Source organism: Pithys albifrons, chromosome 26 (assembly GCF_047495875.1).
Source record: "Pithys albifrons albifrons isolate INPA30051 chromosome 26, PitAlb_v1, whole genome shotgun sequence".
Taxonomy (NCBI): Eukaryota; Metazoa; Chordata; class Aves; order Passeriformes; family Thamnophilidae; genus Pithys; species Pithys albifrons.
In genome coordinates this window covers 6,592,034-6,663,846 of record NC_092483.1, presented here as the reverse complement: position 1 = coordinate 6,663,846, position 71,813 = coordinate 6,592,034, and the positions used below count along the sequence as shown (strand labels likewise).

The 71,813-nt window shown below is 44.4% G+C and overlaps 1 protein-coding gene and 1 long non-coding RNA gene across 6 annotated transcripts; one reads left to right on the top strand and one right to left on the bottom strand.

The window, feature by feature from the left end:
* The first annotated feature begins 25,964 nt into the window (after positions 1-25,964).
* On the top strand, positions 25,965-52,577 carry LOC139683006 (AN1-type zinc finger protein 5-like). Of its 5 annotated transcripts, none has more exons than XM_071577706.1 (6): positions 25,965-26,212; positions 37,528-37,691; positions 38,094-38,205; positions 39,018-39,115; positions 50,455-50,580; positions 50,856-52,576. In XM_071577706.1, the coding sequence occupies exons 2-6, from the start codon at positions 37,535-37,537 to the stop codon at positions 51,002-51,004; spliced, it is 642 nt and encodes a 213-aa protein (XP_071433807.1). In that variant the 5' UTR covers positions 25,965-26,212; positions 37,528-37,534; the 3' UTR covers positions 51,005-52,576. The 5 variants fall into 5 exon arrangements, with proteins under 5 accessions (XP_071433807.1, XP_071433806.1, XP_071433809.1 ...); XM_071577705.1 differs by lacking the exon at positions 25,965-26,212 and adding an exon at positions 33,370-34,459 and having other exon boundaries at positions 50,856-52,577; XM_071577708.1 differs by lacking the exon at positions 25,965-26,212 and adding an exon at positions 33,370-34,459 and having other exon boundaries at positions 37,528-37,667.
* A 10,323-nt stretch (positions 52,578-62,900) lies between these two features.
* On the bottom strand, positions 62,901-67,152 carry LOC139683014 (uncharacterized). The gene is made up of 2 exons (XR_011699718.1): positions 66,716-67,152; positions 62,901-66,354 (listed from the first exon to the last, which is right to left on the bottom strand). It is a non-coding gene; the product is annotated as an uncharacterized lncRNA (long non-coding RNA).
* Between the last annotated feature and the right edge of the window lie 4,661 nt (positions 67,153-71,813).

Below are 71,813 nucleotides of genomic sequence, written 5' to 3'. Positions count from 1 at the left end.
CTTTTTGGAAGAGGTGGGCAAACCAATAATGACCCTGACAAGGTCAGATGCACACCACATATGTGGTGGAACCTCTCACGCTCGCGGCCAGCTGAATACACAGATTTCTTGGCATCCATGTATAGGGAAGAGAACCAAGAAACAGTGGGCGCTGTAGCAAATAAGCTGCGGATATATGAAGGCATGACCCACAGCCCACTGCAGGCCCGTATTTCTGCTGTAGAGACATTGGTTGCAGAGGTAAAGAATGAGCAAAGGAAACTTAGAGAGGAGATTAGAGCGGAGATTAGAGACAGTCTCCAAGTGGCACCAGTGCAAATGAGAACCTCTGAAATCAGAGCCAGACGCCCCCCAACCAGAGGAAGTGGACAGACCTCACGAACTGAGATGTGGTACTTCTTGGCCAAACATGGAGAAGACATGGGACGGTGGGATGGGAAACCCACCCGTGCCCTTGCAGCCCGAGTACAAGAACTGAAGGAGAATGGAAGAAGGTCAGTGAGAGTAAGTGCAGTCCCAATTTCCCACGGGCAAGAATCTGACCCACAGGAGGGCACCTCCCAGGTGTACTCATCGAGAAAAGGTTCTGACCGCTATGACCAGGATCAGTGTTAGAGGGGCCCTGCCTCTAGCCAGGTAGAGGCACGGGACAACCGTGTCTATTGGACTGGGTGGATTCGATGGCCTGGCACATCAGACCCACAAAGGTATAAGGCTTTGGTTGATACCGGCGCTCAGTGCACATTAATGCCATCAGGACATGTGGGCTCAGAAACTATTTCTATTTCTGGGGTGACAGGGGGATCTCAAGAGTTGACTGTGCTAGAAGCTGAAGTGAGCTTGACAGGGAGAGATTGGCAGAAACACCCCATTGTGACTGGTCCAGCCGCCCCATGTATCCTGGGCATTGACTACCTCAGGAATGGATATTTTAAGGACCCAAAGGGGCATAGATGGGCTTTTGGAATAGCCACTGTACAGACAGAAGGGATTGAACAATTGAACTCATTGCCAGGTCTCTCAGAAAGTCCTTCTGCTGTCGGACTGTTGAAAGCTGAGGAACAGCAGGTGCCAACCGCCACCACGACAGTGCACCGTAGGCAATGTCGAACGAACCGCGATGCTGTGATTCCCATTCATAAGATGATCCGTGAACTGGAGAGCCAAGGGGTGGTCAGCAAAACCCATTCACCCTTCAACAGCCCCATCTGGCCTGTGCATAAGTCTGATGGAGAATGGAGATTGACTGTGGACTATCGTGGCTTGAATGAAGTTACCCCACCACTGAGTGCCGCTGTGCCGGACATGCTGGAGCTCCAGTACGAGCTAGAGTCCAAGGCAGCAAAGTAGTATGCCACTATTGACATTGCTAATGCGTTCTTCTCCATTCCTCTGGCACCAGAGTGAAGGCCACAGTTTGCTTTTACCTGGAGGGGCGTGCAGTACACCTGGAACCGACTACCCCAGGGGTGGAAACACAGTCCCACCATCTGTCATGGACTGGTCCAGACTGCACTGGAGAAGGGTGAGGCTCCAGAACACCTGCAATACATTGCTGACATAATTGTGTGGGGGGACACAGCAGAAGAGGTTTTTCAGAAAGGAAAGAAAATCATCCAGATTCTTCTGGGAGCTGGCTTTGCCATCAAATGGAGTAAGGTTAAGGGACCAACCCGAGAGATCCAGTTCCTGGGAGTGAAGTGGCAGGATGGACGCCGTCAGATTCCAACAGAAGTCATCAATAAGATCACAGCAATGTCTCCACCTACCAGCAAAAAGGAAACACAAGCCTTCCTGGGTGCCATAGGGTTCTGGAGGATGCATATCCCAGCATACAGTCAGATCGTAAGCCCTCTCTACTTGGTAACCCGTAAGAAGAATGATTTCCACTGGGGCCCTGAGCAGCAACAAGCCTTTGACCAGATCAAGCATGAGATTGCTCAGGCTGTAGCCCTTGGACCAGTCGGGACAGGACCAGACATACAGAACATGCTCTACTCCGCCGCCGGGAATAATGGCCTATCTTGGAGCCTTTGGCAGAAGGTGCCTGGTGAGACTCGAGGCCGACCACTTGGATTCTGGAGCCGAGGCTACAGAGGATCTGAAGCCAACTATACCCCAACAGAGAAAGAGATCCTAGCCGCCTATGAAGGAGTTCAAGCCGCCTCAGAGGTGATTGGCACAGAAGCACAGCTTTCTGGCACCTCGACTACCAGTGCTGAAGTGGATGTTGTTAGGACAGGCTGCCTCTACACATCACGCCACTGATGCTACCTGGAGCAAGTGGATTGCCCTGATTACGCAGCGCGCCCGTATGGGAAAATCAAATCGCCCTGGGATCCTGGAAATCATCACGAACTGGCCTGAAGGTGAAAATTTTGGTCTAGCAGATGAAGAGGAAGAGCAGGTGACACGTGCGGAAGAAGCTCCACCATACAATCAATTGCCAAAAGAGGAAATACGCTACGCCCTCTTCACCGATGGCTCCTGTCGCATTGTAGGGACTAATTGCAAATGGAAAGCAGCTGTATGGAGTCCCACCCGACAAGTTGCAGAAGCTACTGAAGGAGAAGGTGGGTCGAGTCAGTTTGCAGAGCTTAAAGCCGTGCAGTTGGCCCTGGACATTGCTGAACAAGAGAAATGGCCAAAGCTTTACCTCTACACTGACTCATGGATGGTGGCCAATGCTCTCTGGGGATGGTTAGACCGATGGAAGAAAACCAATTGGAAACGCAGAGGGAAACCCATCTGGGCTGCCGATATATGGCAAGACATCGCCACCCGAGTAGAGAAGCTGATTGTGAGAGTCCGCCACGTAGACGCACACGTGCCCAAAAATCGAGCCAATGAGAAACATCTCAACAACCAACAGGCAGACCGAGCTGCGCAAGTGAAAGTATCACAGACAGATCTGGACTGGCAGCACAAGGGAGAGCTGTTCCAGGCTCGATGGGCCCATGATGCCTCGGGCCATCAGGGCAGAGATGCCACTTATAAATGGGCACGAGACCGAGGGGTGGATTTAACCATGGACATTATCTCTCAGGTTATCCATGTCTGTGAGACATGTGCTGCCATTAAGCAGGCTAAGAGAGTGAAGCCCCGGTGGTATGGTGGACGCTGGGATAAGTATAAGTACGGGGAGGCCTGGCAGGTTGACTACATCACACTGCCGCAGACCCGCCAAGGCAAGCGCTATGTGCTCACCATGGTGGAAGCAACCACAGGGTGGCTGGAGACACACCCAGTGCCTCACGCCACTGCCCGGAACACCATCCTAGGCCTGGAAAAACCAGTCCTGTGGCGACATGGCACCCCAGAACAAATTGAGTCAGATAATGGAACTCATTTCAAAAACAGTTTAGTTGCTACCTGGGCGAGAGAGCACGGCATTGAGTGGGTGTATCATATCCCCTACCATGCACCAGCTGCCGGGAAAGTTGAACGGTGTAATGGACTGTTGAAAACCACTTTGAAGGCGTTGGGTGGAGGGACTTTCAAACACTGGGATCAACACTTAGCAAAGGCTACATGGCTAGTCAACACTAGAGGTTCTGTCAATCGAGCCGGTCCTGCCCAATCAGAACCCCTTCACACTGTAGATGGAGACAAATTCCACATAATGCACCTGAGAGGTATGCTAGGGAAAACAGTCTGGATCAACCCTACCTCAGGCAAAGGCAAACCCATTCATGGGGTTTTCTTTGCTCAAGGATCTGGTTCCACCTGGTGGGTGATGCAGGAAGATGGAGAGACACGATGTATACCTCAAGGGGAACTTATCTCTGGGTAAACGACTCATATTACTGTATTTGTAAACATTTAAATATTTGAAAGAAAATTTAAGTTTAATGCAGAGTATTGGCATAGAAGAGAATTTAGGGGTGGATAATGTTGTAGTTTGGGATTATTATGTAAATTCTCTCCCCTGCCACTAACTGCCCATGCCAGCAGTTAACAAAAGAAGTAGTTAACTACTGATCACTTGGATGGGGGCAGGTTTGTCTCTTTTGGTTTTTTGGGGACATCTTTCTTTTCTTAGCTCGGTGGAAGGCAGGAGCGGTGGCTGCCGAGGAGAAAAGTGGCTCTGCTGGCACTGCTGGGGCTTCTGGCTGAACTGCTGCTTTTCTCCTCGCCGTGGCTGTTTCTCCCGGTTCCTGCATCTGGGATCCCGGCCTCTGTTCCAGCCTGACCACCGCCTGCACTGACCACCGCCTGCACCATCACAGCCTGCCCGCCCCGGCTGGGGCAGTGACCCAGGAGAGAGAGAGGTTTGCAGCTGCTTTTGCAGGACACGTGGTGGTTCCCCACTTTCAGCTTTCTTTTTCCTTCATCTGGGACAAGAGACACAGAGTTCATCTGAGAGCTAACCACTCGTCTGTCTCGCTGGAGAGGGACTGGGAATTACTGGGAACTCACTCCGCAGCCAGTCGGACTGTGACATTTGACACTGCTTAAGTATAACTTTCCTCCTGGAGGAAAACCTGCTGGGTTTTGTTGTTGTTTGTTTTTTTTTTCTTTCTCTTGTGGTGCTGGGGAAGCGGTTTGCACTAGTCTGTTTATATATAGCAGTTAAGAACAGTTATCCTTCTTCTATTAAAATTCCTTTTTTTCTTAAATTTGATAAAGAGTGGCGTGATTATTGTGGAGAAGGCCCCCTCCCCTGCTTGTGGGTAAACATTTTGGTTTTTTTCCCCTCAAACCAAGACACATGCTAAAGAGGCACAACTGTATAATAAAAAAAAGTGAGAAGCAAAATGCCTTGTTTACTGATGGGTCCTGCCATATTGTAGGAAAGCATTGGACATGGAAGGCAGCTATATGGAGTCCACTACAACAAGTTGTGGAAACTGCTGAAAAAGAATCAGAGAATCATAAAATTGTTTAGTGTCAGGTTCTGAAAATTTAGCTTCCAACAGCAAGAAAACTGACAAGCTTAAAATGTAAAGTTTGGTCAACAAAGGCTGAGAGAAATTCCATCACCAAGAACAGAGAAGGCTGGTGATGCTCAACTTGAAGATAAAGCTGTCTCCTGCCTTGAGATAAGAAGAACTCTGGAAAGAATATTATCAGACAATGTTGTAACTTCTTGCTCTCTTCCCCTCGTAAATCCCTGAGATAACAGAACAGTGACTGTATCTGTAACTTAGCAAGAATTGTGTAATTCCCTAATTACAATAAGCCCTCCCTAGATTACCATAACCCTTCCTCCCCATTAGCTTGTGCTGCCCCAAAGCCCTTAAATTGAGTGTTTAGGATGGAAAAAACCTTGTCTCAGTTTGAGACAATTTGGAGGGGTGGAGACCTCGGACAGAAGTCTCCTTCCTCAGAATCAATGCTCCTGGTTTTCTCTCATATGGAGAAAGACTAAAGACACCCAGATGTAAGTGAAAAAATACCTCTTTACCAAGAAGAATGTTAATAACAATCCTGATAAAATCGGGTTAAGCTAACCAGTGAGGAGAAACTTCCCAAGCTCCCACCACTGGACCAAAATGAGATGGTGGCCGGCCTCCTCCCACCCAGAAAAAGCTGGCAGGAATGGTTGGAGTGAGGCTGCAGTACTGCTACAGGCAGTCAGAGCAGGGCTGTGGACCTCCCAGGTGACTGGAAGGACCCACAAGGCACCCATTGGATCCAGCAATAAGACTTGGTCATTGCAATTTCAATGTTCATTGGTCAAAATGGGGATCACAGTCCAGGTCCATTGAGGTTGTGGTAGAGGCCTCAGGTAGTAAATGTCCTGTAGAGTGAGGAAAGAAGACCCTCAATGTTGAATAAAGTCTGAGTGTGTTCTTTTATTTGGCTTAGGCTAGGTGGGAATGCCTCCAGTACCTCCCCTAGGATGGGGAGTTTTTCACTGGGTGATGTAATACTGGATCATGGGACATTTCAGGAGTCTTTGACACCTTCTAAGATGTTACAGCTGCCTGTTATGTCAGTACAGGTGGATCCATTAGGTGAATTCATTATAGCCCATCAACAGAGATTAATATCTTCAGGCCATGTGTGTGAATTGTCCTGGTGCTTCCCCTGAGGGGAGAGTTATCACAGATGAGTCATTTGTGTGAGGGCAAAGACACAACACCAAACTCGTAGCCTAGGTGGCAGGTGTGCACACCCTTAACACCTGGATTGTCTGAGTCATCAGCATTTCAATCTTTCACACTTGTAAGTACATTCTTCTCCTAGGATAATAGTACCACCCTTATCTTAAATTCCCACTGCAGTCTAAATTAGTAGGCTTATTTTGGGAAAAGAGAAAAGGTGGATACCTGTGCTGGTTTAAAGGTAAACTGGCGGGAGAAATGAACCCAACACAAAAGAGATTATAAGTCAGAGTTATAATTTAATAAAAAGTATTACAATAAATGCAATGAGAAATTGGTTCTAACCCACAAAACCCAGAAGTATAACCCAGCACCCTGGGTCACAAACACAGTGGTGTTCATTAGCCCCTGTGCTGAGCCCCACGTGGTTCCCCCTGAGTCCAAAGTAAAAAGAAGGGAAAGAAAAACCTGATGGTGCAGATGACGGTCGCAGTCTGGTCAAGAGTGTTGATCGCAGTCCTTTCGAGGTTCTGGTCCTACTCTGGATCTGACGAATGGTCCCAGAAGTCCCCAAAGCCCAAGATTATATACCCTCTGGTTCAGGTGGGACAGCCCAGTACCTCCCCCAGGGCTGGGAGTTCCAGAATGGGTGATCTGACTCTGTGAGTCATGAGGTATTTTGGAATAATTGATGGTCCATTAGCAGACACACCCCCTCAGGCTGGGTGTGAAGACACTAACAACTTCCTTGAGGGGAGTTATCACAGCTCTTATCTCACAGGCTTCTTTAACACCCAGCTTACATCCTGAGGGATCGGGTGTGCCCTGGGCAGCTGCTGCAAATGGTCCAGTGTTAACAGTTCATGAGTGTTATGGTTTAGCTGGGCAAAATGCCAACTGCCCAATACAGAGTCAAAGGGTCCCCCTCCCAGGGAAAGGGAGTGAGGGGGAAAACCCCTAGAAATAGAAGTTTGAAATGGCAAGGTTTTATATTTACACAGAAGAAAAGAAAAAATTTTAAAAAACAGAATATGATATAATACATATATATATAAATGTGAAAAGAAATAATAACACCTTCACCAAGTCACCCAAGTTATTAATACAGATCGCAACCACCCAAACCCCAGAAACCCTCCCAAAAACTCTTTCCAAGAAACCTCCCAGCAAGAGAATAGAGAAATTAACAAGACGATGTTCACCTCCCTAGATAAACAACAGCGCGGATGGCGGCAAAGCCTAATCTCAGCAGAAGCAGAGCAGCACGTCCTCATGGGGCTGAGGTGTCAGGCAAAAGAGACAGAAGCTCCTCCTCTCTCTCTTTTTATATCCCTTGACACTTCTTGATGATGTCAGATGATATGAAATACCACTTTGGTTGCTTAAGTCAGGTGATGCCTGTCCCTTCTAATCTATGTCACATCCTTTGAGGCCTGCTAAAACTGAGGCCTAAACTGAAAACTAAAGCCAAAACTACCACAATGAGAAATTACATAGAGGGTGTAGAATACACAGCTTTGGTCAACGCCGACACAGTGATAAACTAGTCCTGGCTTGCTGAACTAGGACAATACCAGAATCTTTGTCTAACCCAGGACAGACCTCTAATATCATTGAGTCCAATCATTAACCTAGCACCTGCTGTGTTCACCACTAAACCACATCCCTCACTTCCACATCCATGCATTTTTTGAACGCTTCCAGGGACAGTGATTCCATCACTTCCCTGGGCAGCTTGTTTCAATGCCTGACCACCCTTTCAGTGAAGAAATTTTTCTTTATATACAATGTAAACCTCCCCTGGCACAACTTGAGGCCGTTTCCTCTTGTCCTGTCACTTCTTGCCTTGGCAGAGGAGACAGACACCCATCTTACTACAACCTCCTTTCAGGCAGTTGTAGAGAGCAATAAGGTCCCCCTTAGCCTCTTTTTCTCCAGGGAAAACAACACCAGTCCCCTCAGCTGCTCCTCATAAGACTTGTGCTCCAGACCCTAAACCAGCTTTGTTGCCCTTCTCTGGACATGCTCCAGGACCTCAATGTCTTTCTTGTAGTGAAGGGTCCAAAAAACAACACAGAATTCAAGGTGCAGCCTCACTAGTGCTGAGTACATGCTATCATGGCACATGTTTAGAAAAAGATTTCCTAATATTTTGGTGCTGATTGATCTACAAATAAAAATACCAGTACAATCTCATTTTCCTAATTTTCGGGGTTGACCCCTCAAAACATTCTCACTTGTTTAACCAAGTAGGCATAATATTCAGAGGGATTTTCAGTATTACAGTGCTGCCATTCTGAGACCTTAGGCCAATTTACAGTCTTTATTCCTAAATATTTCTAAATATTCTAACTGTCCTTTTTTCACCCTTTGCAGCATATCTCTATCAGATGGTACATTGGGGTCCCATCCTGGGTCATTAGGTGGCATAAATACCTGTCCTAGTTCAGCAAGCCAGGACCAGTTTATCATGGTGTGGGTGTGACCAAAGCTGTATATTCTAAAACCCTCTATGTCGATTCTCATGAACTGTTAACAATGGACCACTTGCAGCAGCTGCCCAGGGCACACCTGACCCATCAGGATGTAAGCTAGGTGTTAAAGAAGCCTCTGAGATATCATAATGGCTAGGCTTCACTATTGAAGATTTGGGAAGGACTCTACCCCCACTTGCTGCAAGCGTGCTGGTGGCTAAAAAGGCCGATACGGGATAGGCAGGTCCGGTCACAAAAGGCACAGTGCAACGTCCCCTTTGGCAATATTGGTGAGGAACGGTTCTTTCTTCATTGTCTTTTCTCCTCGAGACTGACTCTGTGTGCGTTCTCAAAGGAAGCAGCAGCATCGTGAATGGTGTGTCTCCATGAATCCCAATTGGAGGCCAGAGTGGACCATTGATGGCAGTCAATATGGCCGAGGCTGAGGTGTTGTTTCAGGGAGTCCTTGTATCTCCTCTTCAGGGCTCCTCTCTTGCGGCAGCTGGTGGCGAGTTCACGCAGAGCACAATCTTCGGGAAGCGGTGATTCTCCATCCTGGAGACGTGGCCTGCCCAGCGCAGCCGCGTTCTCATTAGCATGGCGTAGATACTGGTGACCCCTGCCTGTCCAAGAAGAGATGCATTAGTCACATAATCAGTCTAGCGAATGTTTAGGATAGTACAGAGCCAGCACTGATGGAAGCGTTTGAGGAGCCGCAGGTAGTGGAAGTAGATGACCCATGATTCAGACCCATATAAGAGAGTAGACAGTACAATGGCTCTGTAGACACTAATCTTTGTACTTTTCTTCAAGTGTTTATTGGACCAGACTGGTTTATGCAGTTTTCTGAAGGCCCTGTATGCCTTTGCTAGACTGCTGTCTATCTCTTTGTCAATCTTATCCTCTGAGGAGATGATACTTCCCAGACAGGTGAACTGCTGGACTGACTTAAGCTCTGATTCGCCTACGGTGATGTGGGGACGAAAGAAGACTTCCTGAGGTGCAGGTTGGTAGAGAACTTCCGTCTTCTTCTGGCTGACTTCCAGCCCAAAAAGCTCAGCATCCTCTGCAAAGCAGGATGTTAAGCGCTGCAGAGCTGCTTCTGTGTGAGCAACGAGGGCGGCATCATCAGCAAAACCAGCTCACGGACAAGGTGATTTAGGGTCTTGGTGTGGGCCTTTAGTCACCTTAGGTTGAATAGGCTTCCATCGGTACGATATCGGATGTAGATGCCATTTTCTTCATCGAGGTCTGCCGTGGCTCTTTGGAGCATCATGCTGAAGAAGATTGTGAATAGAGTTGGTGCAAGAACACAACCTTGTTTCACACCACTGGTTATTGGAAAGGGCTCAGAGAGTGCATCGCCATATCTGACTTGTCCATGCTGATCCTCATGTAACAGGATGATGATTTTGAGGAACTTGGGGGGACATCCTAAACGTTCCAAGATCTGCCACAGGCCTTTGCTGCTCACAGTGTCAAAAGCTTTGGTGAGGTCAGCGAAGGTTACATAGAGTCCTTTGTTCTGTTCCCTACACTTCTCTTGCAGTTGTCTGAGAACAAATACCATGTCTGCGGTGCTCCTATTGGCTCTGAAACCACATTGGCTTTCAGGTAGAAGTTCTTCTGCAATAGAGGGTACTAATCTGTTCAGAAGTATTCTTTCATGGATTTTACCAGCAATGGAGAGCAAAGTAATACCTCGGTAATTTGAGCAGTCTGATTTTTCTCCTTTCTTCTTGTAAAGGGTAATGATGATGACTGCGTCACGGAGATCTGGTGGTAGTTCGCCTTGTTCCCAGCAATGCACAACAAGCTTGTAAAATTTAGCATGTGGTGCTTGACCTCCATGCTGCCAGATTTCAGGTGGAATTCCATCAACCCCAGCTGCCTTGCCAGTTTTCACCCGCTGTATGGCCTTAAGTGTGTCTCCCATAGTACAGGTTATATCCAATTTGTTTTTCACTGGTTGTTGTGTAATGTGCTGAATTGCTGAGCCTTGGACTACACGGTTAGCACTGAAGAGAGTCTGAAAATGTTCAGACCATCGGTTCAGGATGTAGGTTTTATCTGTGAAAAGCATTTGACCATCTGCGCTGAGTAGGGGACTTTGAACCTGGTGTGTGGGTCCGTAAACTGCTTTCAGGGCCTCATAGAATCATCTTTGGTCACCCAAATCTGCGCATAGTTGAGTCTTTTCTGCTAGGTTGAGCCACCATTTGTTCTGGATGTCTCGAAGTTTCTGTTGGAGCTTACTGCATGCAAGACGAAAGGAGGATTTTCTTACATGGCAAGATGGCTGAGCAAGGTGTGCTTGGTGAGCAGTTCTCTTCTTCTTCAACAATTCCTGGATCTCTTGATGGTTTTCATCAAACCAGTCTTTGTTTTTCTTGGAGAAGAACCCTAAGGACTCTTCAGAGGACTGCAGGATGCTATTTTTAATATGTTGCCAAAGTGCTTCAGGAGAGGGATCTATGGGATTATCTTTAAGTCTAGTTTGAAGGATTACCTGAAAGCTGTCTCTCACTGTAGCTGTTTGAAGATTGTTAACTTGGAGCCTCCTCCTTGGAATGCCGCCCTTCTTAGGTTCGGGCTTAAAGTGGAAGTTAAGTTTGCAACCCACAAGGCAGTGGTCTGTTTGACATTCTGCACTAGGCATCATTTGGGTATGATGGACATCACCAACATTTCTCTGTTGCACTAAGACATAGTCAATGAGGTGCCAGTGCTTGGATCGAGGATGCATCCAGGTTGTCTTCAGGCTGTCTTTGTTTGAAAGATAGAGTTGGTGATGGTGAGCTGCTGTTCTGCACAAAACTCTAGCAGGAGGCGTCTGTTGTCGTTGCAGTTTCCAACACCATGCTTGCCCAGTACTCCTTTCCAGGCTTCAGAATTCTTACCTACTCTGGCATTGAGGTCACCAAGGATTATGATCTTATCATCTGCAGGAACATTTTGGGTGAGGTGACGCAGGTCGGTGTAGAATTTGTATTTTTCCACTGGGTCAGCTTGGAGAGTTGGGCTATATACGCTAAAAAGAACAACATGTTGCTTGCTGTGTAGTGGGAGGCCTAAGGACATAATGCGATCGGAATGACCTGTAGGCAAATTTTCAAGTTTGGAGGCAATGGAGTTTTTAATCATGAAGCCAACTCCTTAAAGGTCACTTTCAGTTTTGGGTTTGCCTGACCAGTAGAATGTGTAGCTGGCTAAAGTAAACAATTTTACGCAGAGGAAACGGACTTCACACAACAAGCCGGCATGGTTTATGGTGAAAGACCTTTATTACACACAGCACACAGTTTATATAGGGTTAAGGCTATGTTCTATTGGCTAAATTGAACCTCACAACATCAAACTACAAATTCTAATTGGTTATAATCCATATCTCACAAGTCCAGTGTTTTGATGAAATCAGCCTGACTGTTTTCAGTTACATCTCCAGAGTCCTGTGAGAAAGTTGAAGAGTTCTCATGAGAAACTTCTGGGGAGTTGCTGAGAACTCCCGAGGAGTGATTTCTCTTTTACTGGTCAACAGCAGCTGTGGTCTTTCTAATTCTTAGTTGGTAGCTGCTGCATTCTCACAGGGTTGATGCAGCCTGGATCATTCAAATGTCCATTTTCTGAAAGAAACCCCTCAACAGCCGGCACCATGTTCTTTAAGGCTGCCTTCCTCATGAAGACGAACTTCACTGAGAGCAGCAATGTCGATGTTGAGTTGTGACAGTTCACGGGCAATTAGAGCAGAACGACGCTCAGGACGTCCACTATCCACAGTATCAAGCATGGTTCTGATGTTCCAACATGCGAGTGTTAATTTGAACACACCTTTGGAGGCAGGTGTATGCCTTTGTCTCTTTGTCTTTGTTTTTGTTTTTGTTTGACCGCATCAGAAGATGTCTGTTGGCCGCAGTTATCAAACCGGGTGAGGAGATGACCTTTGGTTAGGCCACCTTTTCTAGGCCCCTCTCTGTGTGGAGCACGCAGTGCTTTCCTTAAAAAACGCTGCTTGGTCATTCAGGATGCTGCCTCACGAGACTGTCATCTCCGGATCAGTCTCAAACGACCAATATACTGAACTGCCTGCATGCAGGGTTGGGTCTGCGGCTTCCAGTGCTTCCTATCACCTGCCATTTTCGACCCTCACCTGTCGCTGCAGGGCTTTGCAATGTGGGTGAACCCTTCGAGCCTGCACAATGGATTTTTTTAGGTGAGGCACAGCGTGCTCAGAACTGGCCCCACCCTTTACTCCTAAGGTTCATCTGCCAGGGCCTAGTGAGCTTGGACGGTGACAGCAAATACCTCAGGACGTAGATTTGGTTAGAGTATCCTTCTCTTAGATCGATGGCCTTACAGGGCTGAGCGAGCTCCATCTGCCCAAGTTTGGAGTTAGAGTTTTCCTTCTCCTAGGATGGTTGCCAGACGGCTAGCGAGCCCATCCTGCCTGTGGACACACTGACCCTTCAGCTGACCTGTCTGGCATGGGAGACCCTACCGGAGGCACATACCACTGCCAGCATAGCACACAACCTCATGAGGGCATGCAAGCTTCTCCCCTGCAACAAGGGGGTGTCCCCAGAGAAGAAGCCTGTGAGATAAGAGCTGTGATAACTCCTCTCCAGGAAGTCATTAGCACCTTCATACCCAGCCTGAGGAGGTGTGTCTGCTAATGGGCCATCAACAATTTCAAAAATACCCCATGACTCATAGAGTCAGATCACCCATTGTGGAACTCCCCACCCTGGAGGAGGTACTGGGTGGTCCCACCTGAAGCAGAGGGTATATAATCTCAGGGGTTTTTGGACTGGGGAACAACTCGGTGGATCCAGAGTAGGACCAGAACCTCGACAGGAGGAGACCGCCACTCTCGAGCAGACTGCAACCAACACTCTTGACCAGACGACAGCTGTCATCTGCACCAACAGGCTTTTCACCTCCTTTTACTTTGGACAAGGGGTAACCATGTGGGGCTCAGCACAGGGGCTAACAAACCCCATTGTGTTTGTGCCCCAGGGTGCTGAGTTATACCTCTGGGTTTTGTGGGTTACACCCAATTTTTTTTTTTTGTGCCATTGCATTTACTGTAATATTTTTATTACATTGTAACTCTGACTTATAATCTCTTTCGTGTTGGGTTCGTTTCTCCTGCCAGTTTACCTTTAAACCAGCACATCTTTTGGCACCCAATGTGGGGTGGGATAGAAAAGTCAGAATTACAATTACATTTTAAACATTTGTGTATTTGGATACCGAAACTCCCTGATCACCGTGTTGCTTGATGTATTCACGTGGATGTTGTATTTGAGCCTGTTCATATTTCCACATATGGGGAACTATTTGCCTATTTTTTGCTCTTTTTAAGATCAGGGATAGGGATCAAAATTGCCTTATTAATATATTTTGTTTATGTCATCATAACATCAGAAGCAGTGAGTTTTATTGTGAATGCATATTCAGTCTTGTTTGCCTGTCCTGGTTTGGGTTGCTACCTCTGGGGCTGCATTAAAAATTGCACCCAGCCCGTGAGGGGAACAGGAGGGAATGTTTATTTCAACCCTTTCACCTTCTCCTCCCCCTTCAGACCTGCTATAACAGTCTTTGAGAATACTGAATTTCCTTTTGATGTTAAGGATAGCATAATCTTGTTGTTAGTCTTGCTTTGTCTTGTCTGTACCATCTACAACATGCTTAGGGGCAGAAGAGGGTTTTCTATGGAGGTTTTCTGGAGGCCTGCCCTGGGAGGGGATAATGCTGAGTGGCACGGAAGGACATGGGCCAGTATTTGGAGAGTTTCTTTCCTCAAGTGATCTGGAAATTCACCCCTGAACAGCTGCAGGACCCTGTCAAAATAATAAGCTGTGCGAAAGGGAAATGCTCTGGCAGCCCCAGAGGTGTGCATGTTACAGCAACCTGCTGGGCCCTGACCACTGCCTACCGCACACTGCTTGGTGTGGTACAGCATCATCAGGAGGAGGAGAAAAGGAGCAAATCCACAGGCACCATGTCCACTCAAACCACATCTGAGCCAGAGAGGAAAAGAGATACATCAGCCAGCACCATGTCCACCCAAACCACAGCTGAGCCAGAGGGAAAAGGAAACAAATCAACCAGCACCATGTCCACGCAAACTGTAGAGGAGCCAGAAGGACAACAGAAACCGGTATCAGTTGCCCCTGTCCAGAAAAGAAAATCAAAGATCAAATCAATTCGTATAGTGAATGACGAGGAAGAGGCAGAACCTTTACATCCAGTGGAAGAAATGGAGCCAGAAATAATCACCCGGTCCCTATCCCTGGGAGAGCTGCGTGAGCTCCGGAGAGAGTTCACACGACAGGCAAATGAGTCCATCTTGACTTGGCTGCCACGAATCTGGGACGCTGCAACCAATGATACAATTCTAGATGGGAGTGAAGCAAGGAAGCTGGGATCCCTGTCTTGAGATCTGGTTATCGATCAGGGGATTGGAAAGAGGCAGGAAACTCTCAGCCTCTGGCGGTGACTGTTGTCAAGCGTGAGGGAGAGATATCTTTGTAAGGAGGACCTCCACGTACAGCAAGGACAGTGGAACACGATGGAACAAGGTATCCGATGCTTAAGGGAATTGGCCGCACTAGAGATAATCTTTTCAGAGGACAAAAAATTCCCTAAAAGTCCAGATGGTGCCCAGTGCACATCCCAGATGTACTTAAAATTTGCATGGCTTGGGCAAGAAATGTGTTCCCGCTACTTAGCAACGTTGCAGTGGAGAGAGGGAGAGGACAAGGTGGGTGCACTGGTCAGCAAACTCAGGATTTATGAAAACACTGTCACCGCCCCATTACGAGCCCATGTCTCAGACGTGGAAACAAAACTGGCTGAACTGGAAGAGAAGATTAAGGAAGGACTCTTCCATATCTCTCCAGAACAAATGAGAGTCTCTGCCATCAGAAGCAGGCGTCCTCCGGCTAAGGAGAAAGGGTACACTCCCCGCGGCAATCTGTGGTTTTACCTCCATGAGCATGGAGAAGATATGAGGAAGTGGGATGGAAAACCCACCTCTTCCTTAGTTGTATGGATACGTGAATTGAAAAGAGGAACAAGTACCACAAGAAACTCTTCAAGGTTAAATGTCGCTCTGGTCTCTCGTGGGCAAGAATCGAGATGGTATAGGAGTGATGATGTCATGTCCAATACTCTTGAAGTGACCTCCAGGTCATATTCACAAGGAGAGTGCGGTGAGTACCGTGACCAGAACTAGGGGGGCCCTGCCTCTAGCCAGGTAGAGGAGAGGGACAATCGGGTTTAATGGACTGTGTGGATTCTGTGGCTTGGCACATCAGACCCACAGAGATACAAGGCTTTAGTTGACACTGCGGTGCACAATGTACTTTGATGTCATTGAGATATGTAGGGGCAGAATCCATCTCTATTTCTGGGGTGACGGGAGATCCCAACAGCTGACTGTACTGGAAGCTGAAGTCAGCTTGACTGGGAAGGAATGGCATAGACACCCTATCGTGACTGGTCCAGAGGCCCCATGTATCCTTGGCATCGATCATCTGAGGAGTGGGTATTTCAAAGACCTAAAAGGACTTGGTTGGGATTTTGGCATAGCTACTGTGGAGACAGAGGAAATCAGACAATTGAACACCTTGCCTGGCCTCAAAGAGGACCCTTTCTGCTGTGGGACTGCTAGGGTTTGAAGAACAATTGGTACTGATGGCCACAGCAACAGTGCACCATCGGCAATATCTCACCGACTGAGACTCTGTGACTCCCATATACAAGATGATTCATGAGTTGGAGCGTCAAGGGATGGTCAACAAGACTCGCGCACCATTTAATAGCCCCATATGGCTAATGCATAAGTCCAGTGGAGAGTGGAGGCTGACGGTGGATTACCATGGCCTCAATGAAGTCACATTCCCCCGAGTGCTGTTGTGCCAGACATGCTGGAGCTTCAGTATGAGCTGGAGTCCAAGGCAGCCAAGTGGTATGCCACCATCGACATTGCCAATGCCTTGTTCTCCTTTCTGTTGGCAGCAGAGTTCAGGCCACAGTTTGCTTTCACCTGGAAGGGGGTGCAGTACACCTGGAATCGAATGTCCCAGGGGTGGAGACACAGCCTCACCATGTGTCATGGACGGATCCAGACTGCACTGCAAAAAGGCGAGGCTCCAGAACATCTACAGTACATCGATGACATCATTGTATAGGGAAACACAGAAGAGGAAGATTTTGAGAAAGGAGAGAAGATAATCCAGATTCTCCTAAGACCTGGTTTTGCCATTAAATGAAGTAAGGTCAAGGGACCTCCTCAGGAAATTCAGTTCCTAGGAGTGAAGTGCCAAGACAGATGTCGCCAGTTTCCAATGGAGGTGATTAACAACATGGCAGCTATGTCCCCACCGTCCAGCAAGAAGGAAACACAGACTTTCCTAGGCGCCATGGGTTTTTGGAGGATGCATATCCCTGAGTACAGTCAGATTGTAAGCCCTTTTCTACCTTGTGACATGGAAAAAAAATGATTTCCAGTGGGGCCCTGAACAAGACTTTGAGCAGATTAAACAGGAGGTTGCCCATGCAGTAGCCCTTGGGCCAGTCAAGACAGGACAGGATGTGAAGAATGTGCTCTACACTGCAGCCACGGAGAATGGCCTGTCCTGGAGCCTCTTGCAGGAAGTACCTGGGGAGACCCGAGGACAACCGCTGGGATTCTGGAGTTGGGGATACAAAGGATCTGAATCTAGCTATACCCCAACTGAGAAAGAGATCCTGGCAGCTTATGAAGGAGTTCAAGCTGCTTCAGAAGTGATTGGCACTGAGGCACAGCTCGTCCTGGACCCCGACTACCAGTGCTGGGCTGGATGTTCAAAGGAAAAGCTCCTTCTACCCATCACGCCATGGATGCCACATGGAGAAAGTGGATCACTCTGATTACACAGCAAACATGGATAGTGAATCCTAATTGCCCTGGGATTTTGGAAATCATCACCAACTGGCCAGAAGGTGAGAGTTTCGGACTATCCTCCAAAGAAGAAGAGGAGCAGGTGACACGAGCTGAGGAGACCCCACCATATAACCAGCTACCAGAAGAGGAAAAGCGATATGCTCTCTTCATGGATGGCTCCTGTTGCATTGTAGGGACAAACCGGAAATGGAAAGCAGCCATATGGAGTCCTACACGTCGAGTTGCAGAAGCGACTGAAGGACAAGGGGGATCAATTCAGGTTGCAGAGCTGAAAGCCGTTCAGCTGGTATTGGATATCGCTGAACGAGAGAAGTGGCCAAGACTCTCCGTTTACACTGACTTGTAGATGGTGGCCAATGCTCTGTGGGGATGGCTGGAGCGTTGGAGAAAGGCCAACTGGCAGCGCAAAGGGAAACCCATCTGGGCAGCTGAGATGTGGCAGGACATTGCTGCCCGGGTAGAGAAGCTGAGTGTGAAGGTCCATCACGTAGATGCTCATGTACCCAAGAGTCAGGCTAATGAGGAGCATCGTAACAACGAGCAGGTGGATCGAGCTGCCAGGATTAAAGTCTCTCAGGTAGATCTGGATTGGCAGCAAAAGGGAGAATTTTTTCTAGCTCAATGGGGCCATAATGCCTTCAGTCATCAGGGCAGAGATGCAACATACAGATGGGCTCGGGACCGAGGGGTGGATCTAACCATGGACAGTGTCTCACAGATTATCCATGACTGTGACACATTTGCTTCCATCAAGCAGGCCAAGCGGGTGAAGCCTCTATGGTATGGTGATGGTGGTCAAAATACATGTATGGGGAAGCCTGGCAAGTTGACTACATCACACTTCCCCAAACACGCCTGTTACGACCCGCCCCTGGAAAAGGGGACGGGGGTAACCTAGGTTGTTATCAATAATTCCCTTGGGGTGGATTAAAGTGAAGCGACACTAGATAATTGCTGTTTATTTTAACAATTCCATATAATGTGACATAGAAATAACCTTAGTGGGGGGGGAAAGATGCATAGGGGGGAGAAAGACAGGAGAAGAGTTCAGGACAGCAAGGAAAAAGAAAAGAGGACAATGAAAAGGTTCACATAGTCACTGCCCAGAGATCCAGATTTGCATCTCAGCAGTCCTGAAGGCCATGGTCTCGATCTGCAGGCAGTGGGGGCAAGGAACAAAACCCCCAAAGTCACCAGTTCATATATATACCCTCAGCATGCCTTTTGCACCTCCCCCGAGGCAGGGGGTTGTTTTCCATGAAGTAGTGTCACCAGCCGGGCTATGAAGCCCCAATATTCCTCCCACCTTTCATGATGGGCGAAGGGTTCATGTGGAGGGCAGGGTAATGGCTCTTCTTGCCTCTTCAGGGTTTGACACTTTCAGCACTGGAGGGAGGGATGGGCCCCAACTGCCCATCAGGGGTATAATGCAAAAGTCAAAAGCCTGCAAAGTCTCCTAGAATGCATAAATCATTAACCGTTTCAGTCTCTGACAACGCGAAGGCAAGCGCTACGTGCTGACCATGGTAAAAGCAACCACTGCATGGCTGGAGACATGCCCCGTGCTTCACTTCACTGCCCAGAATACCATCCTGGGCCTTGAAAAACAAGTCATGTGGCAACACGGCACCCCGGAGAGAATTGAGTCTGGCAATGGCACCCATTTCAAGAATGGCCTCATAGACACCTGGGCCAGAGAGCATGATATTGAGTGGGTGTATCATATCCCGTACCATGCACCAGCTGCTGGGGAAGTTGAGCTGTGCAATGGACTGCTGAAAACCACCTTGAAGGCACTGGTAAAGTAAACTTTTCTGCGGAGAGAAAGGATTTCACCCAACAATCCTATGAGGTTTATAGTGAAGACCTTTTATTACACATAGCACACGGTTTATATAGGGTTAGAACTACAGCTTATTGGCAAAACGAGTCTCACACCACCACGCTAGAATCTTTAATTGGTTAAAATCCATATCTCACAAGTCCACTGTTTATATTATTTTATCCTGGCTTTTTTCATGCACCTGCAGAGTCCTGTGAGAACCTACTGTGTGAATCCTTGGGGAGTAACCTCCTCCCTACCAGCCAGCAGCACCTAAACTCCTTGCTGCTTCTAGCTAATAGTTAAGTCTCACAGGGTTTGTGCAAGCTGGTTTCAGTCTTAGAGGATCTTATATAGATCTGTGGTCCATATGAGAGGTATGTTAGGAAAGACTGTTTGGGTTAGTCCCACCTCAAACAAAGGCAAACCCATCCGAGGGATTGTTTTTGCTCAAGGACCTGGTTGCACTTGGTGGGTACTGCAAAAAGATGGGGAAACATGTTGTGTACCACAAGGGGACCTAATTTTGAGTGAGAACAGTCTACAATGTTTCATTGTATATATGTGTATATATTGATATATGTGTATAGTTAAAAAGGGTATTCATTTGGGCATGACATAGATGGTATAGAATAAGGGGTGGATAATGTCCTAATTCAGCAGTCCAGGACCAGTTTATCACTGTGTGGGTGTGACCATAGCTGTGTGTCCTAAAACCCTCTGTGTAATTTCTGATAAACTGTTAACAATGGAGCGTTTGCAGCAGCTGCCCAGGGCACACCTGACCCCTCAGGATGTGAGCTGGGTGTTAAAGAAGCCTGTGAGATAAGAGTTGTGATAAGTCCCCTCCAGGAAGCCATTTGCACCTTCACACCCAGCCTGAGGGGGTGTGTCTGCTAATGGGCTGTTGTAGTTTGGAATGATAATATAAATTCCCTCCCTGCCACTAACTCCCATGCCATTAGTTAACAAAAGAAGTAGTTAATTGCTTGATCGTTTGGGTGGGGGGCAGACTGGGGTAAGGTGTGGCAAGGAATGGGTTTGCACGGTCTCTTTTGTTCTTGGAGACATCACACAGCTCTGGGGGAAGGTTGGAGCTGCGTGTGCTGGCTGTCGGAGAGAAACCTTACTCTCCTGCTCCTCCCTGCGGCTGCTTTTTAGCGAGCTGGTTCTTTTTTTTCCCTTGCCACTGCTGTTTCTCCTGGTTTCAGCATTGGGGCCCCAGCCACTGCTCTGGCCTCACCGTCACCGGCAGTGTCACAGCTGCCCACCCCACCGTGGCAGCGAACCGGGAGAGAGGAGTCACAGCTGCCTTTTGGGATGCGCTACAGCTCTCCACTCCCAGCTTTCCTTCTTTGTTTGGGTGTAAAGGACACAGGGAGAGAGACAGAATTCATCTGAGTGCTCACCGCTCATCTGTCTTGCTGGAAAAAGACTGAGAACTCACCCTGCAGCTAGCAAAGGTGTGACACTGACACTGTCCATAAATATAACTTTCTCCAGGAGGAACCTACCAGTTTGGGGGTTGTTCTCTTTTTTTTTTTTTTTTACTTGTGGTGTTGGGGAAGCAGTTTGCTCTGGTTTTGTTTGCAGTTATATCTATACCTACATATATATATATATATATAGTAGTTAAGAACAGTTATCCTTCTTATATCCATTTTCTAATTAAAGTTCCTTTTCTTAAACTTAATAAAGAGTGACATGATTATTGTGGAGGAATCCTCTCCTCTGCTTTTTGGTAAACATTTTGGTTTTTCCCCTCAAACCAAGGCATGGGTCATCAACGATTCCAAAATTACCCCATGACTCACAGAGTTAGATCACCCATTGTGGAACTCCCCGCCCTGGGGGAGTTACTCGGCGGTCCCACCTGAAGCAGAGGGTATATAATCTCAGGGTTTTTTTGGACTGGGGAACCACTCAGCGGATCCAGAGTAGGACCAGAACCTTGAAAGGAGGAGACCACCACTCCCAACCAGACTGCAACCATCATCTGTACCAACAGGTTCTTCACTTCCTTTTACTTTGGACTCGGATTAACCATGTGGGGCTCAGCATAGGGGCTAACAAACCCCACTGTGTTTGTGCCCCAGGGTGATGAGTTATACTTCTGGATTTTGTGGGTTAAAACCAATTTTCTTTTTGTGCCATTGCATTTATTGTAATATTTAAATTAAAATGTAACTCTGACTTATAATCTCTTTCGTGTTGGGTTCATTTCTCCTGCCAGTTTACCTTTAAACCAGCACAATAACTCAGCTTAATATTATCACAAGAATCAGACTGTGGCCACTTTTGGTCTGCATAACCATAGGTAGTCATTTCTGACCAATTTTCCTTACATAGTTCTATAGCTTTGGCTTTTGACAACCCACCTGTTCCATCAATAGATTTCCAGTGTTGCAACAACTCATTTTTCAGTGATGACTTCATTATACTTTGTCCTCCTCCCATTATTATAAAAAATCACCTTACCACCAAACAAGATCTATACTACACTACTCCTACCCCCAGGTATCTCGAGGTAAACTCACCCATGGGCCAGTAAGGCAGATGGTTGGGATGCAGGCAGTAGTGAGATGTGGGATCAAGTGAGTTGGCTAAATCACAACCGGGTTGCCAAACTGTCACAAAAATTTCATAACTGCCCCATGCTGACTGAGGAGAGAGGTTAGGACACAAAGTATAGAATTGCAGGAATAATTGTTTATTCATGTGCATGAGGTCTCCTGTTCAAATCAGGGCACCGTGAATGCGGTTTTACACGATTCTTATAACTTTCAAACATTCAGGTACAACTTAACACACACACACACACACACACGCACATACACACTACTATTTTGAAAAGCAACTATAATTATATGTTGTCATCATCCACCTGCTTCTTTCTTGATCTAGGAATCCCTAGAGTTGGTCCTGCTACAGTTACTTGTCTATGATGCCAGATAATGGGATAGTTTCACAGAGGTATTTGGAGGGGCTAGGATGCTGGCATTATCTCAGTAGTCCAAGGATATCCTTTTTTCTTTGTGGATGGTATTAAGATTTTGAGAAATGAAAGGTCCTTATCTTCAGTGTGGGGGCTGTCCTTCTCCTCCTTGCAGTGAGCTGGGGCCCTTTAGTTATGCTGACTTAACAATGTTTATGCAGTATACAATGTAAAATATATATCTCTTAAAAAGCTAATACATACTATAAAGACTAATTGGTACAATCGTTAGGGAATACAGTTTTCCTAACAAAACTCTTCCTGTTGCTCTTGACATTTCTTGCAAGTCTCAACTCCAATAGAGCTTCAACTTTCCTGATACCATCCCTATATGCCTGGGCAATGTTTCTCAGTTTCTCCTCCGTAGCCTGTCTCTGCTTTCATCCTCTGCATACTGCTTTTATTGTGTTGGAGCTTCATTATTAGTGCCTTATACCTTTGCAGAGCTTGCTCTCCTTCAGCACAGTATAATTACATTTCCCTGAAAATTTTATCTATCTCTTCTAGAAGCTTTTGGATCTCAGGAGACATCCTTCTGACAAACAAGGAAAGAGATCAGCTCTAGAAGGCATGTCAGACCAAAGGGTTTTTTCTAATTATTTTAGTGGTGTACTACCTGTAAAGCCATACCTCCTAATTCTAGCTGGTTTTTTTCAGATTAAATGGTTTAAAGAGGCACAGAAATATGTGCCCAAATCATAGCCTCAGAAAATCAATAGAATATGATAGAAAGCAAAGTTGAATTATCTAGACCGTTTATCTAAAGCAGCTTTGAATTTTACAGAAGATCTTCTATTCCTAAGATACATGTAGTTATGTAAGTATGGTATGTTTATCTTCCATTTCCTAGAAATACTACCTTACAAACATTTTAAATACCTTTAATTTATTATGACAAAGTAATCACTCTCTTATAACTACTGACAGTGGTTTGAAGCTATAAGCTATCCTGTGCTGCTCCCACAGTGAGAAAGAAGTCTGAAATGACAAGCTTTATTCTTTGATTTCTTTTTCCTCTTCCCATGCTCTCCAGGCTTGCACACCCTTCTAACTCCCTCTCTCCACAGTGATTTAATCTTTCTGTCACTCTTACCTACCTAGGTGTTGTAGTTTGGGATTATTATGTAAATTCTCTCCCCTGCCACTAACTGCCCATGCCAGCAGTTAACAAAAGAAGTAGTTAACTGCTGATCACTTGGATGGGGGCAGGTTTGTCTCTTTTGTTTTTGGGGACATCTTTCCTTTTTTTAGCTTGGCGGAACGCGGGAGCGGTGGCTGCCGAGGAGGGAAGCTGCTCTGCTGGCTACTGCTAGGGCTTCTGGCTGAGACGCTGTTTTTCTCCTCGCCGCGGCTGTTTCTCCTGGTTCCTGCATCTGGGATCCCGGCCTCTGTTCCAGTCTGACCACCGCCTGCACCATCACGGCCTGCCCGCCCCAGCTGGGGCAGTGACCCGGGAGAGAGAGGTGTGCAGCTGCTTTTGCAGGACACGCAGTGGTTCCCCACTTTCAGCTTTCTTTTTCCTTCATCTGGGACAAGAGACACAGAGTTCATCTGAGAGCTAACCACTCATCTGTCTCGCTGGAGGGGGACTGGAAATTCACTCTGCAGCCAGCCGGGCTGTGACATTGACACTGCTTAAGTATAACTTTCCTCCCGGAGGAAAACCTGCTGGGTTTTGTTGTTGTTTTTTTTTCTTTCTCTTGTGGTGTTGGGGAAGCGGTTTGCACTAGTCTGTATATATATAGCAGTTAAGAACAGTTATCCTTCTTGTATTAAATTCCTTTTTTCTTAAATTTGATAAAGAGTGGCGTGATTATTGTGGAGAAGGCCCCCTCCCCCGCTTGTGGGTAAACATTTTGGTTTTTTCCCCTCAAACCAAGACACTAGGTCAGTGTTACATCCTCTGAACATGTAATTTTATCAACATCCAATAGACACAAAGTCTGATCTAAAGTTTGGACGTGCAAAAATATATAAATACTTAATAGTGAGATTCAGTGACCCAAAACTTTGCAAATCTGAATGCAAGTCAAGGTTTGGATTTCAAGTTTACCCTATTTTTATAGGTGGTCATAACCAATAAAATGTGTGAGAAAAACAGTGAACCTTCAGGTAGACCACAGAACAAAGAGATTTTATCCCATATACAACAAATCCCTTCCTGTCTCAATTGTCTGGAAAACATGTTTCAATATGATATCTTTGTATACTATACAGATTCCTTTGCTTTTAGCAAATACTGTTTATAAACATTCAAAGTTTTAAAATTTTAAAATCAGTAAAACTCACAAGAAATAGAAATTCTTTATACTGTAATCTCACAGAAAAAAAAATCCACCATCAAGCACAGCATTATCCTGTTTCTTTTAAAAGTGAATTATCACTGCAGTCAATTCATTATGAGATAACCTATTTTTTTAAAGTAGACAAGTAGCCAACTAGTGCCTAATAGTTGTTTAGATATAAAAGTGTAAGTAGACAATAGCCAATGAATCCAGAAGATAGATAAAACTACAATGCAAGGTTAAAAAAAACTAATGGCTGCTTGTGATGGATGCACCTGCTATGAGTGAGTGAATGGTACTTTGGTTCAGGCATCACTACCAACTCAGCCTCACTGAAATCATCCCTAATATGTAGACCTTGAGAATTGTGCTAGGCCATATCTTCTCAGGATCTAAGGAGTCTATCAGGAGCTAACACCAGCCTGAGCTGGGACTAGACAAAACTAAAACTGCTCCAACTGCACTCCTGCACATAAACCAAAGGGGAGTTTAACTACAAGTCAATCACTTTATACTATAAATATCTGTACCACCCTTAAACCCATTAAGCTCTCCTGTATGGCAGCAGCCTGCACCGCAGTTAATCTTTCCCCCCTGAGCAGGGATGCCTGTTAAGATTACTCCTTGCAGTTGAGAGACCCCTTACCCAGCATCTGATATCTATAATGGGGTAAGCAACATTTTACATTAGGCCTAAAAGTATATTGTATGCTAGCAACATTTATATATACAGCTGTAGCTTACTTATTAAAAGTGTAGTAAGCAGTAGAGTGACTATCAAAATCATCTTCTAACCACTAAATTACTGTTTAAATCTTTATTTAAATAATTCTCAAATCACTCTTAAATTACCATTCAATTATTGCTTAATCATAATTTGATTGTAATTTAATTTTCATTCAATCATTAATTATCATTAATAAATTAATAAAACCCTTTTTTTAACCCCACAACGATGACTTCTCTTAATAATTCACCTGTGACACCACTACACGTGCAAGTTTAAATGGAAACGTTAATTAGGGGCGGAGGCGTCTATCATTAGGGCAAGGGGTGGCGGGAAAGGCTTTGTTTCCTCTGCGCGCAGCTCTATCTTATTTTGGTGGGCGGGGGGAAGACGTGTGAGACAGTTATCACTGCTCATTCCTGTCCTCCCTAGGAGAGCAGATGATGTTCTCTGATTATGAGGGGAGTCTCTGTCTATTTCTGTGTAGCCTCTAGTCTTGAGGAGGGAGAGGTTGGTGACTCCGCAGGCAATGGCGAGGGTACTACAAGTATCCCAAATATCTTGTCCTCCCTTTTCCCCTCGCGTGGGAGCGCGCTGGCGCATAGTCCTCAGCAACAGCCAGGAGGAGGCGGAGCTGACGCGAGCGGACGGGCGGGTTCAGGTTCCTCCTTCCTCCACCCTTCTTTCTCAATTCTTTCTTTTTTTTTTTGTGCCTTCCTTTCGTCTTTCTCCTGCGCGTCGCGCGTTCTCATTCCGCGCCGCTTCCGCAGAAGGGAAGCGGTGGTGGCACCACCAGCTTCGTGCCCTACATCCTCCTGCCCTTCGCTCTCCTAGAAACAGTCCGAAGCCATCTGCAGCGCCTCTGATATCGGCCGTGGGGTTTCTCGCTCCGCCCCCTCCCAGGAGCAGGTACGTGGGCACTGAAGGGTGACTGGGGGAAGATACGGACTCGTTTTCTGAGAGCTGTTAGCGCGGTGGCGGTATGGGATATGGTTGGGCCTCCCCGAGGCGCTTTTTGCTGCCTTTCGCGAGGCGAGAAGTGGCAGGGCGTCCATCGTTTTACCCGGCGGACTCTTTCCTCTCACTCTGACGCGATGGGTGCTGTGGCGGGAGGCTGCGGGCCAGGATGGCTCACACTCTACTCTCTCCTTAGTGGGGCAGACGGGGAGCGAGACAATGAGGCTTTCTCAGTCCTCCCTGAGAGAGGATCCGGTGTTTTGTTTGTTTCTCCTCTGTAGCCCGCCCGCCTCTACGTCTTTTGTGTTTTGGTGTCCTGAGGGGGGGAGGGGGGCGGGCGGGCGAGCGAACGAGGGTGTTTGGAGGCCATGGCGACCAAAACGTACCGCGCTTTGAGCACTTGGCGCTGCCTCCCTTTTTGTCTGGATTACTGAGCTGCATTTAATTGTTATTGGGAAATGCCTGTGTTTGATCCGCGTTCTTCACGTTTGCTTCGTCTTTTTGCTCCACCTAGAACACTGTTAGAGAGGCATATACCTGTTTTTTTTGTTTTGAGTTTGGTTTTTCTTATGGTCCATTTTTTTATGGTCCTCTAGATGAGGATTTTCAGCTAAATAAGTATTTATTTAACCAGCCAGTTTAGCCCTATCAATGACTCAATTCTAAGGTTTTATTATTGATTTAAAGTTAGTATTTGTATTCCCTTTTTAATTAAGTAATTAATCTGGTACCTTAAGGGGGCCTCTGAGAAGGCTGGAGAGGGACTTTTTACAAGGGCATGGAGTGATAGGACAAGGAGGAATGGCTTTCAACTGAAAGAGGGTAGGTTTAGGTTAGATATTATGAAGAAATTCTTGACTGTGAGGGTGGTGCTACACTAGAACAAGTTGCACAGAGAAGTTGTGGATGCCTCATCCCTGAAAGTGTTCTAGGTCAGGTTGGATGGGGCCCTGAGCAACCTGGTCTAGTGGGAGGTGTCCCTGCCCATGGCAGGAGGGTTGGAACTTACATGGTCTTTAAGGTCCCTTCCAACCCAAATCATTCTATGAGCCTAGGAAATATTAGGGTAACTTGAAGTGCTTTTACTATGAACTGTGAAGTACATAAGTTGTAGTTTCTTGGAAGTGCACTCAGTGTGCACAAAAGCTGAATTATATTTGCCACTCAAATAATCTAAATATCTGCTGTTATTAGAGTTGACTATACCTCAGCTTAGTTGTAATTTAGAACTGAAAAGATATTTTATTTATGAGAGTCTGTTAACTTTAATAATAACAAAGTATTTTTGTTCCCCTTTTAGTTTGGCTGGGTAAAGTTGGTGGTGTAAATTACTGCTTGAATTAACATGCTGAATAAAATATCTCCTTTTTATATGAGGAGGTCAGGGTTAAACAGGGACATCTCTGAGGTTTAAGACTTGCTCTTTTGGGGGCTAGGAGAGATCATTTTTTTTTTTTGCAAAGGTTTGGTTATGGCCACTCAACCAAAAGGTTGGGGAATGTGTAAGGTCATGAGACTGTAATAGTTAGGTCTCTGATCATAGTAATTTTTTTGTTCTTGCTGTGAAATAGAGATGAAAATGTCTGAGATAATGTAGCATCATGAGGCAGTTTTCTTGATTGAATTTAAGTATCTGCACTTCCTTTTCCTCTGGAAAAGCAGCTGTAGTCACATTAATTGAATTTCATATTTTTCTCTTACAGTGGGTGCATGCTTGGCTGCTTCAGTTCTGTGGGTTGTTTGAGTTGGCAGCCTTTAGAAATATAAATAGGAGCCGATTTCTGAGGCCCCTGTAGACAAGGTTTTGTGTCTAAACCTTTAGATTAGTCTGTCACACTGCAGCCTTGTGACAGGCAGAAGCTAATGTGCTCAACCACGTGACCCAAGTTTCTGAGAAAAGTTCAGGAAAGCAGATACATAGTGGTATTAGCTTGTTTTTCAGGGTAGTAGAACTGAATTTGTAAGGCCTTAGGTACTTGCTGATCTTGGTAGAAAAGTTTGTAGAGAAGAATTGGAGAAGTCTGTAATCTGTGTTTTCTGAAAACTTCACTTTCACTGTTGGTTCAAAATATTAAATGGCATATTTTAGTGTCCTGGTTATTAGCTTAAATTTTGGAAAGTATATTATAACCTAGTCAGGTGATACCTGGACCTTGAAGAGTGAAAAAGCAGAATTTCTTAACAACTTGATTTTTTAATTAGCAGCATGTATTTCAAGTAGTGAAGGACTGTGCTGACAAAGAGCTGTAAAGACTCTTGTTTGTAATATGTTAATACCAGCATTAATACCTAAAGCTAAACTTAGTAAGTGGTGAAACATGCTAATTTGAAAGTGGAGCAAGTTGAGATTGATGGTGACAGTGTATGTGTTAGCACTTTTGATAGTGCTTTGACTGTACCTGCACATAATAAGGGCAGAAGTCCAGTCTTTATTTGTTATAATAACATAGAGCTACAATAAAGGTATTTTTTTCAAGGTCTTAGATTTTCTGTTGTGTCCGCTGATGGGTGTATGGTTGTAAAACTGCAATTTTTTAAAGAGATATATCAGAATACGTTTGAGTTTGCTTTTACAGTTGATGGCAAAGGTGAGAGTTAGAATTATCTACCTTTGGGAGATGCAGAAGTCTGCCTGTATCTTAAAGACAAAAAAGATTTAACTGGCTCTTTGGAAATGCACGGGTTGTGTAAATTAACATATTCAACAGTCTAAAATAGTTTTACTTATCTTGGAAGACTAAGATCTGTGATGACGTGAGTGACCCCCCCCCCCCCCCCCCCCCAAAGCAGAACTCCGAGCTGCGTTACTGTAGGGTAAGATAAAAAGTAAAGTTCCTTTAATATCACAGGGCTACAGCCCACAGGAATACATGATGACATGCATGTGCTCCAGTTCTTGTTTCCATGGCTTTTATAATAAGATCCCTCCAATCATTGCTTTACACATTTCTCAGTCCAGCCCCACCCCTGGTCCAACCCCTGGAATTGGGTCTGGGGTCATCCAGACCCTCTGTCTTCATCAGCTCCTCTTCCTCAGGCACACAAAGGTCCTTTGGAGTTCATCCAGTTCTGACTTCTGGGTCACTCTGACCTGTGTTTATGTTTCGTTCTGTAGGCCTTCTGATATCCTTCAGCTCTACCTTGGAAAGGAGTCTAAACAAGATTAATTAACTAAAGGAATTTAAGCTCCCTGTTCTGGGACAGGGGTAGTGATAGAAAGGCATTAAACTTAAACTGTTAGAAATATTAACCTTCTAAAAATCCACAACTACTGTGTTCCTAAAATCTACAAAATGTGAAAATCAGAACAAAACCCCTTCGGCTACATCTCGTCTAAGCTTATTTCAGAAATGCTTTTGGATCATCTGTTTTGAGGGCCTATTGTATGTATGCTGTTGCTAGTTAACATTTAGTATTGGGCTTTGTATGCAATTTAAGCCAAGTTAAAGGACTTGTTATAGAGGCATCCTCTAAAGACATAAAATACAGTCTTAAAATGACTGTTGCCCATCCTTCAGTAATTTTTTTTGTTCTGTTTAACAAATGTCATGAAAGTACAAACTGCTAATAATGGGATTCAAATCAAAATGATGCAAGATCATCATTACTAAAAAAGTGGAGCAGTTCTTTTGGAGTCTGCAAAGATAAACTATACTAATTACCAGAACTGTTTAGTAGATCCAAACTTGGTCTTCCTCGTTCTACCCATCTAGCTGTGTTTGTTTGGTTTTATTTCTATGCCGTAAGTGCTCAGAGGTTGTGAATCAATTTTTTGTTCACCAAGTAACTCAATTTGGTCATAACCTGGGCACACAAGTTTGGTGTCTGATAATTATCTTGCTTCTCAGTATTACTGTGTGCATTGGTGTGGTGGGTTCACCTTGGCTGAATGCCAGGTGCCCACCCAGCCACTCTATCACTCCCCTTCCTGGCCAGACAGGGGAGAGAACAAGGTGGGAGGAAAAAGAAATAACACAAACTTTGGGCTATGATATGGCAGTTTATGGAAAAAGGAAAAAAATCAAAAGCAGTGTGCACAAGCACAAAGCAGAACCCAGCAGTTAATCTCTACTTCTCATAAGCAGTATTGGTCGTCCACTTCTCTGAGAAGCAGAGCTCCAGCACGTGTAATGGGTGTCAGCAGGCAGCCATTATGAAAAAATGAGTTGACGTCATATGGTATGGAATATCCCTTTGGTCAGTGTGGGTCAGCTGGCCTACCTGTGTCCCCTCCCAGGATCTCGCCCCCGACTGAAGAAGGAATGTTACAGTGCTGTGCTCAGCAGTAGCCAAAACATGGGTGTGTTATCAACACTCCTCTAGCTACCAATGCAGAGTACAGCACTGCAAGGGCTGCTATGGGAAAATAAATTCTGGCTCAGCCAGACCCACTACAATCTCTACCCCTTATTCCATACCATTTGCATCACACCCAGATCCCGTATCCACTTATTTCCTGTGCTTGCATAGATTTTTTTTTTTAGGGCTGTCTTCCACCTCTCCAGATCTTGGGCTTCATTCCATCGCGATGGATACTCAGGGCAGGAGAAGCAATCGATCATTGGGCACCGACACCAGCTTGGTTCAGGTTTTCCTTGTCCGGTGACTTATTTCCTGCAACATACAACTCAGAATACAAGTTATTTTTTTCCCCAAGGTTAAATCTCATTTAGGCACACACTGGGTCTCTCTGTCTTCTCTTATCCACCAGTTACATCCTGGTCCCTGAGCAAAGACAATCCCACAAATGGGTTTGCCTTTGCTCAAGGCAGGGTTAATCCAAATTGCTTTACCTAACATACCTCTCAAGTGAATTACTGGGGCTTGGTCTCCATCCACTGGGACTCTGAGTGGGCAGGGCCAGCTCAATTGACAGAGCCTCTAGTGTTGACTAGCCATGTAGCTTTTGCTAGGTGCTGATCCCAGTTCTTGAAAGTCCCCCCACCCAACGCCTTCAGAGTGGTTTTCCATAGTCCATTACACTGCTCAACCTTCCCAGCAGCTGCTGCATGGTATGGGATATGGTGCACCCATTCAATGCCCTGCTCCTTTGCCCAGGTGGTAACCAAACTGTTCTTGAAATGGGTCCCATTGTCTAAATTCACTCTGGGGTGCCGTGTTGCCACAGGACTTGCTTTTCAAGACCCAGGAGGGTACTTTGGGCAGTGGCGTGAGGCACTGGGTGTCTCTCCAGCCATCCAGTGGTTGTTTCCACCGTGGTGAGCACATAGCGCTTGCCTTGGTGGGTCTCTGGTAGTGTGATATAATCAACCTGTCAAGCCTCCCCATATCTATACTTATTCCACCGCTCCCCATACCACAGCGGCTTCACGCTCTTTGCTTGTTTAATGGCAGCACATGTCTCACAGTCATGGATAACCTGTGAAATAGTGTCCATGGTTGGATCCACCTCTCGGTCTCATGCCCACCTATAGGTGGCATCTCTGTCTTGATGGCCTGAGGCATCGTGGGCCCATCGAGCCTGGAACAGCTCTCCCTTGTGCTGCCAGTCCATATCTAATTGTGACACCTTGACTTCTGCAGCTCGGTCTGCCTGTTTGTTATTGTGATGTTCCACATTGGCTCGATTTTTGGGCACCTGTGCATCTACAGGGCAGACTCTCATGATCAGCTTCTCTACCCAGGTGGTGATGTCTTGCCACATAGCAGCAGCCCAAATGGGTTTTCCTCTATGCTACCAATTAATCCTCTTCCATCGGTCTAGCCATCCCCACAGAGCACTGGCTATCATCCATGAGTCAGTGTAGAGGTAAAGCCTTGGCCACTTCTCTCATTCAGCAATGTCCAGGGCCAATTGAACAGCTTTGAGCTCTGCAAATTGACTTGATTTGCCTTCTCCTTCAGTAGCTTCTGCCACTTGTCAGGTGGGACTCCAGACAGCTGCTTTCCACTTTCAGTTCGTCCCTACAATGTGCAGGAACCATCAGTGAAGAGAGTGTATGTTACGACCCGCCCCTGGAAAAGGAGACGGGGGTAACCTAGGTTGTTATCAATAATTCCTTTGGGGTGGATTAAGGTGAAACAACACTAAATAATTGGTGTTTATTTTAACAATTCCGTATAATGTGACATAGAAAATAACCTTAGTGGGGGGGATGGGGGGGGGAAAGATGCACAGGGGGAATAAAGACAGGAGAAGAGTCCAGGACAGCAAAAAAGCATAGGGGGGAGAAAGACAGGAGAAGAGTTCAGGACAGCAAGGAAAAAGAAAAGATGAGAATGAAAAGGTTCACATAGTCACTGCCCAGGGATCCAGCATTGCATCTCAGCAGTCCTGCAGGTGGTGGGGGTGAGGAACAGAACCCAAAACCCCAAAGTCACCAGTCCATATATATACCCTCAGCATGCCTTTTGCACCTCCCCCGAGGCAGGGGGTTGTTTTCCATGAAGTAGTGTCACCAGCCGGGCTATGAACCCCCAATATTCTTCCTGCCTTTCATGATGGGCGAAGGGTTCATGTGGAGGGCAAGGTAATGGCTCTTCTTGCCTCCTCAGGGCTCGACACTTTTAGCACTGGAGGGAGGGATGGGCCCCAACTGCCCATCAGGGGTATAATGCAAAAGTCAAAAGCCTGCAAAGTCTCCTAGAATGCATAAATCATTAACCGTTTCAGTCTCTGACAGCGTACCACGTTTCTCCTTTGGGTAACTGATTGTATGGTGGAACTTCCGCAGCCTGTACCACCTGTTCTCCTTCCTCATCTGCCAGACTGAAGTTCTCACCTTCAGGCCAATTTGTTATGAGCTCTGTGATCCCAGGGCAATTTGGGTTTCCAATCTGGACACGCTGTATGATCAGAGCAATCCACTTACTCCATGTAGCATTGGTGGCATGATGTGTAGAGGGCACCTTTCCCTTGAACATCCGGCTCAGCACGGGTAGTCAGGATGCTAGGAGAAGCTGTGCTTCCGTGCCATCACCTCTGAGGCTGCTTATATTCCTTCATAAGCCTCCAGGATCTCCTTCTCCATGGGGGCATAGTTGGCTTCAGATCCTCTGTAGCCTGGGCTCCAGAATCCCAGTGGTCGGCCTCAGGCCTCACCAGGCACCTTTTGCCAGAGGCTTCAGGAGGGACCATTATCCCTAGCTGCAGAATTAAGTACATTTTTCATGTTTGGTCCTGTTCTGACTGGTCCAAGGGCCACAATGTGTGCAATCTCATGCTTGATCTGGTCAAAGGCTTGCTGCTGTTCAGGGTCCCAGTGGAAATCATTCTTCTTATGGGTCACTAAGTAAAGTAGGCTTACAGTGTGGCTGTACTTGGGGATATGCATCCTCCAGAAACCTATGGCACCCAGGAAAGCTTGCATTTCCTTCTTGCTGGTTGGTGGAGCCATCGCTGGGATCTTGTTGATGACTTCTGTTGGGATCTGTTGTTGTCCATCTTGCCACTTTACTCCCAGGAATTGGATCTCCCTGGCAGGTCCCTTGACCTTACTCCGTTTGATAGCAAAATTGGCTCTGAGGAGAATCTGGATGATTTTCTTTCCTTTTTCATAAACTACTGCTGTGTCACTCCATACAATGTCATCAATATATTGTAGGTGTTCCGGACCCTCACCCTTCTCTAGTGTAGCTTGAATCAGTCCATGGTAAATGGTGGGACTGTGTTTCCACCCCTGGGGCTGTCAGTTCCAGGTGTACTGCACACCCCTCCGTGTAAAAGCAAACTGTGGCCTGCACTCTGCTGCCAGGGCGATGGAGAAGAACACATTAGCAATGTCAATAGTGGCATATCACTTCACTGCCTTGGACTCCAGCTCATACTGGAGCTCCAGCATGTCTGGCACGGCAGCACTCAGCAGTGGGGTAACTTCATTTAAGCCACGATAGTCCACAGTCAATCTCCATTCTCCATCAGACTTACGCACAGGCCAGATGGGGCTGTTGAAGGGTGAGTGGGTCTTGCTGACCACCCCTTGGCTCTCCAGCTCTCGGATCATCTGTCAGCCTCCCATTGGTTGGTCCTGTTCAGAGGTGTTCTTCAGGCAGATGAACTTTCCATCGATGTCGATCTCCTCAGTGGACACGTTCCCAGTGGCTGAAGCTGAGTGGGAAATGGTAACACTGCTGCTTGCTTCAGACTCCTCCACATCAATCCTCTTCTTCCTGCTGGTTGTTTGGACACTGTGGCTTGAAGAAGCCTGGGACTTGGTCACCCATGAAGATGGGCTTGGGGTGAGTTTCAACCTCTCCTCTTCACCCTCCAGCAATTTCTGGTATGCATTGATTTCCATATCAAGTGCCAGCTTAAAATCCAGACACTGTTGGTACTCAGTTGTTCCTGCATCAGATTTCTTTCTCCACTTTTCTTTTTCACTACTGGGGGCAATGACTGTAGGTGTTATGGTCCAAGTACCTGTCTCAGCCAGAGTGTCCTCCATTACAGTTTGGGTCCCTGCCTCCACTACAGTCTTCTGAGAGTATTGAACTGTGGCTCGCTAAGCACAGGCCAGGCCCCAGTACAAGGCAAGAAGCTGCTGGTTTTGATTGGGGTAGGCAAGGCACCCTTCCATCAGGTGACGTGTCAGTTTGCTAGGGTTGAATACCTGTTCTGGTGTGAAGTCCCAGGTAACGGAAGGTGTCAAATGCCCTAGGAACCTGCCCAAATCCTTCCACATACCCTGCCACCCAGGAACTGGGCCCCTCAGGGCACATCCCAATATATTATCACCTAAAGATTTTCTCCTGCACCAAGATAACACCACATTCCCCAAACTCCATAGTGTTCTGACAGTATTGGCAGTAACGTTACTAAACAGCTCACATAAGGATTAGCAAGGAGCATGGGTGACTTCATTATAAAGCCATTTATATCAAAGTCAGGAAGGGGGAGAAGGTTGTATTCCTCTATCAGTCTCAGATAGTCCCCCCAGAGGACAACTCCCGCAGCACAGAAAGGCTGTTAGTGAAAAAACCCATGCAATGCAATGTGTATATATAACTGCCTTTCTTGCCCCATGTTGGAGGCTGTGAGAAATAAGAAGAGAGGGTTCGTTGTGGGAGGTGTGGAAGGAAGGGGTTTTGGTTGATTTGAACAGTTGAATTAAAAGGTTCTGTGTTAATTGCTTTTTGGAAAAGCGGAATGGCCCTTTAAGGGGGGGATTTCTCCACATCCAGGTTAGACAGGCGAATTTGGCGGGCAGTCTGTGAGGCAGCAGCCTCAGCAAGGGGAGCTGTTGTCAGGGCCTGCGGATGGTGGTAGGGCCTGATAGGGCGACTGGATGGGCAAATCAGCGTTGATGACGCAGCAAGAAATTGCCCAAAGAAGGCAGTGAAGAAGTGAAGTGATGGAGTAACCTCGAATCAGCGTGCACGGGACCATACATGGACTATGGAGGGATGGACTCCTGGAGGGGAGGGAAGAGGGCGTGGCGTGAAGGAAATAAATGGGGGTGACCTCCCCCTCCCCTGTGTGCTCCCCGGCGACTTTGCTGTGGCGAGGCACCCTGTGTGTGCAGTTTGGCCATTAAACCCTATTTTGCTTTGCTCCTTCAACTCGTCTCTCTAAAAATTCTTCGAGCTGAGATTTTTCTCACAGAGGCCAGAAAGGACTGTGGTGGGTTCACCTTGGCTAAATGCCAGGTGTCCACCCAGCTGCTCTATCACTCCCTTTCCCAGCCAGACAGGGGAGAGAGCAAGGTGGGAGTAAAAAGAAAGAACACAAACTGTGGGTTAGGATAAGGCAGTTTATATTTATGCAAAATGGAAAAAAAACGAGAGCAGCGTGCACATGCACAAAGCAGAAGCCAGCAATTATTCTCTACTTCCCGTAAGCAGTGATGGTTGGCCACTTCTCTGAGAAGCAGAGCTCCAGCATGCATAACAGTTGTCAGCAGGCAGCCATTACGAGACAATGAATGCCTCCCTTCTGGCTCCTTGCCTCAGTTTTATATCTGGGTTGATGCCATATGGTATGGAATATCCCCTTGGTCAGTGTGGGTCAGCTGGCCTACCTGTGTCCCCTCCCAGGATCTCACCCTCGATTGAAGAAGGAATGTTACAGCGCTACACTCAGCAGTAGCCAAAACATGGGCTTGTTATCAACACTCCTCTAGCTACTGATGCAGAGCACAGCACTGTAAGAGTTACTATGGGAAAATAAATTCTGGCTCAGCCAGACCCACTACAATTGGGTTTGTGTGGCCAGGTTTTGGTAGCAGGGGGGCACAGGGTGGCTTCTGTGAGAAATTGCTAGAAGCTTCCCTTGTGTCAGATGGAGCTAATGCCAGCCACCTTCAAGATGGACCTGCCACTGACCAAAGCTGAGCCCATCAATGATGGTGATAGGGCCTCTGCGATAACATTTAGGAAGGGGATGGGGACCACTGCACAACAGCAGTTGGAAGAGAGGAGTGAGAATATGTGAGAGAAACAACTCTGTGGACTCCAGGATTGGGGAGGGAGGTGTTCCAGGTGCTGGAGCAGGGCCTGTAACTGAGGGGAGCTCATGCTGGTGCAGGTTTGCTGGCAGGACTTGTGACCCTGTGAAGGATCTGTGCTGGAGCAGTCTGTTCCTGAAGGGCTATACCCCACGGAAAGAAAAGGTGGAAGGGACCCACTCTGAAGCAGTTTTTGAAGAACTGCAGCATGTGGAAAGGACCCATGTCAGAGACATTTGTGGAAGACTGTCTCCTGTGGGAGGGACCCCACACTTGAGCAGGGAAAGAATGTGAGGAGGAGGGAACAGCAGAGATGTGTAACAAACTGACCACAACCTCCATTCCCTGTGCCACTGGGGGATGGAGGGGTGGGGGAATAGAAAAATTGTGAGTGGAGTTTAGCCCAGGAAGAAGGGAGGGGTGAGGGGAAGGTATTTTAAGATTTGGTTTTGTTTTCTCATTATCCTACTCTGATTTCATTGGTAGTAAATTGAAATAATTTTTCCCACGTTGAGTCTGTTTTGTTCATGATGGTAATTGATGAATGATCTCCCCATCCTTTTCTTGATCCACAAGCCTTTCATTGTCTCTTTTTCCACCTGTCCAGTGTAGGAGGGGGAGTGATAGAGCAGCTTGGTGAGCACCTGGCATCCCCAGCCAAGGTTAACCCACTAAACTATGACAATGTTACTTATCAATACAATTGAAGTATTGAATTATATATTAACATCCATATAGCCATCTTTAAAAATGCTGATATCGCTTTTTGTGGGCAAGGTAAGCAAACCTACTTTAATTCTATAACCATGTAATTGAGTTTGGTAAAATGCCAGTTCTTAATGCAGTTCTTGGTTTTATTTACAGCATTGAAATGGCTCAAGAGACAAACCAGACCCCAGGGCCCATGCTGTGTAGTACAGGATGTGGATTTTATGGAAATCCTAGAACAAATGGCATGTGTTCTGTTTGCTACAAAGAACATCTTCAGCGGCAGCAGAATAATGGTAGAATCAGCTCAATGGGTAAAGGTTTGAGACGTGGGGTTTTTTTGTGTGTGTCTCGAAAATATAATGTATAGGTAATGAGAGGAATCACAGAGTGTATTTCAGATCTTCTGATAGCTGCATACTAAAACTGTGAATATCAAAGGGGATAATACTTAAAATCACAATAAAAATGTTTTTGTGTAATGTATTGTGGCCCACTTGGTGTTGGACCTTAATTTGGATTTTTACTTACCTGCTGCTACAATTGTGTTCTTATACGATCCCTGTGTTTTGGTCACTAACAATATAGTCTGTCTTTTAACGAAGATGATGCAGTAGAATGAGGAATGATTGGAAATGGTTCATAACTGTATTCAGAACTACTTGACTAACTTGTATTCTATACTTTGCTTATAATTAACTTCTCAAATTTTTGTTATGTAGGGGCAGCTAGTGGTTCAAACAGTCTTACCTCAGAGTCTGCATCTGTACAAAGAGCAGACGCTAGCTTAAGCAAGTGTGAAGGTACTGCTAGTAGCACATCTGGAAAATCAAGGTAAGACTATAGAATCATTTAGGTTGGAAAAGACCCTTAAGATCATTGAGTCCAACCACAAACCTAACACTGCCAAGTCTACCACTAAACCATGTCCCTAAGTGTCATGTGTACCCAGTCTTCTAAATCCTTCCAGGGATGATGACTCAACCGCTGCCCTGGGCAGCCTTTTCCAATGCTTGAAAACCCTTTTGGTGAAGAAATTTTTTCTAATATCCAATCTAAACCTCCCCTGGTGCAATTTGAGGCCATTTCCTCTTTTCCTATCAATTCTTACTTGGGAGAAGAGACTGACCTCCACCTCACTACAACCTCCTTTTAGGTAGCTGTAGAGAGCAATAAGGGCCCCCATGAGCCTCCTTTTCTCCAGGTGAAACAACCCCAGTTCCCTCAGTTGCTCCTCATAAGACTTGAGTTCTAGACCCTTCACCAGATAAAAGTAATTATTTTGAGGTTTGAATGAACTGTGAGTACATAGCAAGTTAAAGTAACATTGTAGTAAAATTGCCCTATTACAGAGAATTTCTGCAGCAGAAAAAGTGACAGTGCACTTTACAGTGCATTATGAATCTTTATAAATGAGAAATGAATAGTGTTTGGTGTTGGATTACTGCATTTACAAGGACACTTCTGGTTTATCTGGGGAAATATTTGCCACCGTTTGCCTAGTTTCCTCTATGGAAGAGAGATCAAAGTACAAGTCAGGAACACGTATCAATAACCGATTGGGTAGTTTGATGGATTTTGACAGTTTAAGCTCTTATTATGTACTCAGAACTAATGTAATCACCCATTTCGCTGTATGTAAACAGAAATGTACTTGTTGCCGCTTTGCCTGTAATGCAGCAAATGACAGAAATGAGCATTTCAAGAAAGGAGAAAGTATCACCAAAACCAGAGATCGAGCCAGGTATGTCTGCAGAGTAATACTGGATACAACTGACTTAACAGAAGCTGACAATTTATTTACTTTCTCTTAATTGGACATATCTTTGTGGTGATTGTCTTGAGGAACTGTTCACTATGAGTGCTTCTTGAGTATTAATACTCTCAGAATCAAGAAGAATTACTAGTGCCAGAATATAGTTTTCAGATGTGTTCAATTTTAATACGTAACTTTTGACACTTGAAGAGCAATTTAGCTATCAAACCTTCATTTTTAAAAGTAAGACACTTAAATTGTATCTGGGCTCAAGATGTTAAATTTTGAAGTTGGTGTTGATTTCTTTATATAGTCTAGCAGTACGGTTTCTGCTGACTTGTGGCAATCAAAATGGTTTATTGCATTTGAAGAACAGAGTTCTTAAATTCTGTTCTATAGAAGGATGAGAGCTGGGGCAGAAGGGAATAAGGGAATACTGGGTTTAAAATACTAATGAAGACTGCTAAAGGTCCTTGGACTAATTTGAATAATCAGTAGATATAACTGAAATGCTGTTTTGTGGATATAGAATACTTATGGCATTAATTGCCTTAGTAAGAATGTTCAGTTTTAAAAAGTGGGTGTATTCCTGTTTATTACATAGCAGTTTATTCAAATGGATATCTTAATGTACTTGTTAATTTTAATAGTTCTGAAACAGTCTTAAAACATTAAAAGCTGATTTTTAATAGGAAAATCTGTTTGCTACAACTGAAGATAAAATTACTTGTGTTGAAAATTCCTGAAGGTAGCACTCAGCACAGTATAGATGCATCTTTGTCAATAAGACTGCTGTTACAGCTGATAGTTAATTGCTCAGTGTTTGTACATAATTTTTACTATTTTAATTAAGTCAAGTTAAAATTGTGACATAAACTAAATCACAGTGGCTTTTACTGTATTCTTTTTTGGTTATGTATGGACTGAGGAGATTTTTACATGTTTCAGCTTCTTGTAACTTGTGCTATCTGAAGAGACTTATTGTATGTAACTTAGACATTTATACTTTGTTACAATATTTATAAACCCATATTGTCTTGTTATGAATTGCTACCTGAAAAAGTGACAGGCAGGAAAGAAAAACATAAAACGGTAGCAGTGGTCAATTAATATCTGAATTTTGTCTTATTAAAACTGCCAATAGGAATTTGTTCTTTTGCCAATTGTAAAGGATCGTCTTCTATTTCTGTTGACTCAGTATTCATTTTCTCATAACAAGGCAACTAAATGGTAGTGTCACACAGCACTCTATTGATTAGAATGGGGGGGGGACACCTAAAAGCAACTCAAGATAATAATCTTGTAGTTTGAAACTCAGAGTTAAAACCAGTCAAAGTTCTGTTAAAGCTTATGTAGAGATTATTGGGAAAATTCCTATGGAATTTAAATGTTTGGAAAAAAAGTCTATAACAAAATTGTTTTGCTTAGTATGCATCCTTAAGTTTGTGAACCAGTCTTCAGCTGATATAAAAGTTGAAGTTCAAGTTGGGGGCAGATTTTAGACAGCACAGGATAGTGTCTTTGTATACTATTTTTAAATTACAAAGGATTTATCAGACATTTAAGATATAGCAAACACTTGCTGTATTTACTAGTACATGGATCCTGTAAGTGTCTTGCAGTCAAAAAAGCTGGCCTCAGCTTTTTATAAATCCTTACTGTGATTGAGTTAGTTCCATTTTTTTTCCTTTCTCTTTTTCTGCAGCATCCAATTAGTCTCTCTTGAGGAGGAGCTGAAACAATAGTAGAGTAGAGAATTGTCACCTCATAAAACAAAGCTAATACTTCCTATGAGGTGTAATTCTCCAAGATAATGCCTGCCATGTCTCTAGTAAAACTATTTTAGTTTTATCTCTAGTCTCACCCTGGCAATTGAATTTCATAATTGTGTATCAGATGGTAGGTCTAGAACAAATGATGTAGCCTTTAAGCAAAGTAGGTTGTTTTTGGCAACATTTTTTTTCTTAAGCATTATAAAGACGCATTTTTTTTTGCAAGTCAAAGTTCTAAATAGTTAGGTCTGCACAATTGTCTTTAATTTTGTGGACTAAAAGCACACTCTCTTGATGTTTTGGACTTTAAGCATCTGATTACAGAGAGTTCTGAAGTTGAAAAAAATAAAGCTTAACAGGCTTGTATTTTCTTTTGTTTATCCCAGGTTGAGGTTGTAACCTGGATTCTCATTCAGAACAAATCAGGCCTGAAGGCAATGAATCATATTTTAGCATTTGAAGAAAGAAAGGTGTGACAGGTGTAACTGGCCTAGTTGGTTGTAATTCAGATGTGGAACATGCTATATTTTTTTTAACTTGTAATTTCTTAGTTCAACTTTCTTGCTTGGTGTAGTTTTGTTATTGAATTGTGGTACGTGTTCAATTGCTTATCTGATGAACTACATAGAAGTCAATGAAATATACCTTTATATCAAAACTCCAATTCATAATTGGGCATTAGTTATAGCATGCATTTTATAGGCTTTTGATCTGCTTCTGCACTTCAGGAATTTAATGGAAAAAACCTTTTCTAACTTCTTTACTTTCCTTGTGTTGATTATTACGTTAGAGCAATACTGTTACCAAGTTGGTGAGGCATAGTAGAGGCCTTGAAGAAACCTGTTTTATTTAAACAACAGGTTAAGTGGCAATAAAAGATTGATACAAGAGGGCTGACTTGCATACTGAGCAGTAAAACCAAACTGTTGTTGTGAAAACAAATATGTTTATATAATCATATTGTATCAGTATCAAGTCATAGTGTATTTCTAGCATTTTTGTGCTTTTGTGGGTCGCTACCTTTCTGACTGAATCTCATCTCAGGGCTGTTAGTGTTTCCAGATTTAATTAGTCTAGCATGCATATCAAAAACTTTATTTTTCTGAACCCAGTAATAGCTTTGCTTTACAGAGCAGTGTGGTGAGTTATTGGGCCAGTTTAAAGGTAAACCGGAAGGAGAAACAAACCCAACACAAAAGAGATTATAAGTCAGAGTTACAATTTAATAACAATTTTACAACAAATGCAATGGCACAAAGAGAAATTGGTTTTAACCCACTGTGCTGGTTTATAGGTAAACCGGCAGGAGAAATGAACCCACCACAAGAGAGATTATAAGTCAGTTACAATTTAATGAAAGATATTACAATAAATACACTGACACAAAGAGAAATTGCTTCCAACTTACCAAAACCCAGTAGTATAACCTAGTGTCCTGGGGCACAAACCCAAAGGGGTTTGTTAGCCCTTGTGCTGAGACCCATGTGGTTCCCTCGAGTCCAAAGCAAAAGGAAGTAAAGAACTTGTTGGTGCAGGTGATGGATGTAGTCTGGTTGAGAGTGGTGGTCTCCTCCTGTTGAGGTCCAGCTGTTCTTCTGGATCCATCAAGTGGTTCCCGAGGTCTTCTTGCCCCTGCTTATGTACCCTCAGGGAGCACCCAGTCCCGCCCCCCCCCCCCAGGGTGGGGACTCACACAATGGGTGATTAACTCTGTGAGTCATGGGGTATTTTTGAACCGTTGATGGCCCATTAGCAGCCATGCCCCCTCAGGCTGGGTGTGAAGGTGCTAACGACTCCCTGGGCAGCTGCTGCAAATGGTCCATTGTTCTTGGGAAATGAATAGAGGGGGTAGAATACATAGTCTTTGATCACCCCCACACAATGATAAACTGGTCCCACCTGCTGAACTAGGAAACCCACAAACCCCAGAAGTATGACCCAGCACCCTCGGGCACAAACACAAAGGGGTTTGTTAGCCCCTGTGCTGAACCCCACGTGGTTCCCCCAAGTCCAAAGTAAAAGGAAGTGAGAAACCTGTTGGTACAGATGGTGATTGCAGTCTGATCAAGAGTGGTGGTCTCCCGTCGAGGTTCTGCTCCTCCTCTGGATCTGCCAAGTGGTTCCCCAAGTCCCCAGACCCCCAAGATTACATCCCCTCAGGTCCAGGTGGGACTGCCCAGTACCTCCCTCAGGGCAGGGAATTACACAATGAGTGATCTGACTCTGTGAGTCATGGGGTATTTTGAAATCATTGATGGCCCATTAGGAGACATGACACCTCAGGCTGGGTGTGGAGGTGCTAACGACTCCCTGGAGGAGAGTTATCATAGCTCTTATCTCACAGACTTCTTTCACACCCAGCTCCCAGCCTGAGGGGTTGGGTGTGTCCTGGGCAACTACTGCGAATAGTCCATTGTTAACAGTTCATGGGAAATGAATAGAGGGTGTAGAATACATAGCTTTGGTCACACCCACACAGTGATAAACTGGTCCCACCTGCTGAACTAGGACAGTTATCACTCTGAAGCCACAGCTGTGCAGTAGTGCTGCCTATGAAGAAGGTGAACTGGAACTTGAAATGCATATGGTCTTGTGTAAATGAAAGTGTTAAAAAAATCTTCTACAACCATTGAAAACTTAGTCTTATTCCATCCATGTTGTAGGTTACCCTTTCCATTCCTGAAAGTTGTCATATAATGATATTAATGAGATGGTTACCTCACTTGTACCAAGCCACTATGATGAGTTATTTTATTGTTCAACACCACAGCTGTCCTACATGCAGGTTGAGACCCTGTATTATGGATTGCTCTCACTTGGGTTACAGATAAAACCAGTAGCTATGAAAAACAGTGTGTTGCAGATAATATTCTGAGTAATACGCTGAATATCTTATGTGATGTTGAGTGTTCAAGAACATAAATTATATTGCTTGCCTCTTGTTTTAATATCTGATTCTGATTTGTTTTCGCACATGGCTATAGTATTTAAATGTGGGTACTATCTATAGACAGTTCCTTTGTGGCTGTTGATGCCGAAAGGGTTTTTGTTCTGATTTTCACATTTTGTAGATTTTAGGAACACAGTAGTTGTAGATTTTTAGAGGGTTAATATTTCTAACAGTTTAAGTCTAATGCCTTTCTGTAACCGAGGGAGACGGGTTTGTGACCTGCTGAGACGACTTCACAGAAGTTACTGCAACAGGCAACTTTATTCATCCGCTCACAAAACTCTTATACACTTCAAAAGCTGAATTCCTCCGCAGCTCTGCCACCTTGGCACTGATAATTGGTTAACAATGCTGTTTGCATGACAATGCCTGCTCTAATTGGCCGATTACACACATCTGTTGAGAGGGTGGCAGGAGCTGCTGACCTCATTAACTAGTCCTTGAAGCTACAACACGCTTAGTACAGAAACAAGTTCAATACACAACTCACACTTTAGATCTAAGAGCATATGAAATCCCAACCTTTCTATCACTACCCCTGTCCCAGAACAGGGAGCTCAAATTCCTCTAGTTAATTAATCTTGTTTAGACTCCTTTCCAAGGAAGAGCTGAAGGATATCAGAAGGCCTACAGAACGAAACATAAACACAGGTCAGAGTGACCCAAAAGCCAGAACTGGATGAACTCCAAGAGACCTTTGTGTGCCTGAGGAAGAGGAGTTGATGAAGACAGAGGGTCTTGACGACCCCAGACCCAATTCCGGGGGTTGGACCAGGGGTGGAACCAGGGCTGGACTGAGAAATGTGTAAAGCAATGATTGGAGAGATCTTATTATAAAAGCCATGGAAACAAGAACTGAGGCTCATGCATGTCATCCTGTATTCCTGTGGGCTGTAGGCCCTGTGTTATTAAAGGACCTTTACTTTTTATCTTACCCTACACTAACGTGGCTCGAAGTCCTGTTTTTGGGGAGAGGGGTCATTCACGGCATCACTGTCAATAAAATCATCAGATATATCAACTTTGTCTTGTGCTGAAAATTATCTTCCCATTTCCCATGTCTCCTGTAGCTTGAGTAGTTGCCCATTTCTGCACCTTACCAGCTTTTTCTTTTTTGGAATGTTTTAGTTGTGGGGAAAGGATCCTGTTAGGCAGGTCTTTTGGGAAATGGGCATTTGCACTTAGGATTATCATCATTGCTTTCTAGCTCCCATGTTGCTGGTTGTGGCAGTGAACGCTTGTCAGTTTATTTATATTGAGGAGGAAGTACATTTCTAGTAGTTGATAACATTTTCCCTTAGGTGGATTTGGTTTTAATCTTTGTTTTGTGACACAAAATTATCTACTACTCTATCTCTGTCTTAATGGCTCAGTGAGCTCAAATCTGGTCACTGCTGCACTTGCACTGCTTCTTGTGAGGTTTGACCTCTACTGGTTCAGGTGGTTCCTGCTATAAATATGTCCTATAACATGCAACTCAAATACCAGGTTACAATAGTTTAAAGGCATATCCATTACAATCTCTACTCTTGGTCCCTTTGTACAAGGCCATAGGGTTTAACATTGCAATGAGCTCCTCCCCTTGTCTCTGCTCTGACTTCACAGACTGCAGTCCCTTAGGAGTGTGCCTGCTCCAAGTGGAGCCTTATCTATGCGCTGCAGTCTCCTGAGGTTATACCTGCTGCAGCACAGACTTATCCACAGCCACAGCTGCTTTCAGGTGCCCCTGTTTCAGCATGGCCTTTTCCATGGGCCACAGTCCCTTCAGAGATGTGCCTGCTATGTTGTAGACTTATCCACAGCCACAGATGCTTCAAGGTGTACCTTCTCCAGTGTGGACTTCTTGGGCCACAATCCCTTCTGAGGCATACCTGCTGTGGCACAGATGTAACCATGGCCACAGATGCTTCACTGTCCTGCTCCCATGTGAACTCATCCACAGGTCACAGTCCCTTTGACTTGAGCTCACAGAGTTCCAGCCTGTCCAGTACAGCAGCAAGGCCCATGTGCATGCATGATCATTGCTGTTATCAAAATGTTTCCAGACACAGCAGAGTAAGATGATAAGCAGCCACTAATGAGCACTACACTTCAATTTACAGTCAGGCAAGTGAGCCCACAGCAAGCTCAGGAGCCTGCTGATTACTAGCTAAACATCACTAACAGCTATAAATTTGACCTAGCATGTTCCAGTCAAATCTGTTGTTATCTTAAACCCTTCAAGCTCCTCGTTGGGCACCAAAAATGCCTATTGTGGCTTAACTGCTGGAGTGAGATGGGAGAGAGAATTTGAAGGTTCCCTTTTTCCATTTGCCATAGCTTACAGCTAGCAATTCATTTTAAACAGACTGGTAATAGAAGAAATCAAAAAGGAGCTTGACCATGCTGCTTGATTTGGGAGATGTTTAGTCAATTTCTTCATGCCTATCACCTAAGGTCTGTGGTATCCAACAGGCTTACAATGTGGCATCAGTGCTTTTAACCTGATTTTTTTGGTCACAGGCTCTCTAGACTATCTGATGCTGAACACTACTTTCCTTGGGGTTTAAAGACAAGTTCAAAGGGTTATATTTTTTCATCTTGAAAATATTAATTGTCCAGACAAAGGGATTCTTTAATTAAAAAAATTTTGTGGAAATGTCTCTGTAAATTTTTCATACCAGTTATGATTGTAGTGCCATACCTTTGCTTTTTATTAATAGCATGCTTAGATATGGGAAAAAATGTTATATATCCAAGACTGGATAGTATGGTTGTCCTCAGAATCAGCAAAATAGTGTTGATGCTGAACTCTTCACACTTTTTAGAAAAATCTATAGAATATTCAAAAATAAAGTTAGTAAAGACCTTGAGTTGCTCCTTAGGTCTTTAGTTATAATATTGCATAAGAACATACTGTTTTCCTGTATAAGGCTTTTTGTGTATGAGCACTGAAAGTTCCTTGTTACCTGTGGAAGTTTGTCACTACTGAATCTTGTTCACAATCTGAAATATGAACTACTGACTGGAGGCTCTCCTTGTTAACTTCTACAGCGAATTGTGAAATGGGGCTTGGATCTATGAGGCTTTATGTTAGTAGTAATAGGCATATGAACACAGTACAAGTAAAATAAGAGCAGTGTCACGTGAAAAGGAGGAGCAGAAATGCAAAGATCTCTTGTCCCACCTGTATTAATATAAAGTTATTAGCTATAAGCATCCCAGAACAATCGAAGTCTTATGAACCCAGAACTGCCTGCCTGACACTGGGCAGGATATAGGCTGGAAGGGTCTTCGACCTTCCTGTGAGGACCATGCTTTAGCCAGGCAGAACTTTCTCCACAAAGATATTAGCTATAAGTGTCCCCAGAACAATCAAAGCCATATGAACCCAGCACTGCCTGCCTGACACTGGATGGAACACAGACTGGAAGGGTCGTTGACACTCTGCTATGAGACCACACTTAATAGCAAGAAAGAACTCTCTGTAGCAGCTCCTGAAGTAACTTTTATTAATGCAAGTATGTGACAGTTATTGTGGGTTTCACGTTGCTGGTGATAACATTAGCTGCAGGATTGTATTTAATTGATGACCAAAAACCCCAAGAGAAACCAGCACAAAACACACTCTACAGACAAGCACACCAAACATAAGCTTCAATACAGAATTTGAGCAGTTTATCCCCCACGACAGACTTAACAACAGAAAACTACTAACCAGGAACACAACAACCTAAACCACAAATCTAGAACCCCCTGTGACGTTCAGATCTGCTTAATTTTTGATGCAGATTGAACTGTAAGTTCGAATCATTCTCTTGAGCAAAATTAAAACTCAAACAAGTTATCTGTAAATACCAAAAACTGATTTTTATTAATTGATTGCGAGAGAGATGCGAAAGGAAAAGAGGAAAAATAAGAAAAGTTAGGAAAAATGCTTAAGATTATTTATAGAAGCAGAGAAAAGATACCACCATGAAAAACTACTTGAGTGCCTTATCAATGTAACTGAGAGGAAGGGGGGGGGATGCAGATGCTCTCTCTGTTTCTGCCACGATGTTATCTCTTGGCTGCAAGAGGATGGTGAGTCTTTGAAATGCAAAATGCTGTTAGTTCCTCTCAGGACCGGGCCAGCTGGCTTCTGGTGTAGCTGCAAAAGAGGGTGCTTTATTTTAGCCTGTAAGAGAAAAATTCAGAGAAAGGATATACCTCCACAGACAGTCACAGACTGTCTCGCTCTAGGCCGATGCCCTCTCTCCCGGCTGACAAGCAGTCTCTCCTTCGAGGCAGATGACAGCTGGTGGTGTTGGAAAGAAGGTAAGACGAGCTGAGAGGAGAGATCAGAAGAAGACTAGGCGAGGCTTCCTAGTTTCTCCTTGTCTCTTGTTCCTCCAACTTCTGAATTCATCTTCAGGTTTTTATAATGCTTTCCCAATCTCTACACATGTTTTTTGGCACGTAGTCAGGTCCAGATGTGGGAAACTGACCACAAAAGCAGGATTTTCTGGCAGGAAGTATTTCCTTGAGAAAGCTTTTCCACTAAAGCTGACATAGCAATGTTAGCAGAATGTATTGAGAGGCAGAAAACAATGGAGAAACATATTTTTGACTTGTTTACACGCTACACCCCCCTCAGTAACACACCAACAAAATGAACTGCACACAACCTTCACTGTAACACAAAGCAAAAGGAAAGACTATAGCTGTGTCCCATTAACACACATGTTAACAATTAACACTACGCACCTTAAAGGAACGCAACAACCACTATAAAGTGAGATATATACCCAGTAAGTTATGAGGTGTAAGGCAAGTTATAATTATTAGTATTAAAGTCGCAAAAGACAGTTGGTAAGTAAGGTGCCTGTAAAGATATAGCCCAGTGAAATTAGCATCAAAGTAGCTGTGAGGTAAAAGTGAAAGCATATTATAAGGGTATAAGGTACTTTATAAGGTATAACGTAACAGGCATAGTATAAGATAGAATGTATAAAGTAATAGGTGTTGTAAGAGAGTAAAGTATAATATATAAAGTATAGCGAGTACATAATTTCTCACCCCTACATTGTCCAAAGAGGTGGGAAGAGACAGGGCAGCTCCTCTCAGCTACCCCTGTAGATATGATGGCATTTCTCCCCAATTTTTGCTCATGCCCAATCTCTTTTATACTTTTTCTTTCTTAGGTTTGAGTGACTTTAGTCACTAATTGGTTTTGGGGTGATAGATGACATAGGCCTGAGGGTTGGCTCCCTGTGTTCCCAGAAGATGTCGCAAAGGACAGCCATGTCACCTCCGCAACGCTCCGCCCTTTGTTAATCTTATCAGTCTGGCTTTAGCACTTTTGGAAAGCCACTGGGATTTCTTTGTCCTCTGACAATTGTTCTGGGAGCACCCCTCCAGCAGGCTGAAGCTTTCTCTCAACTTATCAAGAGCTTATCAGGGCTATCACCCCACAAGCAGGTAGTAACAGTAAAGATAATAAAAAGTTAACTATTAGGGGTTCACGATGTTTGGAAAAAATCCACTTTCAGAATGCAATGCTTACTGATCCAAAAGGATCTCAACTAAAAAATCCCCTTTGTATGGGTGAAGTTGGTTACAAGTGAGTCCTTTAAACCTATATTCTCAATCGTTAATTATGGAGTGTATTTTATCATTTGCTCATTATCTTTTAAAACAATAGATGTAATCATACAACTGAGTGTCCAGGAAAACTGAACAGAGACAGATTCGTTGGGTTGTATGTGTTAAAGTTTGTATACAAACACATCTCCCTTGACTTTCCTTTGCACTAATTTGAATATTAAAAGGTTTTTAAAAGCAACTGATAAAAAATTAAGTTTTCAAAGAAAACTAACAGATCCACAGTTCACAAAATGACCCATTTTTATCCTCCATAGAACTTGAATAAAAAGTGACAAATTTGACCAAAGGTGTTCATGACAAAGACAATTGAAAAATGAGCTGTTTTGATTCAAATTGCTTGATCATTAAGGCTGAATATAGTACAAGGATACCAATATGCAATGTAAATATAATTTTTTCTTTAAATTACTGAAAAAAGCATCTGAAACGATGGTTCTTTTGAGCTGTGATTTGTAGTAGTATGCTTGGTGTAGCACAGAATCTGGTTTGAAGCTCAAGAACATTAGATGTTGTACTGTTTGACTCTGAGGTTTTAGGTCATGTGACTTGGCAACTATAGTGGCAGAGTAACTTGGTACTATGACAAAAAAGCATTACTGTAAATGTCATTTGTTTCTAAATCATGTTTCTATTGACTTTTCCACAAGTATCCCCTCTGTTCAACTACTTCACCAATTCTGTTACTGTTTTGGATTAATTTAAACTGGATCATATTACTTTTAATATTGTGTGTACATGACCTATATGGGTGTATACAGGTGATAATACTAGGTATCCTGTATTTTCTAGATGATGGAACAGAGGGGAAAACTTGATCATTTTCTGTAGAGATAAAAGGGAAGTTAATAAATACCTATTCTACTTAGCACTTCAGACAATAAACTTCAGGGTCTTAGAGGGGAATTTACTGTTAATAAATACAAACATGACAGTGAAGTCAAGAAAAGGAAGAAAATAATCTTTATTTTTTGCTTTAACAGTTATTACTCAACCAAGCCCATCAGTTTCTCAACCTGGTACTTCAAAGGGTGAAGAGAAAGCTTCTGAACTGCCTAAACCAAAGAGGAGCAGATGTTTCACATGCAGAAAGAAGGTTGGCCTTACGGGTATGATAGCACTTTGTCAGTACTGAATAGATTTATACGATTCGTTGCCTCTTACTAGATTAAATATGTTGAAATCTGTAGGCATTAAGCTTTTTCTTGCTGTTTCAAAACCCATAATGTGAGATCCCTTAATAAAGCCGATATTTGAAAATATTCATTTCACTTAATCCGTTTGTTACAGTAGATACAAATACCCCCTTTGTACTGGCTAAGCCCTTAATTTATAGCTTTCATAAGTCCGAAGCTTCCTAGTGATGTTACTTTTCTTTTTACAGGATTTGATTGCCGATGTGGAAACTTGTTTTGTGGACTTCACCGTTATTCTGACAAGCACAACTGTCCATATGATTACAAAGCAGAAGCTGCAGCAAAAATCAGGAAAGAGAATCCACTTGTGGTGGCTGAAAAAATCCAGAGAATATAAACTAGCCTACTTGTGAAAAGACTGACTTTTATTTGTTTTATTTTAATATACCCTAGAAAGGCATTAAAGAGCAGATGCATGGCCATTTTCTTTTGTTCTCTAAAGTTTTAATTTTAGCCTTGTCTGTCTTAATGATATTTCAGAACGTTTGAGTGTTTGTTACAGGCAAAATTGGATAGATACAGTCCTTGAAAACGTATATGCTCTTCTCAGAATATGATTGGATGGTCAGAACCTGCACAGGAATACACATACACAGAAGACAGATTCTAGTTCACATGTGCTAAACAAATGTATACTTCATGTTTGCAGCAGATCTGCCTTTTGAGCTGTTCAAGGTGTATATCACTAGGCAAAGACTGTACCTGTTTCGGAGAAGGATATGTCAGAAAGGCTGATGGTCTACTATCCATTTAAAGTCTTATTCTACTTTTAGTTTCCACACTTCATTGTTTTCTAGCAGAACATAAGACACGTAGAGGGCTCTACCACCCAGTAACATGAGTGTTGATGCCATATTTAATAAAAAAGTTATTTAGCAATTGCAATGAGAAAAATGGGGGGAAAGAGATATGTATGAGAAGAAATCTATTTTGGAACATATAGCATTGCCTTGAGAATCATGAAAATGAAAATAATTTCCCAAAGGAAATGTCCTGTTAGAAACTTAAGAACTGGCCTGCAACACTTGTCTGCTTTTCCTTGCATAACTAATAACATTGTGTAGCACAATATTGTGCCAAGATTGACTTACAAAACAAAAGCTATGTGTGGGATTTTTAGACATGCCACAGCAACTCTATCAAGTGATACATGCATCTGTGTAAATTGCAGAAGTATTCGAGCAGTTTATTATTCATATACTTCTTAAATTCAGTGTGTTCTGAGTTCAAAAGAATATTAGGAGCTTTTTTCAATTTTTTAAAAAATGTTTTAAATGTGACAATTGTTGGGTATAGAAATCATACCCAACATATGACTCCTGTAGGCTTAAGTGGGAGCTGGAACCGCTCTTGGAGGGCTGCTTTATAATTTTCAATTGTACTTGGGTGTAGGACTGTAGTGTTCTTGGGTGTATTGCATGGGCTCCATTATTCACAGCTTTGTATAATAACTAGAAAGGGCAGTAGAGTTTGCTGATGCTTGTCTGGTGATATCACTTCTGTGTTATGATGGAAGGGGTTTTTGTGATGTATGAAACTTGTGGTGGTTTTTTATATAATCTAGTATAGTGTAGACTACTGTTGTAATGCCTCTTCTCATGTGTAAATAGCTGTTTATGTGCACAAGATGCTACTTATGATTTTTATTGCAGTGTTCAGTCTTAGTTTTTTAGTTCACTATTAAAAGCATCAAGCTTTTGCTTTAACTTTGTTCTTTCAATTTAGTTATCAGATATGCAAGCATGTACAGATAGTTCATACTTAGGTATTGCACATGATCACACTATCCAGCATCTATGCTCTGTTGTATTATATAAATAATAAAAATCATGTACAGAAGAAAATACCTTTTTGTGGTAGTTCATTGGTTTATTGCTGTAATTTAAAAGTGGCCCTGTGTAGGTTGGGGTAAAAAGCTAGTACTAGGTTTGTATAGATCTATGTTTTTTAACCTGTCTAACCTCCTCCTATTTCTTATTTTGACATACCAACTTTTTTAAGATGACTTGTTGAGGTCAGAGAAGCATGAACAACTGGAATACAGGTAACTACTTGATGACCAGACAAAGATGTCAGCAAAAACCAATGTGCTTAAAAGGGAATGAATTAAATATTAGCAGTCAACTTTAAATGTTTTTGTTCTGTTTGGGGGTTTGGGGTTGTTTTTTTTCTTCTTTTGGTTAGAGAAGTTGTTTTCAGTGGATCTGTTCTAATACAGCCAGTATACCGACTACATTATTTTGTTAAAATCTTCATCAGAAGGCCTGGGCAGAGTTGTCAGGGTCTGTATCCAAATACGAATGTCACGTACGCCAGACATACCTTTCCCAAGGAGAAACAAAAGTACAGAGCACACAACACATGTTGACTTGAAAGAATCTGTCTTCACTGCTGAATAATACATAATAATAGTTTATATCAGAAATGTGTAATGTGCATCCCGTCAGTTAGTACTTATACTCAAGAGATAAGTTATTACTGCTGCCACTATATATATATATATATTTCTGATAAGGGAACAAGGGCATGTTCTGGGCCTTCATGTGCCAGGATGAATTTTATTTTTTTGTGGAACTATTTTAAAGCATGAAAATTATAATTTTTCCACCTTTTTGTATTTAAGTAAAATCAACTCATCTGCATCAGGAAAAGCTTGTTCAGTGTGGGGGTGCAGTTTTTTGTTTATTTTGTGAACGCACCTTGGAACTGGATATTTGAGGAGAATGTGTCCAGATTTGGGATATTTTCAGGGTGAGAGCATTTTAGGAAGGATAACCGTACTGATACTAGTACTTAATGATTCTGACGGTCCCCCTTGCATTCATTTGCTTTTTTAATCTGGACAAAGGCTTGTTTAATTTAACTCCGTAGATCTCAAGAGGAAAGTATGAAATGAGAAATCTCTCATTGTTCAATAAAATCATTATTTATTGTATAAAGTGTTGACAGGTGGGATATGAGCTTGTATTCAAAACTAAGCTTTTTTCTGTTAATTCATAACGATCTATAATCATTCATCTTCTCTGGGGACACCCCCTTGTCGCAGGGCAGAAGCTTGCGTGCCCTCATGAGGTTGAGAGCTATGCTGGAGGTGGTTTGTGCCGCCGGTAGGGTCTCCCATGCCAGACAGGTCTCAGCTGAAGGGTCAGACAAAGTGTGTCCACGGGCAGGATGGGCTCGCTAGCCGTCTGGCAACCATCCTAGGAGAAGGACAACTCCAACCCCAAACCTGGGCAGATGGAGCTCGTTTAGGCCTGTAAGGCCATCCATCTAAGAGAAGGATACTCTAACCAAACCTACGTCCTGAGGTATTCGCTGTCACCGTCCAAGCTCGCTAGGCCGTGGCGATGAACCTTAGGAGTAAAGGGTGGGGCCAGTTCTGCGCACGCTGTGCCTCACCTGAAAAAATCCATTGTGCAGGCTTGAAGGGTTCACCCACATTGCAAAGCCCTGTAGCGACAGGCGAGGGTCGAAAACGGCAGGTGATAGGAAGCAGCTGGAAGCCGCAGACCCAACCCTGCAGGCAGGCGGTTCAGGATATGGGTCATTAGAGACTTGACCCTGGAGATGACAGTCTCTTGCGGCAGCATCCTGAATGACCAAGCAGCCTTTTCTAGGGACAGCACTGCTTGCTCCACACGGAGAGGGGCCTAGCAAAGGTGGCCTAACCAAAGGTCATCTCCTCACCTGGTTGGATAACCGCGGCCAACCGGCATCTTCCATGCGGTCAAACAAAAACAAAGAGATTTCAAAGGCAGACACCTGCCTGCAAAGGTGTGCTCAAACTAACACTTGCATGTTGGAACATCAGAACCATGCTTGATACTGTGGATAGTGGACGTCCTGAGCGTCGTTCTGCTCTACTTGCCCACGAACTGTCACGGCTCAACATTGACATTGCTGCTCTCAGTGAAGTTCGTCTTCATGAGGAAGGCAGCCTTAAAGAACATGGTGCTGGCTACACACTCTACTGGTCAGGCAAACCCAAAACCGAAAGACACCTTTCAGGAGTTGGCTTCATGATTAAAAACTCCATTGGCTCCAAACTTGAAAATCTGCCGACAGGTCATTCCGATCGCATTATGTCCTTACGCCTCCCTCTACACAACAAGCAACATGTTGTTCTTTTTAGCATATATGCCCCAACTCTCCAAGCTGACCCAGCGGAAAAAGACAAATTGTACACAGACCTGCGCCGCCTCACCCAAAATGTTCCTGCAGATGATAAGATCATAATCCTTGGTGACTTCAACGCCAGAGTAGGTAAGAATTCTGAAGCCTGGAAAGGAGTCCTGGGCAAGCATGGCGTTGGAAACTGCAACAACAACGGACGCCTCCTGCTAGACTTTTGCGCAGAACGGCAGCTCACCATCACCAACACTATCTTTCAACAGAAAGACAGCCTGAAGACAACCTGGATGCATCCTCGATCCAAGCACTGGCACCTCATTGCCTATATCTTAGTACAACAGAGAAATGTCAGTGATGTCCGTCATACTCGAGTGATGCCGAGTGCAGAATGTCAAACAGACCACCGCCTTGTGCGCTGCAAACTTCACCTCCACTTCAAGCCCAAACCTAAGAGGGGCGGCATTCCAAGGAGGAGGCTCCAAGTCAGCAATCTTCAAACAGCCACAGTAAGAGACAGCTTCCAGGGAAACCTTCAAACTAGACTTAAAGATAATCCCATAGATCCCTCTCCTGAAGCGCTTTGGCAACATATTAAAAGTTGCATCCTGCAGTCCTCTGAAGAGTCCTTAGGGTTCTCCTCCAAGAAAAACAAAGACTGGTTTGATGAGAACAATCAAGAGATCCAGGAATTGCTGAAGAAGAAGAGAACTGCTCACCAAGCACACCTTGCTCAGCCATCTTGCCATGTAAGAAAAGCCGCCTTTCGTCTTGCATGCAGTAAGCTCCAACAGAAACTTCGAGACATCCAGAACAAATGGTGGCTCGACCTAGCAGATTTGCGCAGATTTGGGTGACCAAAGAGGATTCAATGAGGCCCTGAAAGCAGTGTGCGCACCCACACACCAGGTTCAAAGCCCCCTACTCAGTGCAGATGGTCAAATGCTTCTAACAGATAAAACCTCCATCCTGAACCGATGGTCTGAGCACTTTCAGACTCTCTTCAGTGCCAACCGTGTAGTCCAAGGCTCAGCAATTCAGCACATTACACAACAACCAGTGAAACATGAATTGGATGCAGCCCCTACTACGGGAGAGATACTCAAGGCCATACAACAGGTGAAAACTGGCAAGGCAGCTGGGGTTGATGGAATTCCACCTGAAATCTGGAAGCATGGAGGTCAAGCACTCCATGCCAAATTCCACGAGCTTGTTGTGCATTGCTGGGAACAAGGGGAACTACCACCAGATCTCCGTGACGCAGTCATCATCACCCTGTACAAGAAGAAAGGAGAAAAATCAGACTGCTCAAATTACCGAGGTATTACTTTGCTCTCCATTGCTGGTAAAATCCTTGCAAGAACACTTCTGAACAGATTAGTACCCACTATTGCAGAATATCTTCTACCCGAAAGCCAGTGTGGTTTCAGAGCCAACAGGAGCACCACAGACATGGTGTTTGTTCTCAGACAACTGCAAGAGAAGTGTAGGGAACAGAACAAAGGTCTCTATGTAACCTTCGTTGACCTCACCAAAGCTTTCAACACTGTGAGCAGAAAAGGCCTGTGGCAGATCTTGGAACGTTTAGGATGTCCCCCCAAGTTCCTCAAAATGATCATCCTGCTACATGAGGATCAGCATGGACAAGTCAGATATGGCAATGCACTCTCTGAGCCCTTTCCAATAACCAGTGGTGTGAAACAAGGTTGTGTTCTTGCACCAACTCTATTCACAATCTTCTTCAGCATGATGCTCCAAAGAGCCACAGCAGACCTCGATGAAGAAAATGGCATCTACATCCGATATTGTACCGATGGAAGGCTATTCAACCTAAGGCGACTGAAGGCCCACACCAAGACCCTGAATCACCTTGTCCGTGAGCTGCTTTTTGCTGATGATGCCACCCTCGTTGCTCACACAGAAGCAGCTCTGCAGCGCTTAACATCCTGCTTTGCAGAGGCTGCTGAGCTTTTTGGGCTGGAAGTCAGCCTGAAGAAGACAGAAGTTCTCTACCAACCTGCACCTCAAGAAGTCTTCCATCATCCTCGCATCACCATAGGCAATTCAGAGCTTAAGTCAGTCCAGCAGTTCACCTGTCTGGGAAGTATCATTTCCTCAGACGGTAAGATTGACAAAGAGATAGACAACAGGCTAGCAAAGGCATACAAAGCCTTCGGAAAACTCCATAAAAGAGTCTGGTCCAATAAACACTTGAAGAAAAGTACAAAGATTAGTGTCTACAGAGCCATTGTACTGTCTACTCTTTTATATGGGTCTGAATCCTGGGTCATCTACCACCACCACCTGCGGCTTCTCGAACGCTTCCATCAGCGCTGCCTCCGTTCAATCCTAAACATCCACTGGTCTGATTACGTGACCAATGTGTCTGTTCTTGAACAGGCAGGGGTCAGCAGTATCGAGGCCATGCTAATGAGAACACAGCTGCGCTGGGCAGGGCACGTCTCCAGGATGGAGGATCACCGCCTTCCGAAGACTGTGCTCTGTGTTGAACTCGCCACTGGCTGCCTCAAGAGAGGAGCCCCGAAGAAGAGATACAAGGACTCCCTGAAACAACACCTCAGCCTTGGCCATATTGACTGCCATCAATGGTCCACTCTGGCCTCCAATCGGGATTCATGGAGACACACCATTCACGTCGCTGCTGCTTCCTTTGAGAATGCACGCAGAGTCAGTCTTGAGGAGAAAAGACAACGCAGAAGGAACCGTTCCTTGCCAATGTCACCTAGGGAGATGTTTCGCTGTGCCTTTTGTGACCAGACCTGCCTATCCCGTATCGGCCTTTTTAGCCACCAGCACGCTTGCAGCAAGCGTGGGTAGTGACCTTCTCAAATCTTTGTTCGCGAAGCCTAGCCATGATAAGAGCACTATTTTCATTGAGGCTCATTACACTTTCAAAGAGGGGGAAGGCTGGTAAATAAGAGTGGATACAGACAGTGTGATAAAGGGATCTTTACTTTTTGGTGCAAACTGTGGTACATACCTCTTGGCAGAAAAAAATGAATATAGGTACAGAACACTTTGGATTTTGATTTTGTCCTTAAATCTAAAGTGACAAATGGTTATGACAAGGTGACCCTCCCCCTAGTTAATCAAGGGAAGCCAGGTGATGTAATCTTTATGGATTTTAGCAAAGCTTTCAATACTGTCTCTTACAGGATTCTTCTGGACAAAATGTCCAGCACACAGCTGGATAAACATGTCATGTGATGGGTGAGCAACTGGTTCATGGGTCGAATACAGAGGATAATAGTGAATGGGGTAACATTAGACTGGCGACCTGTCTCTAGTGGGGTTCCACAGGGCTCCATCTTAGGCCCTGTGCTCTTCAACATCACTTACTTATTCTTGTCTCTTAAATCTCTAGCTAGGATTATGGCTACACAATAGTGGTTTCCATAGGATTGTGTGCAAACTTAAACCTTAAATTTGGAGAAAGAACAACAAGCTTCCTGTGGTGTTTTGAACCAGTTGCTGTAGGGTAACTAACTGTCAGATAATTAGGTTGGTTGTGGTGTATAATGATGTAATGAAGTTCAAAAGTCCTGACTACATTCTGAGACCTTGCTGGTATTTGACCCTTTGAAAATGTGGTTTGATAATCATATATTCTAAACCTAAATAGTGAAACTTCACAGGCATTCTATTTCAGCACTATTTTTTTTTAATTCAGAGTGATTCAGAAGCAGGTTTGGCACTTCAGACTGATATATGAAGCATATTTTACTCTGTATCTGTAGGATAATAATGAGCTTACTTCTTGTCATTGATTATCCCTTTCTTGAATATATAAATAATTGGCTCACTTAATAACTGCCATGAGGTTTTCTATGTGTGGTGTAGTTAGTGTACTTCTATTTATAAATCAGGCAAAAGAGCATGAAGACAGATTTTCAGTATAAAGTATGTGATAGCAAATATGTGGCAAACTTATACTTGTAAAGTTTTACCTTTGGTTTTATTATTTCCTTTTGCATTAAGTTAATGGAACTTTTTTATATGCTTTGCTGTACAGGAAATGCAAAGGAACAGATTTAAACTTTAGGCTTTATCTTTCGCTTTTTTTGTTTGAATTCAGACCTAAAAGCTACATCTGCTTTTTATTTTTCTTCTTTCCATAATGGAAAAAATCCACAATAAAATAGATGGAAAATTTTCCATGGCATTGATACTTCTTATAGCTGAAGAAATGGCAGATGTGGGGGCTTGTATTGCTGAAGAAGGCCCTGTAAGTATATTGGGAAGGGGGAAATTTGCTCCATGAATGAATAACTTAGGATAAGTATTTCAGCAAGGTGGATCTCTCTTCCTCACTTTAATAAAGCGGTTAATTTTAATGTGTTTACAGATATGAAGTGCCTTTTTCAAATGTGTTTCACGTATGGAACAGGATCTCCCCAACAGCAGAAATATCCTCAGAGAAGGTACCAATTTACAGTACTACCTCTACATGAAACACAAGCAGTAGAGCTGTGTAGGATAGAGCTTTCTCCCTTAAAGCACCATGAAGTTGGTCTAATGTTTGGAGTTTTTTTGTTTAGTTTTGTTTAGAAAACAAGTCTGGTGGTGTCTGGGTTTGAGGGAAAAAAACCAAAATGTTTTACCCACAAGCAGGGGAGGGGCCTCCTCCACGATAATCACACCACTCTTTATCAAATTTAAGAAAAGGAATTTTAATACAAGAAGGATAACTGATATATATATATATATATATATATATATATATATATATATGTAAACAGACTAGTGCAACCCACTTCCCCAACACCACAAGAGAGGAAAAAAAAACAACAAAAGAAACAAAACAACAACAAAACCCAGCAGGTTTTTTCTCCGGGAGAAAAGGTTACACTTAAGTGTCCTTGTCACAGCCCGGCTGGCTGCAGAGTGAGTTTCAGTCCCTCTCCAGCGAAACAGACGAGCAGTGAGCTTTCAGATGGACTCAGTCTCTTCCCCCTGTGTTCCCCGTCCAAGAAGCAGAAAGGTACGAGCAACCAGCAGCAAATCCAAGGCAGGTAGCAGCAGCAGCACGGCACGAAAAGTAGTCCGAGGTGGGCAGCGGCAAGACAGCCAGGAAAAAAACCCAGCAGTAACCAGCAGGGCAGCCTGCCTCCTTCGAGCCCCCACTCCCCCGTTCCGCCGAGCCAAGACTGGGGAGAATATCCAAAAAAAAAAAACCAAAAGAGACAAACCTGCCCCCACCCCAGCGATCAACAGTTAACTGCTTCTTTTGTTAACCGCTGGCCTGGGCAGTTAAGTGGCAGGGGAGAGAATTTACATAATAATCCCAAACTACAACAGGTGGGTTAACCTTGGCTGGTTGCCAGGTATCCACCCAGTTTTTCTCACTGCCCCTCCTCAATAAGACGGGGTAGAAAAAATAGTGAAAAAGCTTGTGGATTAAGATAAGGACAGGAAGATCACTCAGTGATAACCACCATGAGCAAGACAGATGTGGGGAAGATTAATTAAATTTATTGCAAATTAAAAATAGAGGAGGATAGCAAGAAAAAAACCACACACCACCTTCCCCCCACCCCCTTCTTTCCAGGCTTGACTTCACTCCCAAGTCTTCTGCTTCCTCCCCCCACACACATTCTTAAGCATGGGGACTGGAGGTCAGTTCATAAAGTTGGCTCTGGTGCTCCCTCCTCCTCATCCTCTTCCCCTGTTCCAGTATGGGGGGATGGTATACAGTCCTTCAGGGAATTCTCTATGGGTCCTTTCGACAGGCTGTAGTTCCTGCTGATTTGTGGAAAGAGGACTCTATGTCCAGTAAGGTTATAGAGAGGTACATTTATTCCAGGCCCGCGTGCATGGGGGATGGCTCCTCCAAAAACATGCACACCTGGTCGAGTTAACAACTGGTTTATATGCAAGTAAGTTATACATATTTATTATTTCTTCATGCATAAACATTATTTTCTTAATGAAGGCAGGGTTATTATAATGAGTTTCAAGAACTGATTTCCATTTTCTCCGCCCCGTGCCACTCCTTCTTGCGCCCGCACCTTTCCTCCTGGTAATTTGGGGCAGGGGTCTCTGGTGGTCTTTGGGGATGAAGTTAGTGGTCTTCCTCCCATGAACTTTTTACCTTTTGCTCAAAACTGCTTCAAACCGGATCTGTTGGCAACTGTAACTGGTCTAATTGGCGAATTTCTCTAGTTATCTTGTTCTTTTGACATATCTTCTGATTTATCTTTGTTTCATAGGGTATCCTGGCTATTTTGATTAGTCCAAGAGGCTCTGGGGCCTCTTGGTATGGCATCTTCAAGGACAGGTCTGTACCTTCTGATTTTTGCCATATGTTATACAGTGAATTTTATAACAACTACTAAGCAAATTCTATGATAGGTATATCGATTAATAACATTTTCAATTAATAAGCATAAGTCCCCCCCAATCACTGCTAAGAGCCTGCTCCTGTGTGGGGTCCTCTATGAGTTGCAGGGGAACAGCCTGTGTCACCATGGTCTTCTCCACAAGTTGCAGGGGACTCTGCTCTGGTACCTGGATGTTGTGGTTTTAGTTGACTGGGAAACAGAAAGTAATTTTAACATCATGGCATCACCTGGAGTGGGGGATAGTTTTAGAAAGTGGCCGGAACAGGGGGATCCTGTAAGAAAACATCCTGGGAGTTCAAAAGACTGAAAATAAAAAAACTCAGAGCTTCCAGTGCTGGCACTCCTCTTCCTGGGCGAGTTGCTGAGGAAAAAGACCACTGCATTCCCCACGCTGGGCATTTCGGAGAGTTATCGGGGTCCAGCACAGCATCGACTGCTTTTCGGGCGATTTCACGGTATTCTCGCTGCTAGCTGCCTGGAAGTAAAAACCGGCACTGCGGCAGCCGTCCCAAGCTCGCCCTGACGCTGCCCCCACGCCACAAGCTGCCGGCACTGAGAGAGGAGCCCTATATTGGACACAGCTCACCATCGGAGACAATTCACGCAACCAGCAAGAACCAGAGAGTTTCCTGTACTCACACCAGCATGAAGAAGATACCCAGGTTTTGTTTCGATTTAGGGAGGTGGAACCAGCGGGGGGAAAACTCTCCGCCATCTTCCCTGTATTCCCTTTGTTTGCCGGGGGAGGGGAGAGCCACACGGCTGGGCAGTTTCCAGTCTCTTCAGGGGAGGGGCTGGAGAGGCAGACCATTTTCTCCCTGTACCCGTGTGGTTACTCTTTTGCAGTTTGGTTTGGGTTGGGTTATTTTCCTTATTAAAATCATTATATCTTTTTTCTTCCTTCATTCACGTTCAAAATTTGTCAGTAGTTTTTTGGGAACGGAAATAAACAAAAGAGGAAGAAGGGTTTTACGTCATCAGAGGCCCCATCTCCTAAAACATATTGTCAGTAAACCAAGATGCTGGAGCACCTCCTTACCTTTCCTCTTCACTGACCTTGGTGTCTGCAGAGTTGCTTCTCACATTTTTCTCACTCTTCTCCCTCATGGCTGCTGCATCAGGTTTTTTACCCTTTCTTACATATATTATCACAGAGGTGCTACCAGCATCACTAATTGTCTTAGCTTTGGTCTGCAATGGGTCCATTTTTGAGCTGGCTGGAACTGGTTCTGTCTGACATGGGAACAACTTGCAGTTTCTCACGGAAGTCACCCCTACAGCCCACTCACTCCCAAAACTTTCCCATGTAAGCTCAATATATTCTACCCTTCACCTATATGAATCATATTTAAAAATTATCATTAAAATATACATTCATCATGCAATCTTCATGGACATCAGTAAAACTTGATGGACACAATTTGGAGAAAAGGAGGCTGAGGGGCACATTACAGCTTCCTGAGGAAGGGAAGTGGGGAGGGAGATGCTGATCTTTTCTCTAGTATCTAGTGATAGGATGCATAGGACAGTTAAAGCTGCATCAGAGGATGTTCAGACTTGACATTAGGAAGCATTTCTTTACTGAGATGATGGTCAAACACTGGAACCAGCTTCCTGTAGAGGTGGTCCATGCCTGTCAGTGTTTAGGGAGCATTTGGGCAATGCCCTTAATTAAAGTAAGAAATGTCGGTTTCGAGCTCCCCAGGTTCCGGCGCGAGAATCACGATGTAACCTCCATGGGAGTATGATCAGTGTTCTAATTTATTGTTTACATTACACACACACATATCGCATATTCTCTCAGTCTACGAATAGTACAGGAATATCATTGGTCTATGGCTAGGCCGTGCTACCAGCTGGATTGGTGCTTTTCTCAAAACTATGCCTTTCTGTATCAATGTGTTTACCTGCTTCTCCTGGCAGCTGCCGCATTCTTTCTATTGTTTACTGCTCTTCTTGAAGCAGGCTCAAGGATACAGAGGTCCCGTTTCCCTCTCCATGGCCTGGGCTGTGCACAAAAACTTCTAAGTTCAAATTTCTTCCAACAAATCCCCTTTTTTCTTTTTGCACAGCTCAGGCCTGGTTGACTGACTTTACCACTAGCCGTTTTATACAACTTAAGGCACAGCTAAGCACAAGGAAGCAGATTACAAAAGTAGCTAAACACACAACACCTTGCTTAAGTGAATCTTGTAACCACCCGGTAATGCCCAACGATTTCAGCCAATCACTGAAAGGAGAAGTTGAAACTGTCAGTTGTTTGAAACCTTCTTGCAACTGCTTAAGGCTTTTATGTATAGATTGGGAATGATCAGATAGATTCATGCAACACATTCTTTCAAAGTCTTTGCACCCATGTCCTTGAGCTAACAGCAGGAAGTCCATGGCCACCCTATTTTGCAGGACTGCATGCCTGACACCATTTACATCAGTGGTCAATTCTGAAAGGACTTTGGATGTTATGTTTAGTTCTTTCGCAGTCCAGCAAGCTAACTGTCGAATTACCCGTAAAGATTTCAAAGTACCTATTCCAGCTATTATCGATGTGATGATATTGACGGGAGTGCTCCAAAAGGTTACCCTGCTATCACAGGTTGGCCCTAGTTGGTATACTGATCGTTTATTACGCAATGCTTTGGTGCGATTCCATAAGGTGTTGTTCAGCATTTGAGCTATGGTAGGCTTGAACAGAGTAAGTTTACCAAGATAGCAAGGGCTTCTAACTGGATTACTGGGGATACCAGGCCATGCTCTATCTCTGCAAATTAAAAACAGACCTTCTGGCAAGGCTAGACCCATAGTGTTATTCCCCCAAACGTTGGAATATAGACATTTTGGAGGACAGTAGCTGATCTCTCGAACCTTTCTATAGACAGAAGGCCTCGGTGATACTGTCTGCACAGATGACAATTGAACTTTACTGGACTTCAGTAGGGTAGCAGTCTTTTTATTTCCCTTGAACAGCACATCTCCAAAACTTGGGGGAGCTGATGCCATGAGGTCTAACTCCTGGGGTTCTGCTATGGCTCTATTTAATGACATAATTAACGCTCCTTGCCACCAAGCAGTGTAATTGTATGCAGATATTGGTTTGGTGGCCTTGGCTGTGGCATCACTCATTGTGCACAGTGTGTCATTCCTTACATATCCCTTAAACCATTTTGGGGCAAATGTTGGGACTCCTATCAGGCAGGTCCTAAACGGGTCTCTGGGTGTGGCCACAGAAAGACAAAAGGAATCTTCTCCAGTCTCCTTAGCAATAGTAACCCAAATGTCGTTATTAGGCTCTATTTCATGAAGGATTGAGGCTGTACCGGGCCTAACTAAAACACACAGCAGATATATACAACAGAAGCAACTGACAATTTCTTTACCCATCGTGTCTAAAAACAAACTCACTTCAACTACTCTAATTAGGATATTACAGGAAGTTGTGGATGCACTATAGAACTTAGACAGGCTATTCTCAAAAACACTCTTCACAGAGGCTACCCTGGATGGCAACTGTTACCAGATGCTGAATTCCCACACTCCACTCAGTTCCCTATGACCAAGGATCTTATACAGTCACAGCAACAAGGATTCCACTCGAGGGGCTTAGTAGAGTCGTGGGTTCGGTCACATCTAGCTGCCGTCCTCCTCGTTGCCGCTTGGAGTATGAACAGGCTCATCCGAAGATGGGGCAGCAGGAGCAGATTGAGCAGCTCGAGTCCATCTGCAGGGCATTTAAATTCTTCAGGTAGTTCTTTGGCCTTTTAAAGACGCATTCATCAGTCATTACAAACATCAGACAATAGATACACACATACTGTCATTCTGACAATTTTCCCTTTTTGAAATTGTGCCATAAAAATAGCAACAATAGCTTTCTGCAGGGCCCTTGCAGAAGACCAGTTGCACTTGGTGTTAACTACAGCACAATTGTCACAATTACAAAAAATCTCCAATTTAGTTTTCACTATAGATAAAAACTTTTTAGTTATAATCTATCTATAGTCTATTTTGAAGCAATTTGTTTAGCTACTTTTATTTATCATTCACTCTATTATTCACTCTGTCATTCACTGTTACTGTCACTCTTCTCCCCCTTTTTATTTTTAGAACAAGTAACTTAAATGCTGCTCTATTTGCAATGTAGCAAGCTTAACTCTAAATAGGAAAAGTACCAGTTAACAACACAGTCAAAGCTATAAATGTAACCTTACTGTAATGACTTAAACCATTACCAAATTAACATTACTCTGCTAACTCAATTAACACCCTAACTCTTAACTTATTCTGCTTAACATCTTAACCCTTTAACAAAGTAAAAATATTATTCTATCAGCTTAACAAATTAATTGTCTTAACAAAAGAAAAAAAACCCCAATCATTATTCTATTTGCTTAACATCATTATCTGTAACAAATGAAAAAACATTCCTGCAGGCATTATCATTGATGCATCAAGAAAAACTTAAGAAACCTTAACAGAAATATAACAACACTACATAACATTATTTCTATAAACTTGCTATGTTGCATCAAGTCTTATGTCCATAAAAACAGATCTTAACACTTCCAAGTCTTGCAATCCTAGTGTTATTTATGGTAAATATGTATTCTTGTATCTAAAAGAACATGTCTTAACCAATTTAATGCCTTATAATTAAAACCATTGTTTGTTTTAATTCACTTTTGCACTTTAAAAAGAGCTTGTTTTGAAAACGCTTAAAACTAACAGATGGAGACACATCAAGCATCACCAGGTGTTATGAATCTTGAATCTGAGGGATCAAACTTAAAGCTTTAATCAGCCACTCAAATGTTCAGCTAACTGATCTTGATTCAGTCAGAGGAACCTGGCTGTTCTTATCCATCGCTAACTTCAACCTGTGGAGACAAAAATAGAAACTTTTCTCCAAATTATTAAATGCTTAGAACACTCTATAACCATTTAAGAAAAGCCAAAAATTAACAGAGAAATCAGTTCAACAGATCTCTTCTAGGCTTCTCTGCTACTCTCTGAATTGCTGGAGAAAGATCCTGCATTTTGTCTGAGCATGATGTATTGTAAGGCTGTGACCGCAGGGCATCAGGCGCCTGTGTTCCGTTGTCTCGAAGGCAAGCTGGGCTGATGTTTGTTAAAGCGAGGTCACTCAAGTCGCTTGCTTTCTGATTAACCGACAGGCTTGCAGACTGTCAGGGGTAAGCTGAAACTACAACAACCAGAGTCCTTTGTGAGACTACATTTCCCATAAGCCATTGCAAGGAGCTGATGACGTAATGCAAACCTTTGCCTGTCCAACTACAAAAACCACCAATGCCCTGCGAGACTCGCGCATGACAGAGAGCTCGGTGACGCATAGGAGGGAGCTCGCCCCCCCCCCCCCCCCCCCCCCCCCATTGGAGAGGGGGCTGGCCCCTCCCATCTCGGAGCAGGAAGCGCCATTTTCAAACTACGCAGGAAAAATTCTCTGGCATCGGAAAGCTGGAATACAACTGGAAGCAAGGTGTTTCAGCCTCCACAGATGAAAACGAAGCAAAACAGAGTTAAGAGAGCAGTTTTTGGCTACTCACGGCTTTTTGCAGGCTGAAGAGAACGTGTGGAGCTCGGAGACCACACAGAACAAAGCCCACGTGGTACGATCGGGCTGTACTGTCCTTTGCAAGTACAGATCCATGTCCCATGTTCCATTCTGTGCTGTCTTTCTTTCTCCCGCCGACTCTGGGATTGTGTGCAATGCAGCGAGGGGCGGCGGGAGGGGAAAAGCGGCGATCCCAAGGCAGTGAAAAGAAAACAGCAGCAGGCGGGAGCGGCGTGGGGCGGTCGGGCAGCAGTCCCAAAAGCGGCGAAAGCCGGAGCCGCAGCGGTGTTGGCCAGGGCTGAGGGGGTGAAGGGGCGGCAGCAGCTTCCCACAGAGACGGGAGCCAGACCCGCAACGCCCGCTCCGGGCCGGCGAGAACCAGCAGCAGGAGCGAGGGAAAAGCCAGTGGTTGTGCGCGACTTCTAAAGGTGTCCCCCCCCAGGGTGGCTGCAGCGAGGGCTGCGGCAGCGGGAACAGGAGCCGATCGCGGCTAGTACGGAAAACCGCACCAGTCCCTTCGGCTTTTACGTTCCGCCACACGTCCCTTGCAAGTTTCCTGTTAGTCTTGAGTTCATACCAGAGGTTCTTTCTCATGGCTTCCCACATAAATAACGTGGGTGGGCTTTGGAAAAAGCCTTGCTGTCTAGCCCATACAACGAGCTTTTTAAAGAATTGTCCACTGCGTCACTTCGCTTAGGCAGTATACCCAGCAAAAGCCATATTGCAGCAGCTGTCTCGGCTTCCATCTGTTCAATAAGCCAAGACCCCCGGTAGGAGGGAGGGAGCGACCCTCACCCTTGCTTACCACGGTCCGTGCACCTCGCTCCGCGGCAGCTTCTCCTACCCCGCCTCCTCAGCGTGAACAACCAGGGCAGGTCCACCGGCCCCGATCTCAGCTACCCGGTCCAGACTCCGACTGACACCCGAAAATCAGCAATCCCACATTTAAGCCCGCGATTCTTCACCAATTAAAGTAAGAAATGTTGGTTTCGAGCTCCCCAGGTTCCGGCGCGAGAATCACGATGTAACCTCCATGGGAGTATGATCAGTGTTCTAATTTATTGTTTACATTACACACACACATATCGCATATTCTCTCAGTCTACGAATAGTACAGGAATATCATTGGTCTATGGCTAGGCCGTGCTACCAGCTGGATTGGTGCTTTTCTCAAAACTATGCCTTTCTGTATCAATGTGTTTACCTGCTTCTCCTGGCAGCTGCCGCATTCTTTCTATTGTTTACTGCTCTTCTTGAAGCAGGCTCAAGGATACAGAGGTCCCGTTTCCCTCTCCATGGCCTGGGCTGTGCACAAAAACTTCTAAGTTCAAATTTCTTCCAACACTTAATAGCATGCTTTAACTTTTGGTCAGACAGCTGGACTAGATGATCATTGTAGGTTCCTTCCGACTGAACTATTCTGTTCTAAAAACATTCCACACACCAAAGTCAAAATACCATAATCACACCACCAACAAAGATCAACAGTTTACACAGGCTCCACCCCATGTCACATTACAACATTGCATCAACAGATATTCCCTATAATTATTTTGCTTTCTGGCAATATCTGGTCCAAGTTTTGCCTGTTCTCTCTTCCAGTTACTGTCCTTATTTCAAACTCTTCAAGAGCCCTATGTACCAAGCTGACAGTCAGGCATTTGTCTTCCGAAGCAAATTCTATGGTTACTGAGGCTGTTGCCTAAAATGGGAGAAAAGAGCTTTTCAGATAGTATAGATAAAATAGAGAGCTGGTCTTTAATGAAAGCACTTTCAGGTGCCCCAAAATACATAGGTGTACACTACAATGTGAGGTTTTCACAAATTTGTAACAATACTTAATTATATCTAATAGATACATCCAACCTGAGAATTGTCAATCCCCAGAACCCCCCTCAGGTCTGCCCCTTGGCACACCTCCTCAGAATTGAGTCGGAGGTCTCAAGACCTCCCTACTTCCTCGCCATCACCATCTTCACATCACATGCCTTCCTTGAAGCTTCGCTAAGGTTTCTGGGCCTTCTATCTTGCTTTGACTACAATCTGTCTTATTATGTCCTTCCAGGTGCATGTGTCCCAAACAAGATGTCCTTGCTAAAACCTTTTCCTTGAAAAGAATGTTAAATAGAATTTCAAGAATGTGGCATGAACCACGAGAAAGAGGTTTAGAAACTGTCAGCTGCTACCTTAAGAGTGAGAAACTATACAGCTATATTAAAATATAAAAATCTTAAGGCCCTACTTCCTAGGAAGTGTCTGCATGTTGCCAACTGATGGGAAGTAGAGAATAAATCCCCTTTTTGCTTTGCTTCCATGTAGAGCTGTCTCGGTTTTAAAAAAACCCTCAAGATGTCTATCAAGGAAAATGAGGAATCCTCCTGGACTAGGAAGTGGGCCTCCCTCTCCTTGAGCCACCACAACCTTTGAAATTAAGAGAGTTTAGGCAGAAAATGAAGAAAAGATGATAACAGTTCTTTGCTACAAATATATATAATGAAAAAAAACCAGAACAAGCAACAACACCATAACCGAAATGTTCAAACAGTAAAGTCCCACTTTGTCTTTTAGTGCAGTTATAGCCACAAACAGCAGGAGGCGCTGTTGGGCTCCGGGAAAAGCGAAGGTTGCAGTTACTCACTGGTGGTCGGCAGGGGGAGTCCGCGGGCTGCTCGGTGGCTGCCGGCAAACAGGGCTCCCCACACAGCACAAAAGGGGGTTCCCTCCAGTTCTGGATTCTGTGACCCATGGGGCAGGCAGGGAAAAAATTCAAGCTGCTAACAAGGGGCTATATGGAAGCTTCCTCACCAAAATGTTGCTCGGAAGTCGCAGAAGAAACGACACAGGACACATGGGGTTGGGAGTGAGCCGGAACCTCCCTAGAGCCACTGGGAGCCCCCAGCAAATCAGCAGCAGGACACTAAAGCCGATGGCACCAGAGACGAGTGAGAACAGCCCAGGAAAAAAAAATAATGTGGGGCCCTCCCCACAACACTCCCCCAGCCAGGGAAAAAGCAAAGTGACCATGAAAACCAAAAAACTTCCCCCACCAAATTCTCTCCCAAACTATTAGGTTGGTATTTAAGGGCTATCAGCTACTCTTTTGTTTAGCTTGGTTGTGATGGTTTGATCCAGGTCTTCCCTGGTAACCAGGTGTAACTAGGGAAAGGTTCATCTCCTAGATATTCCTCACCTGTTTTTTTTCCCCTCCCACATGACAAGGGAGGATATGAGAGAGGGAGATAGGAAGTAGCCTGCTCTTCTGTTTCTGGCAAGGGTTGGGAGCAGAGAGTTTTGCTGCTCTCGGTCCCTTGTCAGAGCCACGCAGGAGATCAGAGAGACGACATGAGAGAGAGAGCATGAGAAAAAGCTGGCTTTCTTCTGAGAGTCGTTGGTAAGATTGCATTGTACTGGTTTGCTTGGGGGGTGGGTGGGGGTGTCTAGTAGTACCCACTTGTTCTGTTTTGTCTCTTTGTTGTCCCTGTTTTCCCTTTCCCTTTTCCCCTGGAAGTTTTCCGATGTTAGGTGCAGATTGCGTATATATAATTGTAAGCATTTAGAAAAAATACATATATACTCTGACTCAATTCAGTTTCTTTCAAGTTTTTTTCCCCCTTTCTTTCCCCTGCTTTGAGGAGCAGAGGTAGAAGGAGGAGCAGTTCGGGGGCTGGGAAGCTGTGATAGTTTTGATCCAAGCCCTCCCCCCTTAGTAACCAGTTGTAACTAGGTGTCCTAGTTCAGCAGGAGGGACCAGCTAACCCTGTGTGGGGGTGATCAAAGCTGTGTATTCTACCCCCTCTATTCATACCCCAAGGTCAATGGGCCATTAGCAGCAGCTGCCCAGGGAGCCATTATCACCTTCACACCCAGCCTGAGGGGGGCCGAGCTGCTAATGGGCCATCAACAGCTCAATACCCCCTGGCTCCCAGAGTTAATCACCCATAGTGTGAGTCCCCGCCCAGGGGGAGGGACTGAGTGCTCCCTGAGAGTATATAAGTTGTGGGTAAGAAGACTTTGGTAACTTCTCATCGGATCCAGAGCAGCAGCAGGACCTTGACAGGAGGAGATCACCGCTCTCGCCCAGACCACAGCCCTCGCCTCCACCAACAGGTTTTTCTTTTCCTTTTGCTCTGGACTTGGGGGAACCACAGGGGTCTCAGCACAAGGGCAAACAAACCCCCTTGGGTTTGTGCCCCAGGACACTGGGTTATACTGCTGGGGTTTTGTGAGTTGAAAGCAATTTCCCTTGTGTGTCAGTGTTGTTATTGTAATATTATTATTAAATTTTAGGTCTGACTTATAATCTCTCTCTTATGGTGAGTTCATTTCCCCTGCTGGTTCGCCTTTAAACCAGCACATCTTTTGGCGCCCAACGTGGGGCCACGAGAGAGAAGTGAGAATTACAATTTCATTTTGTGTATTTGGATACAGAAACTCCCTGACTACCATGTTGCTTGATGTATTCATGTGGATGGTGTATCTGGGCCTGTTCATATTTTGACACATGGGGAACCATGTGCCTATTTTGATGCTCTTTTTAATACCAGGGAGAAGGATCAAAATTGCTTTATTAATATACTATGTTTATGTTGTCAAAACATAAGAAGCAATGAATTTCATTGTGAATGTGTATTCAGTCTGGTCTGCCTGTCCTGGTTTGGGTTGTTACCTCTCGGGTCTCATTAAAAATAGCACCCAGCCTGTGGGGAAAACAGGCGGAGATGGTTACTTCCCCCTTTTCGCCTCTGCTACAACAATCATTGAAGAGATGGAGCTTCCTTTTGATGTTAGGGACAGCATAATCCTACTGTTAGTGCTGTTAGTGTTGCTTTGTCTCCTCTGTACTGTATACACCATGTTTAGGGTCAGAACTGGGCTTTCTAAGGAGACTTGCTGGAGGCCTGCCCTGGGAGCGGATGATGTTGAGTGGCACGGGAAGTGGGAAGATATGGGCCAGTATTTGGAGACCTTCTCTCCTCAAATGATCTGAAAATTCACCCCAGAACAACTGCAGGACCCTGCCAAAATGCTAAGCTGTGTGAAAGGAAGATGCTCTGGTAGTCCCAGAGACATGCAGCTCACAGCAACCTGCT

Excerpts from the sequence above, each read along its gene's own strand:
- LOC139683006 (XM_071577704.1), top strand. The coding sequence starts at position 37,490 with ATGCCAGTTCTTAATGCAGTTCTTGGTTTTATTTACAGCATTGAAATG. Across the intron at positions 38,206-39,017 it reads AGCACATCTGGAAAATCAAG|AAATGTACTTGTTGCCGCTT; the intron begins GTAAGACTATAG and ends GTATGTAAACAG. Across the intron at positions 39,116-50,454 it reads AAAACCAGAGATCGAGCCAG|TTATTACTCAACCAAGCCCA; the intron begins GTATGTCTGCAG and ends TTGCTTTAACAG.